Genomic DNA, 72089 nt, shown 5'->3' on the forward strand with positions numbered 1-72089 from the left:
GACTTTTTTGAACTCAAATAAAAATGGGGTACTGGAAGGCAGGACCTCACTTTGCAGCATGCCAGTTTAAAGAAAAAAAGTTTAATTAAATAAAATAAAATAAACTCAGAAGGGACAGGAAGCCTGGGGAGCACCAAGAGAAGTATCTGTGGACACCCCAGGATTGGGTAGATGACTACATCATCAGCATAGAGGTTTATCTTACAGCTGTTGTCATTTATAGTTACGCCATGAATTCTGGCATCATATTTAATAGATAATGCAAATGGTTCTGTTGACATTGCAAATAATATTCCTGACAAGGAACATCATTGTCTTGTACCTCTTTTGTATCAACAAATTTTGAGGTATAACCATTTTGTAAAGGACAAGGTGGCGGAGAGCAATAGATTTTTATTATTCAATCAGCTGGTGAGCAAGGGCTGAGTCAGTGTACAGTAATCACCTAACACTTTCAAGAATCATGTCTACATCCACAGGTTGAACAAGCTGAAAATAATCTATAATAGAACAAGCTGCTTTTGAAGGAATATCCACTGGTTTTGTTAATGTGGAATCAAAGTCAGAATGGCTATGAGGAACTTTATCCACAAATTGGTCTCACAAATTGGTCACAATAGACCACCAAGAAATCTCCCATCCCCCTCTCAGGGCAATGATGTAAAAGACACCTACTACTTAGAAATGCTTCATCAACTGACTCTGTGCAGATGTGATGATAGCGGAGAAGTAGGATGTCTTCTCCACATCAATGCCATCACCATCACAGCTCTAGATATGTCCACTTGGCTGCATCACAATTTTTTTTTTCTCCACCAGCCATTTCATCACCATCAACTCCCCAGCAAACCAGGAAACCACATTGGCTTTAACAGGCAACAGAGGACATTTATCCTGGTAAGAATCCTGGTAAGTCTAAACCAGAGCAGGCAGTGATTAGAAATGAATAATCTCAAGCTTAGAATTAGAAATGAATAATCTCAAGTCTGTTTCCCGCCTCCCAGCTGAGCAGAGCAGAGCAGAGCAAGCTTCTCCAGCTGGTCCAGGGACTACAGAAGCAGGCAAGCTCCCAGAGAGCGAGCGAACAGAGCGAGCGAACAGAGCGAGCGAACAGGAGTTGGCCAGGGGAGTTGCAGTGGTTGAAGAGACAAAGGAGACAAAGGAGACAGAGGCTAAGAGGTAAGTGGGTTGCAGGAAGCCCAGGGCGCTGCCCTTTATCCTTCTGACTGGCTGTGAGCTCACCAGGAGCTTCTGAGAGCTCCAACTGAATTGGAGGGGTGTGGCCTGAGTACTCCCAGCAGCTGACTGGGCGGGAAGCTTCAGTCTGTTTCCCGCCTCCCAGCTGAGCAGAGCAGAGCAGAGCAAGCTGCTCCAGCTGGTCCAGGGACTACAGAAGCAGGCAAGCTCCCAGAGAGCGAGCGAACAGAGCGAGCGAACAGGAGTTGGCCAGGGGAGTTCGGCAGGGGAGGTCAAGGGGGAGGCCCCTAACATTTTTTTTTTTTTTTACTAACTTTTTTTCATTTATTTGTCTTGTAACACACACTTCCACACCAGTGGGACTCTGCTTTTAACCTCTACTGAGTAGAGGAGCAGGCACAGGCTAGTCTAGAACAATCACAAAGCTAGACACAAAAAGGGAAAAGAGGCTATGGAAGGACAAGACTCTCCAGTGGTGGTGACCTGCAAGGTGTGTGCAATGTTTGTTTTCTTGCCTGAGAACAACATGGCCTACACCTGCAACAAGTGCAAGTTGATCACGCTGCTGGAGGAAAAAGTAAGTGGACTGGAGCGGCGACTGTCAACCCTCCGGGGAATAAGAGAACACGAAGAGTTCTTGGACAGAATGGGGGAACTACAGCAGCAAAGGGCAGACCAGAAGCTTGAAGAGCAACAGCAAGATGAGGCAGTGGGAAATGCTGAGGTGAAGAAAAATGGAGTAGAGGATACTCCTTGGAAAACGGTGACAGTTAGGAGAAGAAGAACTAGACGCCACTCTGCACCAGTGGAAGCGGTGGAGCTGTGGAACCGATTCCAGGTACTTGCAGATGAGACTGGAGGACAGCCTGCAGAGGAAGAATCACAGGGGAACCTGCATGAGAGTGAGCAAGAGGCTAAAGGTCAGTCAAACAGAGGCGATGAAACCCAGGCCTACAAGAAGAAGAAGAGAAGTGTGGTAGTAGTGGGAGACTCCTTGCTGCGTGGGATCGAGACCCAAGTATGTCGCGAAGACCCGTGGACTCGCCAGGTATGTTGTCTCCCGGGAGGACAGATTAGAGACGTAACTGAAAGGTTGCCTGCACTCATAAAGCCCACTGACAGGTATCCCTTTCTTCTCATCCATGTGGGAACAAATGATACCGCCAAGCGGAGCTACGAAGAGATCACGTCAGACTTTGAAGCTTTGGGAAGGAAACTCAAGAACTTTGGGGCCCAGATAGTTTTCTCATCCATCCTTCCAGTAGTTAGAAGAGGGATAGAAAGGGAACGAAAAATACTCCGGGTGAATGACTGGCTACGAAGGTGGTGCCGACGAGAGAGATTTGGATTCTGGGACCACGGGCTATACTTCCTGGAAGATGGGCTGTTGGCTAGGGACGGGTTGCACCTCACAAAGGCTGGGAAGAATGTGTTTGGCCACAGCATGAAGAACTTCATCAGGAGGGCTTTAAACTGAATCCTACGGGGAAGGGAGATGTAATGTTGGGGGTAACAATGGACGTAGGCGCATGCACTGCAATGGAGAGAACAGCTCTGATAGCGCCCAATAATAGTCTTCAGACACATGTAGGAAGAAAGCCAGACTATGAAGCACATGGTCTTCGATGTCTATATACTAATGCCCAGAGTATGGGAAACAAACAGAACGAACTTGAACTCTTAATACAGGAGGGAAATTATGACTTGATAGGTATAACTGAGACTTGGTGGGATGACTCTCATGACTGGAATACAGCAGTTGAAGGATATAACTTGTTCAAAAAGAACAGGAGGAACAGAAAGGGAGGCGGGGTTGCACTGTATGTGAAAAATACATATCTCTGCACAGAAATACAGGAGGAGGAGCTTGGTAGCCCCATCGAGAGCATCTGGGTTGAAATAAATGGAGCAAAGAATAAAAGGAACCTGGTGGTCGGAGTCTACTACCGGCCACCCAATCAAGGAGAAGACAAGGATGAAACTTTTGAAAAGCAAATAGCCAATGTTTTAAGGAAGCATGATGTAGTAGTAATGGGGGACTTCAATTTCCCCGATATTTGTTGGGAGACAAATTCTGCAAAACATGGCCCCTCCAGGAAATTCCTGACTTGTGTGGCGGATCACTTCCTCCTACAGAAAGTAGAGGAAGGAACTAGAGGATCGGCTATCCTTGACTTGATCCTAACCAACAGAGATGACTTAGTGGATAAAGTAGCAGTTACAGGAACTCTGGGGGAAAGCGACCATGTTGTTCTTGAGTTCTTGGTTCTAAGGGAAGCAAAAGCCGAGTGTACTCAAACGCGTACCCTGGATTTTAGGAAAGCTGATTTTAATAAACTCAGAACAATGATCAGTAAGGTCCCATGGCAAGCAATGCTAGCGAGAAAAGGAGTCCAAGATGGGTGGGAACTTTTAAAAAAGGAAATTCTCAAGGCACAATCACAAACAATTCCAACAAGAAGAAAAGGTGGAAGACAACAGAAGAAGCCAATGTGGCTTCACAAAAAGCTTAGGGATGACCTGAAAACAAAAAAGGACACATATAGGAAGTAGAAAGAAGGCCAAGTAACAAAGGAAGAGTACAGGCAGGTAGCACAGAATTGCAGGGATGGCGTCAGGAAGGCTAAAGCGGAGAACGAGGTGAGGTTAGCGAGGGATGCTAAAAACAACAAAAAGGCTTTCTTCAGCTACGTGCATAGTAAAAGGCAGAGGAAAGAAATGGTTGTTCAGCTATTAAATAAGGAGGGCAAAATGATAACAGAGGACAAAGAAAAGGCAGAGGTGCTCAATTCCTACTTTGGCTCAGTCTTCTCCCAAAAGAGGGTCTATGACCCCCCTGGCAAAGGCGAAGTACAGGCTGAAGGGGCAGGATTGCAGCTTGAGATCGACAGGCATATGGTCAAGGAACACCTCATTACTTTGAATGAGTTCAAATCTCCAGGGCCAGATGAACTGCATCCTAGAGTCATAAAGGAACTGGCAGAAGAACTCTCAGAACCGCTGTCTATTCTCTTTGAGAAATCATGGAGGACCGGGGAAGTGCCAGATGACTGGAGGAGGGCTAACGTTGTCCCTATCTTCAAAAAGGGTAAAAAGGAGGAACCTGGGAACTACAGACCAGTCAGTCTGACATCAATCCCTGGGAAAATTCTGGAGCAGATCATAAAGCAATCCATCTGGAAGCACCTTGACAACAATGCCATGATTACTCGAAGCCAACATGGATTTGTCAAAAACAAGTCCTGCCAGACAAATCTGATTTCATTTTTTGATCAAGTCACCTCCCTTGTAGACCGTGGGAATGCTGTAGACATCATATACCTCGACTTCAGCAAAGCTTTCGACAAAGTGCCCCATGATATCCTGATGAGCAAACTAGCTTGAAGTGGGCTAGATGAAACAACGATCCGGTGGATCCACAGTTGGCTACAGAATCGGACTCAAAGAGTGCTTATCAATGGGACCTTCTCAAGCTGGGGAGAGGTAACGAGTGGGGTACCGCAGGGCTCAGTCCTGGGCCCAGTGCTCTTCAATATTTTTATTAATGACTTGGAGGAGGAGGTGCAGGGAATGCTGATCAAATTTGCAGATGACACAAAATTGGGAGGGATAGCTAATACTTTGGAAGACAGAAACAAAATTCAAAGTGATCTGGATAGACTGGAGTGCTGGGCAGAAAACAACAGAATGGCATTTAATAGGGACAAATGCCAAGTTCTGCACCTAGGAAAAAGAAACCAAATGCACAGTTACAAGATGGGGGATACGTGGCTCAACCACACTACGAGCGAGAAGGATCTTGGAATTGTCATCGATCACAAGCTGAATATGAGCCAACAATGTGATGTGGCTGCAAAAAAAGCAAATGCTATTTTGGGCTGCATTCATAGAAGCATCGCTTCCAAATCCCGGGAAGTACTAGTTCCCCTCTACTCAGCACTGGTTAGGCCTCATCTGGAGTACTGTGTCCAGTTCTGGGCACCACACTTTAAGAAGGATGCAGACAAGCTGGAGAGGGTTCAAAGGAGGGCAACAAAGATGATCAGGGGACTGGAAACAAAGCCCTATGAAGAGAGACTGAAAGAACTGGGCATGTTTAGCCTTGAGAAGAGAAGACTGAGGGGAGATATGATAGCGCTCTTCAAGTACTTGAAAGGTTGTCACAGAGAAGAAGGCCAGGATCTCTTCTTGATCATCCCAGAGTGCAGGACACGGAATAATGGGCTCAAGTTACAGGAAGCCAGATTCCGACTGAACATCAGGAAAAACTTCCTGAGTGTCAGAGCAATACGGCAATGGAACCAATTACCTGGGGAGGTGGTGGGCTCTCCCACACTGGAGGCCTTCAAGACGAGGCTGGACAGCCATTTGTCAGGGATGCTCTGACTTGGATTCCTGCATTGAGCAGGGGGTTGGACTCGATGGCCTTGTAGGCCCCTTCCAACCCTACTATTCTATGATTCTATGATTCTAAGCTTCTCCATACCCAAATCACCATCATCCCATCTAATGGGGGGGTGGGGCGGATCCAGTTTCTGTCCTGCTCAGTGAGTGGAGGTAGCATAATTTGAGAACAGGCCCATGATAGTCATTCTGACCATGGAATTCTGTGCTGTACCTAACAAGGGAGCCTAGTAGGGACGTCAGAGAATTTCTCCACGAATCTCGGGGAGGCCGAATGCCAGTGCATTCGGCCCCCCGAAATTGGTGGAGAAACAGTCGGCCCCCCCGCCGGGATGGGACTTACCTCGTGTGAATGTCCCTGGTGGTGGCGGTTCCGGCGGCAGTTCGGCGGCGGTTTAGTGGCAGCAGCTGTGGCGGCTGGTCTTCCGACTGGCTGCCTCTGCCACCATTTCCAAGTTAAAAAAAAAAAAAACATGATAGGCTACGTAAAGATTTACATTGCCTATTATGGCTAGATTTTTAAAAAACACCGTGATAGGCTACGTAAATGTTTACGTAGCCTATCACAGCTGAGTGAAAAGAAAAAAACCGCGCATACGCAAATCGCGGCACCCATGGGTGCCACCATTTGCGTTCCTTATTTTGGGACGTGTAGTCTACGTAAACATTTACACAGACTACGGCGAAAATAAGGGGAACGCCACCCATGGGCGCCGCCATTTGCATATGCACGGTTGTTGTTGTTTTTTTCACTCAGCCGTGATAGGCTACGTAAACATTTACGTAGCCTATCACGGCTGACTGCAGGGATGCAAACGGCGGCGGCTATGGCTGCCGCCGTTTGCGTCCCGGCAGGACAGAATTCGCGGCGGGAGGGACGGAGCGACTCCCCCCAGCCAGAATTTCAGGGGGGAGGGACGGGGCGCCTCCCCCCCAGCCAGAATTTGGGGGGGGAGGGATGGGGCACCTCTCCCCCACCGTGAATCAACTTTCGGGTTCAGGTAAGGGACTTTTGTACATCCCTAGCCTAGGCACAGAGATGAAATTCCCCAGCACCAAAGTCTGGCATTACACAGTTGCAGCAATCAAAGATGATATGATTATACATTCAAATCTAAAGAGCTGTACAGAAGGTTAAACACAGGTTTTGTTTTAAAATATATATTAATACAAATAATGCAAACATAATTTCCAGTGGCACTGAAAACTGAATTAGCTTGTGTGCTTGACACAATGTGAACGGGTTTGCCTTATTTATGTGCACAACATTAATATTTGCAGTAAATGTGGTTGGTTTCAGTTGTGAGTCAAGAGAGCTATGTTTGGTTTCGCCCTTCCTCTCCCTCACCTGTTTCCTTTATATATATATATTTTAAAAATCTTTATCTTGGTTCATTTCTTGTGAAAATGTGACATAGAGATGGACGAAAGTCCCTTACCTGATCCCGACGCTTGCTTTGCGGTGGGGGGGAGGCGCTCCGTCCCTCCCCCCGAAATTCTGGCCGGGGGGGAGGCGTCAGAAGACCGGCAGCTGCCGCCACTGAACTGCTGCCAAACCGCCACCGGAGCCGCTGCCGCCACGAACATTCGAGCAAGGTAAGTCCCGTTCTGGGGGGGCAGGGGGGCAGACCGTTTCTCCACCAATTTCTGGGGGCCGAATGCACTGGCATTCGGCCTCCCCGAGATTTGTGGAGAAATTCTCTGACATCCCTATGTGACATTTAAAAATTCATGATCAGCAAAGAGATGTATATCTGTGGGCTCACTGAAAATGATATTGCAGGGAAAAGATCAGCACAGCTTTCCCCAGCATATGCAATTACATTTGATAATTAACCATAGGCATTTGCATTCCACATGAAACTTGTTAGCTCTTTTGTTAAAAGGTTAACACACTAAATGATGTGTCCCGAACACACTTAACAATGCATTTAATGTAGATTAAACAGATTAATATGCACTAAATAAATGTTAGCTGATTTTAAAGAACATATTCATTAAGTCTTAAGTGCGATGGCATGCTGTAAAAGGAAATAGTGTCATCTGTGGGAATGAAGGACAGCGATTCTTGCTCCTGGTGTCTATGGATGGGAGGAGAAGGGGAAGAAATAACTCAAGGATAGGGTTGCCAGGCCTTTAACAACAACAAAAACAACAACAACAGGCCCATTCCTGTATTTTTAGTCCTATATCATGAATTTTCAGAGGGCTCCTTTAAGCCAAGCATCAGTTTCCTACTCCCTGGACAATCAACAAGAGCTGCTAGTTGGTGGAAGAAACTTGAAGAACAGACTTGTCAAAACTCTTTCTGCCTCTCTCAAAATTCTTTGGCCATTTCTCCCAAGCAGGAGTCTCTGAACAAATCTATTCCTGGGTCTCATCAGCTTTGCCCACTGTGCAGAGCATGTGTTCACCAGCTGCAGACTCTGAAAGGGACATGCAATGTTGGCAAGAGGTAGGAGCCACACAGTACAGCTTGAACAACAACTTGCACTAATGCTTTCTGTGGGTGCCCATTAGGGAAGTATGATACTACCACTGAGGAATTTCATTAGGATAGGGTTCAGCAATAGGTTCAGCACCTTGGATAGCTCCTTTAGAGTTCTGAGTGGTTCTGGCTGAACCCCAGAGCGGATTCACAGCCCCACTCACATCAGAGCCACCAATCTCCACTGAGCTGCTTTGTACAGAATCAGATTAGTGCTTAACCTATCTTGGCATTCTTTACTCTGATCGGCAGTGGTGGCAGCTTTTCAGACAGAGGCCTTTCCCAGCCCTGCTATCTGATCTCCTTGTAATGGCAGATGCCAGGGATGAAACCTGGAACTTTGTGTATGCAAAGCATGTGCTCTTCCCTTGAGCTATGAACCATCAACTTATTGATACTTGGCTGGATACAGACTTGGTCATACTTAAAGCAGACCATTGAAATAAATGGGACTTAGGTCAGTCATGACATACTTAAGTCCCATTAATTTCAGTGGGTCTGCTGTAAGTATGAATAGGGATGTATGGATTCCCCACTGTCCATTCAGGTGGGGAATCTGAGGGGGGGGAGGTGATCCATTCCTCCCCCCCAGAATCCTTGCAGAGCGGCTCTACTCTGCAAGGATTCCACAGAGCCATGGGCCGTCCCATTCCATCATCCGCATGCCCTGGATTCCCCCAGTTTTTTTCGGCTCCCCGAACAAACGTAAATAATTCCGTTAAGTACCACCGAAAAATCCTTTTCACGCACCCGCCATCAGTCTCCGTAAGCCTCGGGTCATAGGGAAAATGCCTATTCATAAAATCCGCTGTTCGGCAGACAAAAAAAAAAAGGGTCTGTGTGAGCTCCGGTCCGAGTTGACCGGGCCACCCTGTTCCGAGGAGGATTCCGTGGTAGGGATGTATGAAAGTCACTTACCTGTTCATGGATTGTGTTGATGGGGAGGGGAGGCATTCCGTCCCTCCCCCCGGAATCCTGGCTGGGGGGGGAGGCGCTCCGTTCCTCCCCCCCGGAATCCTCCGCAGCCGGCTGTGCTCCGCGGCAGCTCCGCGGAGCAGCCAGCCAGGCCTGGCCAGGCCAGAGCCGTCCGCAGCCGGATTTCCCGCCGCAGAGGGCTCTGGGTAAAAACAAAACAACAACCACGTAAATATAAATATTTACACAGGCTAAAACGGGGAATCAAAAAGGGATGCAAATAGCACCCGCTACACTATTTGCGTTCCCCTTGATTTTTGCCGTCATAGTCTACGTAAATATTTACGTAGATTAAGAGGGCAAAAACAAGGAATGCAAATGGCGGCGGCCGTAGCTGCCACCATTTGCGTACACGTTTTTTTTTTTTTAACCCACCCAGCCATGATAGGCTACGTAAAGATTTACGTAGCCTATCACGTTGGTTTTTTTAAAAAAAAAACCTAGTCATGATAGGCTACGTAAATTTTTACATAGCCTATCACGTCTTTCTTTTTCTTTCTTTTCTTTTTTTTTAACAAGAGTGGAAATGGCAGCGGCAGCACCCGGTTGGAAGACTGGCTGCCGCAGCCACCGCAACCAAAGCTGCCACCGGAGCTGCCGCCGCCTGGAAAATCTGCCCCAGGTGAGTCTCATCCCGGGAATTCTCATCCGCCCCAGGTGAGTCTCATCCCGGGAATTAATTCCGACCTGTGCTTCATCCAACCCGGCATTTCTCATGATGTACTCTGCATATAAGTTAAATAAGCAGGATGACAATATGTAGCCTTGTCGTACTCCTTTCCCAATTTTGAACCACTTGGTTGTTCCATGTCCGGTTCTTACTGTTGCTTCTTGACACTCGTACAGGTTTCTCAGGAGACAGGTAAGGTGGTCTGGTACTCCTATCACTTTAAGAGTTTGCCACAGTTTGTTGTGATCCACACAATCAAAGGCTTTAGCGTAGTCAATGAAGCAGAAATAGACGTTTTTCTGGAATTCTCTTGCTTTCTCCATGATGCAGCGAATGTTGGCGATTTGATCTCTAGTTCCTCTGCCTCTTCGAAACCCAACTTGTACTTCCGGCAGTTCTCGGTTCGCATACTGCTGAAGCCGAGCTTGTAGGATTTTGAGCATCACCTTGCTGGCATGTGAAATGAGCGCAATTGTGCGGTAGTTTGAACACTCTTTGGCATTGCCCTTCTTTGGAATTGGAATGTAAACTGACCTTTTCCAGTCTTGCGGCCATTGTTGAGTGTTCCAAATTTGTTGGCATATTGAATGCAGCACTTTAACAGCATCATCTTTTAGGATTTTAAATAGCTCAGCTGGAATACTGTCACCTCCGCTAGCTTTGTTGTTAGTAATGCTTCCTAAGGCCCACTTGACTTCACTCTCAAGGATGTCCGGCTGAAGTTCAGTGACCGCACTATCATGGCTAGGGGTGCACGAAAGTCACTTACCTGGTCTCGCAGCTTTTCGTGGTGGGGGGGAGGCGCTTCGCTCAGTTCAGGCCGGGGGGGAGGCTTCCCACCTCGCCCGGCCAAAATTCAGGCCGGGGGGGGAAGGCTTCCTGCCTCGCCCGGCCGAAATTCAGGCCAGGGAGGAGGCGCCTCGCCTTGCCCAGCCGCAAACTAAAAAGTAAACAAAAAACAAAAACACCCCCGTGTTAGGCTATGTGACAATTAACGTAGCCTATCATGGCTAGATCTGCAAAGTCAGCCGTGATAGGCTACGTAAATCATCACGTGGCCTATCACGGGTGACTTAAAAAAAAAAAAGCGCGTACGCAAATGGCGGCCCACATAGGGAGCCGCCATTCGCGTTCCTTATTTGGTCACTGTAGTCTACGTAAAGATTTACGTAGACTACGGCGAAAATAAGGGCAACGCAAATAGCATTGCCCTTATTTTCACCATAGTCTACATAATCTTTACGTAGACTACAGCCACCAAATAAGGAACACGAATGGCGGCTCCCTATGGGGGCCGCCATTAGCCGTACGTGCTTTTTTTTTTTTAAAGTCACCCGTGATAGCCTACGTAGGGGTGGACGAAAGTCCCTTACCTGTCGTCGAAGGACGTTCGCGGTGGGGTGGAGGTGCTTTGCTGCTCCCTCCGTGAAGTTAAGGCCGGGGGGGAGGCTTCCCACCTCGCCCCGGCCGAAATTCAGGCCAGAGGGGAGGCTTCCCACCTCGCCCCAGCCGAAATTCAGGCCGGGGAGGAGGCTTCCGGCCTCACCCGGCCGCGAACGCTAAAGTTTGGAAAAAAAAAACACGCCCCCTGATAGGCTACGTGACGATTAATGTAGCCTATCATGGCTAGATCTGCAAAGTCAGCCGTGATAGGCTATGTCAATCGTCACGTAGCCTATCATGGGTGACTTAAAAAAAAAAAAAAAAGTGCGTATGCTAATGGCGGCCCTCATAGGGAGCCGCCATTCGCGTTCCTTATTTAGTCGCTGTAGTCTACGTAAATGTTTACGTAGACTACGGCGAAAATAAGGGCAACGCAAATAGCATTGCCCTTATTTTCGCCGTGGTCTACGTAAATCTTTATGTAGACTACAGCGACCAAATAAGGAATGGGAATGGCGGCTCCCTATGGGGGCCGCCATTATCCGTACGGGCTTTTTTTTTTTTTAAGTCACCCGTGATAGGCTACGTGACGATTGACGTAGCCTATCATGGCTGACTTTGCAAATCTAGCCGTGATAGGCTACTTTAATCTTTACGTAGCCTATCAGGGGGCTTTTTTTTTCTTTCTTTTATTGCAATGGCGGCAGCGGCAGCCGGTCGAAAGACCGGCTGCCGCTCCCGCCCCGCTCGAACACCCGCCGAACCGCTGGCCGGACCCGCCGCCGGGAGGGACATTCGGCGAAGGTAAGCCCCGTCCTGGGGGGGTGCGGGGGGCGGGGGGGTTCGGAGGATTTCTCCCTGAAACTTGTTTGGGGGGCCGAACACGTTGGCGCTCAGCCCCCCGAAGTTTCGGGGAGTAATTCTCCGCCATCCCTAAGGCTACGTGACGATTTACGTAGCCTATCACGGCTGACTTTGCAAATCTAGCCGTGATAGGCTACGTTAATCGTCAAGTAGCCTATCACGGGGGCATTTTTTTTTTTTTAGTTTTATTGGAATGGCAGCGGCGGCAGCCGGTCGAAGGATCGGCTGCCGCCCCTGCCCCTGACGAAGACCCGACGAACCGCCGCCGGGACCCGCCGCCGGGAGGGACATTCGGGAAAGGTAAGTCCCGTCCCGGGGGGGGGGGTGCGGATGGTGGGGGGGTGCAGAGAATTTCTCCCTGAAACTTGTTCGGGGGGCCGAACACGTTGGCGCTCGGCCCCCCGAAGTTTCGGGGAGAAATTCTCCGCCAACCTTCCAGCTCAAGTTCAGTGACCGTACTATCATGGCTATCAGGGACATTCAGATCTTTCCTGTCTAGTTCTTCTGTGTATTCTTTCCACCTTGTCTTAATCTCATCTGCTTCTGTTAGGTCCCTGCCTTTTTTGTCCTTTATCATGCCCGTCTTTGCAAAAAACGTTCCCTTGAGATCTCCAATTTTCTTGAAGAGATCTCTAGTCTTTCCCATTCTGTTGTTTTCGTCGATTTCTTTGCATTGTTCATTTAAGAAGGCCTTCTTGTCTCTCCTTGCTATTCTCTGGAACTCTGCATTCAGTTGGATATATCTTCCCCTTTCTCCCTTGCTTTTCACTTCCCTTCTTTCCTCAGCTACTTGTAAAGCCTCATCAGACAGCCACTTGGCTTTCTTGCATTTCTTTTTCTTTGGGATGGTTTTCGTTGCTGCCTCTTGAACAATGTTACGGATCTGGTTTTCGTTGCTGCCTCTTGAACAATGTTACGGATCTCCGTCCATAGTTCCTCAGGCACTCTGTCGATCAGGTCTAATCCCTGAAATCTATTCCTCACCTCCACTGTATATTCATCAGGGATATGATTTAGGTCATACCTGAATGGTTTAGTGGTTTTCCCTATGTTCTTCAATTTAAGCTGAAATTTTGCAACAAGAAGCTCATGATCTGATCCACAGTCAGCTCCAGGTCTTGTTTTTACTGACTGTATAGAGCTTCTCCATCTTTGGCTGCAAACGTCATAATCAATCTGATTTCGATATTGACCATCTGGTGATGTCCATGTGTAGAGTCGTCTCTTGTGCTGTTGGAAAAGAGTGTTTGCTATGATCAGCGTGTTCTCTTGGCAAAACTCTATTAGCTTTTGTCCTGCTTCATTTTGTACACCAAGGCCATGCCTGCCTGTTATCCCGGTGATTTCTTGACTTCCTCCTTTAGCATTCCAATCCCCTATGATGAAGAGGACATCTTTTTTTGGTGTTAGTTCTAGAAGGTGTTGTAGGTCTTCATAGAACCGATCAACCGCAGCTTCTTCGGCCTCAGTGGTTGGGGCATAGACTTGAATTACTGTGATGTTGAATGGTTTGCCTTGGATTCGTACTGAGATCATTCTATCATTTTTAAGATTGTACCCCAGTACTGCTTTTCCCACCCTTTTGTTGACTATGAGTGCTACTCCATTTCTTCTCAGGGATTCTTGCCCACAGTTGTAGATATGATGGTCACCTGAATTAAATTCACCCATGCCTGTCCATTTTAGTTTGCTGATTCCCAAGATGTTGATGTTCAATCTTGCCATCTCATGTTTGACCACCTCCAGCTTACCTTGATTCATTGATCTGACATTCCAGGTTCCTAAACAATATTGTCCTTTACAGCATCGGATTTTCTTTTCACCACCAGACACATCCACACCTGAGTGTCCTTTCGGCTTTGGCCCAGCCTCTTCACTCTTTCTGGCGTTACTTGGAAATACCCTCTGCTCTTCCCCAGTAGTATATTGGACACCATCTGACCTGAGGGGCTCATCTTCCAGCGTCATATCTTTTAGCCTTGTGATAAGTTCCATGGGGTTTTCTTGGCAAGAATACTGGAGTGGGTTGCCATTTCCTTCTCCAGTGGACCACATTTTGTCAGAACTCTCTGCCATGACCTGTCCGTCCTGGGTGGCCCTGCACAGCATAGCTTATGGCTTCACTGAGTTACGCAAGCTCCTTCACCACAACAAGGCAGTGATCCATGAAGGCGACATTTGGGATTACACTGTTAATATCATACTAGGGTAGAAAACCCACAGTGGTCAAAATCAGCTCAAACAAACAAGACTTTCAACCATTTTTCTTTTTTTTAAGTGACAACTGTAAATTCCATAAAACTGCAAATGCATTCCAGCAATGAACACCAGCTCATTACATTCTTTTTGTTATGCAATATTAGTTTATATGCTATTTGAACTGCATGGCCAAATTAAACGCTACTGAAATTTTATGTAAGAAGAGGAATCTTTTATGAATAATGACAGAAAGGATATTATCACTCAATCTGGGATTTTAGATACACATTTCCCATTTTAAAGCTTAAAAAAGTACACCTGCAATAAAAAAGTTTTCACTGCACAAAAGAGCTCAAAGTTCCTGTAGCCCAGCAGCAAATGGATACAATGGCCTAGGAACATTCCATTTCATGGTTCTCATATGTGGGTACAAATAAGAAGCATCCTCCTCTGTCAACTGCTGAAGTATTCAATTACTGGCCTGAATGGCTTGTTGAAAAGATTTTAGAAGCCCCAAGGACACTATACCAAACAGAACACTTTTAGTTTTGGCTTCATAATTGAAGAGAGTTTTATTGTAAAATAAAGCAAGCTTGTAGCAAGGTCAGATCAGTAGGGATAATGAATATATGTTTCCTCTATATTAGGGTCTATTTTGTGAATACCAAGCCTAGTGAAAGCCAGACAGGAACACTGTCTGATAAGATAGTCTTTTCATGAGGGGATATTTAAGAATAGAAGAGATGTCTAATTTTGCAGGGTCGAGCTGGAGCCCTGGGCAGCCATGCCTGAATTTAGACCTGGAGGATGAATTTTTTACCTTGGCATTCTTGAGGGTTCTGGAAATGGATTGTTAAGAGACTGAGGAGAGACAAAAGGAAGTACTTCTTCACACAGAGCGTAATAAGTTATAGCACTCACTACCACAAGATGTGGTGATGGCCACTACCCTAGATGGCTTGATATACACCTGAGCTGAGGGCAATGGAGCAAATACAAAGATGGCTGGAATGCAGGTGGAGGAACAGTCATCCTCTTCAAAGGCCCTACTCTGATTGACCCTTACTAAATGAAGTGAGATGGGTGGCTACTTGGGAAAGAGCTTTCTTAAGTGATGGCATTGCAGCTATGAGATAGCTTGCCCAAAGAGGCTCACCTCGCACCATCTTTATAGCTTTTTCAGTGCCAAGTGAAGACTTTTTCTTCCACCCAGGACCTTTAAACAACTCATGTTTTGTTTTTTACAATCTGGGCTTCTCATTTTACAATTTGTGTTTTAATGTATATCTGCATTATCAATTGTTTCATTTCTTTCTCTACGAGTAAGAAGATTGTTTTATATTGCTTTTTGCTCTTTTGATAATGAATTTTAATATTGTGTTTTATTCTTTTAGTTTTCTGTGAGCTGCCCTGAGAACATATATTATCGGTAGGGGTGGACGAAAGGCACTTACCTTTCGTCGAAGCTTGTTTGCGGTGGGGGGGGAGGCGCTTCGTGGCTCCCCCCGCGAAGTTCAGGCCGGGGGGGGAGGCTTCCCACCTCGCCCCAGCCAAAATTCAGGCTGGGGGGGAGGCTTCCCGCCTCGCCCGGCTGAAATTCAGGCCAGGGAGGAGGCTTCCCGCCTCGCCCAGCTGCGAACTCCATTGTTTTTTTTTAAAAAAAAAACCGCCCCCGTGATAGGCTACGTGACGATTAACGTAGCCTATCACGGCTAGATCTGCAAAGTCAGCCATGATAGGCTACGTCAATCGTCACATAGCCTATCACGGGTGACTTAAAAAAAAAAAGCGCGTACGGATAATGGCGGCCCCCATAGGGAGCCGCCATTCGCGTTCCTTATTTAGTCGCTGTAGTCTACGTAAATGTTTACGTAGACTATGGTGAAAATAAGGGCAACGCAAATAGTGTTGCCCTTATTTTCGCCGTAGTCTACGTAAATCTTTACGTAGACTACAGCGACCAAATAAGGAACGGGAATGGCGGCTCCCTATGGTGGCCGCCATTATCCGTACGCGCTTTTTTTTTTTTTAAGTCACCCGTGATAGGCTACGTGACGATTGACGTAGCCTATCATGGCTGACTTTGCAAATCTAGCCATGATAGGCTACGTTAATCGTCACGTAGCCTATCACGGGGGCGGGTTTTTTTTTTCTTTTATTGGAATGGTGGCGGCAGCAGCTGGTCGAAAGACCGGCTGCCGCTCCCGCCCCTCTTGAACACCCGCCGAACCGCCGGCCGGACCCGCCGCCGGGAGGGACATTCGGCGAAGGTAAGTCCCGTCCCGGGCGGGGGGGTGCGGGGGGCGGGGGGGCGGAGGATTTCTCCCCGAAACTTGTTCGGGGGGCCGAACATGTTGGCGCTCGGCCCTCCGAAGTTTCGGGGAGAAATTCTCCACCATCCCTAATTATCGGGTTAGCATATAAATACAGTAAAACAAACAAGATTGTTAGCTTGAACCCTCTCTGGATAAGAGAAAACTATTGGTGCAGTTCTATCTTCACAACAGAGTCTTTGCACATCTTGGCAGACAATGACAGAGGGAGGGAGGTTCATGGCCACAGTTGGAGGATATGTATATAATTTCACTAGGGACCTCCACAGTATCTAAGGCTGCAATCCTATGCATATTTAGACAGAAGAAAGTCCTAGAATGCCCATCATGGCTGGCTGGGGAATTCTGGGAGTTGTGGGCCTTTTTTCTGCCTAAATATGCATAGGATTGCGCCCTAAGAGCATTGACTCAGTGCATCCAATCACAGAAGATGTGTATGTTTTGTAGCAAGGACTTCCCTGACTGAATCCATCTTTTCTTCTCAGAGTCAAGGTCCAATGTACAGCAGTGGGTTTTCAAAAAAGTGTGTGCATGTGTATGTGTAGAGGGGGGAGACTTTAATGTGAATGTGTGAGAGTGAGAGTGGCTACCTCTGAGACTTTGATGAAGTGTACACAGAGAGGAACGGCCTAAGACTGCAGAGGATATATGCTTTCCATTGACCTGTATTTCCTTACGCATCTCTCTGGTAACATCTAGTAAAAGAAATGACTGATGTGACATTTCATTCAGAATTTCCCCTAGCCCTGCAAGCAGCAGCCGATGATGATGATAATGATGATGACAATAACGACGATGACCATTAACTATATTTCGAAACAGCCCCATAGCCGAAGCCATCTTGGCGGTTTACAAAGGTTAAAACATTAAAAAAAAACAATAAGCAAATAAAGAAAAGAAACACGCAAACTGACAGTATACAGAAAGACAACATATATCTAAAGACAACTTTTGAGCAATCAGCCAAATCACAAAACAAATCCAGGATCAATTAAAACTGCCAAATGCTTGGGAAAAGAGAAAGGTCTTGATCTGGTGCCGAAAAGATAACAATGTTGGTGCCAGGTGGGCCTCATCCAGGAGAACATTCCATAATTGGGAATTTCCACCAAGAAGGCCTTCTCCCTTGCTGCTATCTTCCAAGCCTCCCTTAGAGTAGGAACCTCCCTTCCTACTCTAAGGAGTGTGTGTGTGTGTGTGTGGGGGGGGGTAATTCTGACTATGCTAATATAACATCTTGCCTTTTTTTTACTAGATGTTACCAGAGAGAAACAGAGGTCAGGAGCAGCCATGAATTCCCCCATATGTCTAGTTAGGTCCTAAGAGAGACAGAATTTGGTCTAGCAAAGTACACTGAGAATTAGGGGCATGCAGATGGATGCAGTCTCTTTGAAAGATCTGGAAGCTTAAAAGGGAAACTCAGCTATCTAGACTTGAATAGAAATGGAGACAGCCTGTTTATAGAAAAGGCAAGTATTGACATCAAACTATAACATATTACATCAATCCCAGATGATTTGCGATGCTGTCCAAAGAAGATGACCAGGGGCAACTGAGGTGAACTGAAATGCATTTGCAGCACTAAATGACAGTACTCGCCTCATCGTTTTGCAGACACTTTACATCCACTTAACCCCAGCTCTGTGGTTTTGATCTTACAATCCATCTCCTTTTCAAAGAAACCTTTCTTTCTAAGAGCTGTTGAAAGAGTCACGTCTTTGTATTCAAAATCCAGATTCTTAAACAGAACAGACAGCAACCCTTCACGAGAAGCAAATGTACGCAAAGAAAAGAGCAAAATCATTTGGGATCTCACTGAGGAACATAGGTTTAGATGTAAATTTGACAAGTAAATCACTTTGCATCTATATAAGGGAAATTGAAGTGTCGAATACATAGGCATTGTGCTTGGTCTGAAATGATGAGAAAATCAGATTGCTCCCAATCAGTTTAGAAACATACTCTAGCAGACAGTAACTTAGATTCTATTCAAATGAGAACAAGTCTAGATAATATTTGCCTTTTGATAGATGGCAACAATAGAAAGGCATGAAAGTCTGGTTAATTTCTGTCAATTTGGAAGCTCCAAAGATTTTCAGACAATATCGAGCAATTGTATTCTATTTGGAAATGAAAAACATGCAGGGACTTTTATGGACATGTATTTATCCCCCCCCCCCAAAAAAAAACAACTCCTGTTGGTCTGCAGTTTAAACTGTCGTGGATTGAAGAGCAAAATGTGTAATTTCAGGCATCACATACTTTTACTTTGGAGCAAATTAAAAAGAATGCAGATGCAGAAGAACATGTTTTATGAAAATCCAGTACATGGCTCAATAAAGTTCATTACCACAAAGTAATATTAAAGATTTTCTGTAGGCCTCAGGAAAGAAGTATAAATGTGTCTATTGCCAGGGTAACCCTTTGGGCTGCTTTAGGCAGTGGATGGAGAACTAGAAAATAGCATTTAATGCAAACTTTTACAACTAAAATGCCACAAAATGCCAATTCTGGTGGCAGATTGAAAGGGGTGCTAAATCAAATTCAGGATGGAATACCAACACAAGCCTTTGGCATTCAGCCCTCCCCTCTGCCCATTCATGCTGCAAAATCTACCAGTCTTAGGTACCATCCTAAAAAAGGAACAGCAAAGTTTCTGTTTGGAAGGACCCTTGCCATATCTGAAGGGCCATAGCTTCCCTGCCACTAGTGTAGACAAGACTGAGCTAGATGGAACAAATGTAGGGATGGGCAATGAGCAATGTTTGTGATTGCCCGGGTTCTCCAAACATCATCTCACTGCTCATCTCGTCCCCGGTTCCAGTCACCTTTGCAATTGCTGCTCACTCTGCGTGAACAGGAAACTTGCACAAATCGAGCAACAATCACATGGGAGATTAGTACAAATTTCCCCAAATGTGCACAACATTCCTCCATAGACTAAAGTGGGGCTGATCCAATCTACCCAGGCAATTTTCACAAGTTAGGACATTTGCACAAACTGAACTGGGAGTAGGGAATGAGATGAACACAAACATGTGTTTGACAATTTATGAATATTTTTGGCTCATGCTCACATTCACAGCTTCGAATGGGGCACATGCACATGTTTTGTGAGAAAAAATGAAATTGTCATACATCCCTAACTGTCTGACTTGGTTTGAGGCAGCTTCCTATATTCCCAACAGTATGATTGGCTTCTTCTCTCTAATACTAATGAAAGGCCCCAGGGATGTTCAACATATATTTTAAGTAGCTCACAGGAGTACTTCCAGATAGGAAAACTATAATTTACATGGAAATAAAAGTTGTTTTCATGAAGCCTGCTTAAGTCTTCTTAGGATCTCAATCCTAAACAGATTTGCTCAGAAGTGGGTCCCATACGATTCAATAGGACTTCGTTACTATGTAGTAACTGACTGTAGGATTGCAGCCTAAATCTGATTTTGGGCTGGAACAATTCATGTATGAGGAAAGGTTACAATGTTTGGCTTTTTAGTTTAAAAAAAGGCAAGAAAGGGAGGGGGGAAATGACATGACTGAGGTATATAATGGTTTGCATTCTGTGTAGAAAGTGTAAAGAGAAAATTCCTTATTATTTCCCGCTCTCTTGACTCGAGAACCCAGGGTTATTCAATGAAGCCAGTTGTTGGGAGATCTGGGACAGACAAAAGGAAGGCCTTCACACAGAACATAGCTAACCTACAGATTTCACTGCCACAAGGTGTGGTAATTAGTGTTATGCCAAATATATTGATTCTTCCATTTTTGGAAATTTGTGGGGGTGAAACACAAACTCCAGCAAAAGAGGCTGGGGAGGTGATAATTTCAATAATTTCCTTGGGGGGGGGATTCTGTTTACCTTTGTAAGTGTAGAAGATGACCAAGGGGGTATTCTTTCTATTTATTTTACTTAAAAAAAACCACCCTGTGCACTTACTAGGGGTGTACGGAATACTCACCCCGTTCCGGTCCAGGCATCCGCATGGGGGCGAGGAGGCAATCCGTTCCCTCCCCCCGGAATCCTGCCTGGCAGAGAGTCCGTGGAGCTGCCGCCTGAGGCCGCCTGCAGCCGGACTTCTGTCTGCTGCCAGGCTGTGGCCGCAAATGGCGTCCGGTGTAGGGGACACCATTTGTGTCCCTGCCTTTGGCCATGACTGGCTATGTAAATATTTAGGTAGCCAATCACGGCTACCTAAATATGTCCGCTACACCATTTGCTTCCCTGCATTTTGCCATGATAGGCTACATAAATATTTATATAGCTAGTCACGGCCAAGGGCAGGGACTCAAATGGCGTCCGCTATGCCAGACGCCATGTTGTTCCTCAGCCCAGCAGCGGATGGCTGTGGAATGACGGTGACGACCTGGACCAGCCGACGCCAGGTAGGGTCCATCCTGGGGGGATTTCAGGAGGTGGCGGGGGGGTAGTCCATTCTGCCACAAACTCCGGGGGGGGGGAGGATTCTAAAGAATCCAGCCTCATTGGAGTCCGTGGTGGATTTCTGTGCCACCCCTAGCACTTACAGCAGCATGGGACTCTTTACAGAGAGGCTTCTCCAGTCTCACATCTCTTCTTGGATGTCTATGATAGAGTGCAATGTCACATAGTCTCAAGGGAGTTCAGGAAGAGAAAGCATTTGTGCCATGAGGCCCATGACATCGTGAGAGTGCATGGGACAATTTTAAAGTTAAGAAATAAAACATAAGGCCACCTCCTACATTTAGAATGGTAAGTTGAAACCCTGCCCCCTACCCAATGAGAGAAGTATTCAAACTTCTCCCCCTCCCTGAAAAAGAGACAGAAAACAACAACAATGTCTCTTTCACAGGGAGAGAAAAGTGTTGCAAAAATAAGAGGTAGAGTCTGTCACAGTGCTCGAGGTAATAGTAGCTTAGATGGCTTTAAAAGGGGTTAGACAAATTCATGGAGGACACGGCTCTCAAAGGCTTGTGTGATGGCTACTTTAGGGATTTGAGAACAAGCAATGCTCACATTCAGCCAGATTCTCTGAACATTGACTTGCTGCTCGTCTCTCTTCGATTTGTGCCTGCGGTTGTGATCTCTGTTCATTTTGCGCAGACAGGAAAACTGTACAAAATGAACGCACTCAAACGTGAACATTGTGCAGAAAAATTTCAAATTTGTGTGAATTTCCAAATGTGTGCAAATTTCTCCCATAGACTAAAGCACAAAATGACACATTTTTAAAGTTGTGCAACTGCAAACTTTTTTCTCATCAAAATGTGCATATGTTTTGAATGTGAACGCCCGTTCAGGAATTCGTGCACATTTTCAGAGAATGTGCCTGCTTGCACTTGCACATGGGGTTATGAACATAGTGTGCTCCCATGTTTGCAAGCAGAAACAAAATTCTCGTACATCCATAAGCTACCTATCTCCAGCTTCAGAGGCAGCATGCCTCTGAATTCCAGTCACTGGGGGACAACAGAGAGAGAGGGTTATTGTCTTCATGTTCTGCTTGTGGGCTTCCCAGAGGCAGCTGGTTGACCACTGTGGGGAACATGATATTGGACTATCTAGGCTTTTCGTCTGATGTAGTAGGGTCTCCGTTTTCTATAATCCTTCTTTTCTTTTTGTAATAGCTTTTCTTGAGAAGCACAGCCTCCCGTGGACAAGATTCAATGTCTTTTCACTTTTACACCTGAGGAAAGTACAGGAGGGGGCTAAGAGGGAGATGTACAGGAAGTAAACCATAACAGGAAATGAGGTGAAAAGGAAACCTAAATGTAGGGATGTATGAAAGTGACTTACCTTTCGCAAATTATGTTGATGTTGGGGGGGTGGCGTTCCATCCCTCCCCCTGGAATCCTGGCCATGGGGGGAGGCGTTCCATTCCTCCCCCCGGAATTCTCGAATGGCTGGCTGTGCACTGCGGCAGCTCTGCAGAGCAGCTGGCCAGGCCAGAGCCGTCTGCAGCTGGATTTCCAGCTGCGGAGGGCTCTGGGTAAAAAAAAAAAAACCGCATACGCAAATGGCGGCGGCTATGGCCACCGCCATTTTCATTCCTTCTTTTTGGCCATCTTAATCTACGTAAATATTTATGTAGACTATGACGGTGAAAATCAAGGGGAATGCAAATAGCCGTCTTAATCTATGAAAATCTTTATGTAGGCTAAAACCGTGAATCAAAAGGGGACGCAAATAGCGCCCGCTATGCTATTTGCATTCCCCTTTATTTTCACTGTCATAGTCTACGTAAATATTTACGTAGATTAAGATGGAAAAAAGAAGGAACGCAAATAGCGGCGGCCGTAGCCGCCGCCATTTGCGTACGTGGGTGTTTTTTGTTTTGTTTTACCCACCCAGCCGTGATAGGCTACATAAAGATTTATGTAGCCTATCACGTCTTTTTTTTAAAAAAAATTAGCCATGATAGGCTACATAAATCTTTACGTAGCCTATCACGTCTTTTTTTTTACACAAGGCAAGTCTGGAAATGGCGGCAGTGGCAGCCGGTCGGAAGACCAGCCACCGCCACCGCCGAAGCTGCTGCCGGAGCTGCCGCCACCTGGACGATCCGCCCCAGGTGAGTCTCGTCCTGGGGGGGATCCGCGGGGTGGCAGGGGGCTGGCAGGCCATTCCGCCATGGAGTTCAGGGGGCCGAATGCACTGGCATTCGGCCTCACCGAGATCTGTGGCAGAATCCTTTGACATCCCTGCCTAAATGGTTTCACAGCTGAGCAATTCAAAGAACCAGAACAGACATAAAAAATGTAGGTATTATGCTTGAGTCCAGTGCTGATCCCTTATGTGTGTGACCGAAGGGAAAAGTCACCAATTTGTCAGGTCACCTGTTTTCTTTAAAATGGGAGTAATACACCTGACCTTAGAGCTCTTATTTGAAAGCAGTAATTCTAGAGCACTTTGAGTTCTTCACTGGGGAAGTGGCAGTGATGAAAATGGATTACATGTTTTTCCAGGGTTTCTAAAGCCAAAGATCACAAGAAGCAATGTGTTTTGCCAGGTTTCTATATATTTTTTTTGTTTGTACCATTCTTCCTGACCACTTTTGCCACTTGGAAGCAGAAATAAGAATCCTGATATGATTTTTCTCTCTCTCCCTCTGCTTCCATACTTTGTATCATGGCAAAGCTAAAAATTCTTTACTCTGTATCACGGCAAGCTAAAAAAACAAAAAAAACAAACAGCATACGCCATTTGTGTTCCCTTTTTTTCACTGTTTTAGCCTATGCAAATATTTACGTAAGCTATTACGGCTAAAAAAAGGGGAACACAAATAGCGTAGTAAGCACTATTTGCGTTCTCCTTTTTTTCTCCGTAATAGCTTACGTAAATATTTACGTAGGCTAAAACAGCAAAAAAAAAGGGAATGCAATTGGCGGCCGCTGTAGCCTCTGACATTTGCGTCCGCTGTTTTTTTTTTCTGGAAGGCTGCCCAGTGGCCGGATGTCCGGCTGTGGGTGGCCCCGGACGGCAGCTCCGTGGAATCTCTGCAGAGCGGTGCCAGCCAGATTAGGATTTCGGGGGGAGGTGTGGAGCGCCTCCCCCCCACTGCGAATCACCCCGTTGAAAAGGTAAGTGACTTTCGTACATCCCTAGTGGCATTTAGAAACTTCCAGCTAGATGTCAGAGAAATCCACAATGGAACCAAATGAGTTCGGATTTTTACAATTCCAACCCACAGATTCAGCAGTGGACTGGCTTCTCCCCTCTCAGGTGGATTCCACAGACTCACGGACTGTTTTTCTAACCTTTGGGAATTTTGTGCATATTTCCTCGTTGAAAAATACACTAGGGGTGCACGAAAGTCACTTACCTGGTCTCGCAGCTTTTCGCGGTGGGGGGGAGGCGCTTCGCTGCTCCCCCCGCAAAGTTCAGGCCGGAGGGGAGGCTTCCCACCTCGCCCGACCGAAATTCAGGCCGGGGGGGAGGCTTCCTGCCTCGCCCGGCCGAAATTCAGGCCGGGGAGGAGGCACCTCGCCTCGCCCGGCCGCGAAATTAAAAGTTAAAAAAAAAAACGCCCCCATGATAGGCTACGTGACGATTAATGTAGCCTATAACAGCTAGATCTGCAAAGTCAGCCGTGATAGGCTACGTAAATCGTCACGTAGCCTATCACGGGTGACTTAAAAAAAAAAAGTGCGTACGCAAATGGCGGCCCCCATAGGGAGCCGCCATTCACGTTCCTTATTTGGTCTCTGTAGTCTACGTAAATCTTTATGTAGACTACGGCGAAAATTACCATAGTCTACGTAAAGATTTACGTAGACTACAGCGACCAAATAAGGAACGCGAATGGCGGCTCCCTATGGGGGCTGCCATTTGCGTACGCACTTTTTTTTTTTTTAAAGTCACCCGTGATAGGCTACGTGACGATTTACGTAGCCTATCACGGCTGACTTTGCAAATCTAGCCATGATAGGCTACATTAATCATCACGTAGCCTATCACGGGGGCGTTTTTTTTTCTTTTATTGGAATGGCGGCAGCGGCAGCCGGTCGAAAGACCGGCTGCCACTTCCGCCCCGGACGAAGACCCAACGAACCGCTGACCGGACCCGCCACCGGGAGGGACATTCGGCAAAGGTAAGTCCTGTCCCGGGGGGGCGCGGGGGGCTGGGGGGGTGCAGAGAATTTCTCCCCGAAACTTGTTCAGGGGGCGGAACACGTTGGCGCTCGGCCCCATGAAGTTTTGGGGAGAAATTCTCCGCCAACCCTAAAATACACACAAAAGAACACCCATGGCCAAAAATGTACATTTCTCCCATAGGCTAAAGTGTAAAAATGCACATTTGGGGGGATTTGCACATTTGTGGGAATCTGCACATTTTTTGCACATGCAAATTTGTGCAAATTGGCATTTGCACAAATGTGAATTTGCACAAATTCGGAAACTGGAAAAATCCAATTCTGTTAATCGATGCATAATGGAAGGAAAGGTGTCTGACAACCTGCAAGACACAGACGGAATGGAGTTTACACAATCTGCACATCCCTATTTCCAGCACAATCCTGTGTGTGTCAACTCAGAACTAAACCTTATTGTGTTAACTGGGGTTCATTGCCAGGTAAGTGTGTAGAGGACTGCAGCTTAAGCAGGCCAATGTCTCCATTGCTGCCCCATCTCACTGGAGCACATGAGGACCTTTGAGTGGTGCCAGATCTGTCTTCCTTCAAATAGATTTATTTTTGTTTGCATTTTTGCCTAATACACACTTTTTTGCAAGTGGTTTTCCTAATGTCATGCATCGTTACACTTTATTTTCTGTAATATATGCATTTTGTTGCATTTTTTGATTGGAGAACTCCACTGTAAAATTCAGAAGAGTGCAAATTTCACAGGATAACTGAGTTGCAGTTCACACAGTGATCCAAAACTGTGAAATTACGTAAGTTTGCATTGAACTGTGCACTGAATACATTTCTCTGCCATACATAATTGATGGTACTATATACCTCATACCATTATTCATTTGTCCAGTCCTTCACTATACCTCCATAGGGGGAAAAAATACCAGGTAAATTTCTGAAGGCCAGATGCTGTTAAAGGCATGGGATTAGCAACAGCAAAACAAAAATGTTGGCAACCCTAGAAAGACATTTGAGAACTAGATGACTGAAGAACAGAAAGGAGGGTTGAGCAAGCTGTAACATACATCTATAATGTTATTTTTTTGCTGGAATTACTTTTTCCCCCTTCTTCACCCCTCATCATTGCAGCTATTTAATGAAGCAGCTGCCCTGTTTGAAAAGGAAGACAGGAGCAATTAAACTGTATCCATCACCATCAGACCAACTCTGGGAGAAGATCTGTTTTTGCTAGAGAGGGGCTGGGGAGGGGGTGCCAAAACAACCAGTGATCTGATCTGGGATGGGGAATGATGATTTTCCCTACTGGCAGATCCCTTCTTTATAATGGTTCCCCAAAAAAGAATTAATGAGAGGTTGCCGCCATAGCTAGAGTTTCCACTGAACTTTACCTAAAGTAAAATGTTGATGTGAATTTGGAGACTTTTCCATGAGAGAATCACTGTTCAAGTACTCCCATCACAAAATTGCTGGAAATGGGGGAAGTGCATTTTGAGGGACCCTTCCCCCCCCCCCCGCCCTTTCAACTCAGGCCTACTAATCACTTGCTCTGCAATCGGGTACATAATATTTTTTTTCTTTTCTTTTAGTATTTTCCTCCAAAACCAACTCACCTGTTTATGAGTGTAACATGGATAATTTAGTTCAAAGGCAAGCAAAGGAAGTTCAAAACTAGAGGTGAATTAGTTCACTTGTTAATAACAAGTTCAGGCAGGACAGGGCCTGGCATGGCGATCCCCAATGATCTTGCCACGGCCTCTCCAGGAGAAGGCCAGAGCTAGAACACTGGGGTGCTGCTGAGTCCCCTCCTGCCAGCACCAGTTGTGAAGGGCTTCTTTGAGACTGACCAGGCAGGAGGAGGAGGAGGCGTGGTGCACACTACAGCTGCTGCCCATCTCCTGCTCGCAAGCAAGAGACAGCTAGCAGCTGGGTCACCAGCTGAGGCCCCATCCTGCCCGGATGTCTGTCAAGGAAGCTTCCTTGACCACCAACTGGGCAGGAGGAGGAGGAGCCACCATACATTCCCCAGCCACACTTGCCATTGGGCACATATGGTGACAAGTCTGGGCTGTTCCTGGCTGCTCACCTGTCAGGACCACCCTAGCTGCCTCTTAAAGTCCCCTCCAGTAGCCAAAACAAGACACAGACAAAAGGGATTCTTTCCAAGGCTTTATTCCTTTACAACCTAATGACTCTTTCAGGTGCTAATTGCCAGTGACTAAGCAAGGAACTGTATCATAGCAGAGTAACCTAAGCTCCATGTACGCAGTTGGTCCCCGTTTGGAGAAGGGCGGGAAAAGCTCTGAAACTTATGGGCTAGGATGGGAGGCTCCTGCCCTTACCCATGGGGCATCGGGATGCAACCATTCCCATAGTGCCAAGTGGGCTGAGTGCCTCCTCTTGGCGCCCTCCACCTCACACCTCTCTCTGCGCCAGAGCCTTGCATCTAGCAACAACTGCTCTCCCGGTCTTTTGCTGCCAGGGTCACTATCTCTCTCAGGAATGCGAACAGGGAGGGGGGGCTCTCCCCGCAGCTGCGCCTCTGGGTGACAAGCAGGCTCCTCTCCCATGGGTTGTAGCTCTAACCTCAGAATCAGAGCTGCTTTGGGGCTCTATGGGCTCAGTTCCAGTCCTGACACCACCAAGCTCCAGGGCTCCATTAGCCAGGTCCATCAGTACGCTGGAGCTCAGCAGGAGGGGGTTGGGGACAAAGCATGGGGGATGCTGCATGCCTCCCAGACTAAATCAGCACTCACAACATCCCTAGCCATGACCCCAATGTCCCTAGCAACAATGCCTGCTCCTTGCTTTTGGCCCATGTGTGAATGGGCTCTACAGCACCTGTACTGATTCGCATGCATTGGGCTCCGCCGTGTGTGTGTGTGTGTGTGTGTGTGTGTATGGGGGGGGTCACAGACAAGGGTCTCTCTTCATGTGAAGAGCTAGATTTGGCAGCCTAGGCAATAAGCAACTAGTTCACATAAGAAAACCTGACTGATTTTGCCAGATAGTATCCCAAAATGGAGCTTTGATCTTTAAAATAGAAGCCAGAAATTTCAAGATAGCCAAATCTTTAGCAAAGGTGGATGATATAACATTAGCATTAAGAAATCAGGTTGCTGAGCTCCACCCCAACTCCCTTCTGGGATGTTCACTGCGGGGAAATCCAGCCCTTTGGGGGCCTGATGGATCCCTGCAATGGCCCTGACTCAGCTCACATTTGTGAGCCATGGGTTAGTTCCCAAAACCCAGGAAGATGATTTGGGTTTTTTATTTGTGCAAATCACAATTTGCTCAAAATTGTGACCATAAATAGCATTATTTGTGCAAAATTGTGGGGGTGCAGATGTTGTGATTTGCGCAAAGTAGACCATTCACACCCACAATTTTGAGCAGATTGTGCCATTTATGGCTGTGTTCTGTGCAAATCTCCCCTCCTCCCGAAATCCACGAGCTGGCCCAACTCATTGCACACTGTTGGGCCAGCTCATGCACAAGTGAGCCAGAGTCCAGGGGGCTGAGCTGGTGAAAACTTGCCATTTTCCACCCCCGAAATGGATTTCTCTGACATCCATGCTCACTTCCTCTCCCCATGCAGAGTTTCATCACTCTACCCTAGATTGCAAGCACAGTTCAGAGACAAATTAAACATTACTTTTAATATGTAGCATGCAGCTACATCTATACTTTTTTTCCTTATTCAAACATAAATACAAGAGAACCTGGTCTGGATTGGGACTTTAGGGTTGGGAGGCTTTAACTGTTTGCCTCCACTCTAGTTCAAATCTGGATCAGGCCCAGATACCTCTATTTGCATATCAAAAAGCCTCCATTCACTTGAATGGCTTTTCCCCCCTTATGCAAATTGCAGATGCACTTTCCCATCCAGTTCATGCCAATAGCAGCAGGGAGTACAAACAGTTAAAGCCACCCTACCTCCACACTAAGGTCCTGTTCTGGTTTGGTTTCCCCACACTTTGATTGAAGAAAGAAATACCCAGACATTGCTACATGCCACATATTAAAAGTAATGTGTTGTTTGGCTACCAGTTCTTCAGTCCGACAGCACTGACTGCAGGAAGGAACAGAAAATGTTTGTTAACATTGCACACCCACTGGAGTCTACCTGGCTCCACCCCTGACAGGTTCGTGGTCCCACCCAAATCTTAAGGATTTTTGAAATGAAAACAGGTCATCCCACTTCTTTTCAGGGAACACATTGCCAAAAATCTGACTTCACCAATGCCGTGTTCTTGCAACTTCTCTCTGTTCTCATTTGCCAATTCCTCAGGCACTGTGTATTGTAGATACACCTACAAAGTAAAATTGTAGGTCTTGTACAAACATAATTCTAAAAGTAACAGAACTTCCCCTTAGCACATCATCCATACTTACCAGCAAGGCCTACATAAGAGAAACAAAGAAGATTAAAGAAGAACTGCTTCTGGCTTCCATCTGTGGCAGTTTCCCTTTTGATTACACCATCAATCCTGTTCAGTCAAACGGCTGGCAAAAAGTAATATGAAACCCATTCCAAAAGAAGCTATATAGAGAGGCACAGCGACATGATAGTAGTTATAAAAAATCATATTTGTTGCTTAGAGTCATCTCTCCTTCTGTAATCTCTCAAAATATTTTATGAAATTAGATCATGTAAAAACTAAATGCATTTATTGAGACTCTGGGGGTGGCAGAATTAATATCCATATTTATCTTAAGTAAGCCTTGTCCTTTTAAAAAAATATATATTATTACAAGTTCTCAAGCTGCCTTCAAATTGTTAGTTCCGCCCATGAACAACTAAACATGAAGACTGACACATTATATTAAGAGGATAAAATCAATTTTAGATTATTTTCCATAGAGTGATGAAACTGTCCCATGTCTTTGTTGCATAAATATTACATCCCATAAATATTTATGGAAAGAGCAGAGTGTTTTCATGGCTTCTCAGGGATATGTCCATACTCAATTTGCAGAAATGACTCAGTTTTGCTAGTGAAATCTTAATGGAATGATACCAGATGCCATACTTTGGATGAATTATTATTTTCATTATCAATGAAAGCACCATTTCTTCTGGGTGGTTTTTTATAATCCATTTGTTTAAAATCTGCAGTGAACAGGCATAATGGAGTACAAGATGGCATCATTTCCCTCAAGTTTAGCAAAATGTCCTAACCCAGAGCCTTGAATTTTGATCACCTTGAGGCTGCAGAATAGGGATGGGTGAAAAAAATGTTTCAGTTCATTCTTGACTAGGAATTATCCAATTTGCACCTCCCAGAACCAAATGTGGACCTGAATGCAATCTGCAACCTGAAGTGTGTTAATTTCTGAGCTTGCAGTGTGATTCATGCAACAACAACAACAACAAGTTTGAAAAATGTGTACATTTGAAAAAGGTGCATGAACACACTTCAGTCAATGGGAGAAAATTGTGTGCATTTCCAAATGTGCACCATTGATGCGTACATTTGGGGAAATGTTCTCAAAAAATATGCACAAATTTTCACACAAGAAAAAATAACAAAGCTCGCTACCTGATATGGAGACGTGGCAGAAAGAGTGCTGAGGTGGAATTTAGAGAACCTTGATGAAGCCGAGGTTTGCTCAGTCACAGATCCCTACTTCACAATGGAGGTGAAGGATAATACATCCTTAAACACTGGCCAATGGATCCTGGGAGGCTGCACCCCACTCCTAGCAAAGGGAACATCAGCCTAGCCCCGGCCATGATCCTGATGACCACCAGCAACTAGGAACTTCCTTTCCTCCTATAAAGAAAACTGCTCAACTATCTCTCACCCAGGGGCTGCTGAGGCAAAGCAGAAGACAACCTGGACCCAGGGGCAATCTACATTACAACTTTAAACTGGTTTCAAACCTGTTTTTAGTGATTAAGGCTACCAAATACAGGAATTCTGGAAATTGTAGCTCTAGGAAGAGGGGCTGCTTGGGCAGGGGACAGGGGTCTCTAGCAAAGAATTCTCAGTACCCTCATGAAACTGCAGGATCCCTTTAGATAAACTGGTTTGAAACCAGTTTAAAGTTGTAATGTAGATTGGCTCCCAGTCACTGAGAAGGAGGCCAAGAATCTAGATGTCTCCAGCCCTTCTGGGAGGCTTTACCTCTTTCCAGCAGGAGCACCATCAAGGGGTAAATCAAATTGGATTTAAATAGCTCTTAAAACTCACCAATTAATTCTGGCATTCTTGAACTGATTTCCTTCCTCTACCCTTCTCCTCCTCTGTCTTTCTCATGTGTGTCTAGCCTCTTGGGAAAATGAAGCAGACTTAATATATAAAGAGCACACATACAATGCATCCACACAGAGCAGGCTGAAGTGGCCCCTCCACACCCAACCTTCACGCATTCAGTGCAAAAGTCTCAAGGGCTGAAGGGCTTCTAAGGACATTCAGCTGAACATGCTTAGAGACCTCTCCTTTATCAGGAATGCAACAGAATGAATCAGAAAAGCTCCAGATTCCTTGTGTTACATGAAACAATCTAGATTTGAGTTGTAAAGAAAATCTACGCACAGATGGAGTCATAGGAAAGCTTGGAAAACTAATATCTATGGTGTTAAACATATAAATTTACCAACTGCTATTGTCAAATTTTCCATTTGCTGCTGCTTCACCAAGAGGAAAACTTTACCTTCCTTAAGCTCCATGAGAGCATGATTTTCAAGAGAATTTGGAGCCTGAGCCTGCAGAATTTATTTATTTATTTATTTGACAATATTTATATACTGCTCCACATCAAAAGATTTTGGAGAGGTGAACAGCAAGGATAAAAGACTAAAACACCATGTTAAAACAATTAAAACATTTTAAAAGAAACAAATTCTGAACTTGATAAACGGTGACTGGTAGGGGTGTACGAAATACTCACCCCGTTCCGGTTCAGGTGTCCGCAGGGTGGGAGGAGGTGATCCCCGCAGAATCCTCCCTGGATGGCTCAGCTCCGCAGTGAGTCTGCAGAGCCGCCAGCCAGGCCCATCCACAGCCGGACTTCTGCCCGCTGCCGGGCTGCCGATGCCATTTGCGTCAATGCTCTTTTCGGTGATAGATAATTTTTTTTTATGTAGCCTATCACGAAAAGAGTAGCGATGGAACTGGCGTCTGCTACTCCATTTGCATCCCTGCTCTTTGCCGAATATTTACATAGCCTATCACCGAAAAGAGCAGGGATGCAAATGGCATCGGCTACGCCAGACACCATTTGCGTCCGCAGTCCGGGGCAATGGATGGATGGCAGCGGATGGAATGGCTGGCAGCAGGTAGGGTCCGTCCAGGGAGAATTTCAGGGGGTGGCGGGAGGAGGAATAAGGATGGACGAAAGTCCCTTACCTGGTCCCGCAGCTTGCTTCGCGGTGGGGGGGAGGCACTTCGGTTCTCCCCCCGAAGTTCAGGCTGGAGGGGGAGGTGCCCCGCCGCGCCCGGCCAAAATTCAGGCCGGGGAGGAGCGCCCCGTCTCCCCGGCCGCGAAATAAAAAAGTAAATTTAAAACAACAACAACACACACACGTGATAGGCTACGTAACGATTTACGTAGCCTATCATGGCTAGATTTCCAAAGTCAGCCGTGATAGGCTACGTAAATCATTACGTAGCCTATCACGGCTGACTTTGAAAAAAAAAAGCGCGTACGCAAATGGCGGCGCCCATGGGCACCGCCATTTGCGTTCCTTGTTTGGGCAGGGGTAGTCTACGTAAAGATTTACGTAGACTACAGCGAAAATAAGGGCAACGCAAATAGCGTTGCCCTTATTTTCGCCGTAGTCTAAGTAAATCTTTACGTAGATTACCCGGGCCCAAATAAGGAACACAAATGGTATGCACTTGGTATGCACAAATTTGCGTACGCACTTTTTTTTTTCCCCAAAGTCACTCGTGATAGACTACGTAACGATTTACGTACCCTATCACGGCTGACTTTGGAAATCTAGCCATGATAGGCTACGTAAATGGTTACATAGCCTATCACTTTTTTAAAAAAAATTATTTTGTAATGGCGATGGCGGCAGCCGGTCGGAAGACCGGCCGCCGCCCCCACGCCCACCAAAACGCCACCAAAACGCCACCGGGACCCGCCGCCGAGAGGGACATTCGAAGGAGGTAAGTCCCATCCCAGGGAGGCGGGGGGGGCGGGGAATTTCACCACCAATTTCAGGGGGCTGAATGCGTTGGCATTCGGCCTCCTGAAGATTTGTGGAGAAATTCTCCACCATCCTTAAGGAGGAATCGTCCGTCACACCATGGACTCCGGGGAGGGGGGGGATTCTAAAGAATCCAGCCTCATTGGAGTTCGTGGTGGATTTCTCCATCATCCCTAGTGACTGGTCACTCAAGGATAGGGATGTCAGAGAATTCCGCCACGGATCTCGGGGAGGCCGAATGCCAGCGCATTCGGCCCCCCGAAACCGGTGGCGGAACGGTCTGCCCCCCCACCCCCCCGGGATGGGACTTACATTGGGCGGATCTTCCTGGCGGCGGCGGCTCTGGTGGCGGTGCGGCAGTGGTGCAGCTGCAGGGGCCAGTCTTCCAACCGGCTGCCGCCGCCGCCATTTCCAGTAAAAAAAAACGTGATAGGCTACGTAAAGATTTACGTAGCCTATCATGGCTAGATTTTTTAAAAACACCTTGATAGGCTACGTAAATGTTTATGTAGCCTATCACGGCTGATTTAAAAGAAAGAAAGAAAAAACTGCGCGTATGCATTTGCATTCCTTATTTTGGCACGTCTTAGTCTACATAAACATTTACATAGACTAAGACGGCGAAAATAAGGGGGACTACAGGGACCAAATAAGGAACACGAATGGCGGCTCTCTATGGGGGCCGCCATTTGTGTACGTGCTTTTTTTTTTTTTTTTTAAGTCACCCATGATAGGCTACATGACGATTAATGTAGCCTATCATGGCTGACTTTGCAGATCTAGCCGTGATAGGCTACGTAAATCGTTACGTAGCCTATCACGGGGCTTTTTTTTTTTTCTTTTGAAGTTCGTGGCCGGGGAGACGGGGCGCTTCTCCTCGTCCTGAATTTCGGCTGGCTGAGGCGGGAAGCCTCCCCCCCGGCCTGAATTTCAGCTGGGCGAGGCAGGAAGCCTCCCCCCCAGCCTGAACTTCGGGGGGAGAAGCAAAGAGCCTCCCCCCCACCACGAAGCAAGCTGCAAGACCAGGTAAGTGACTTTCGTACATCCCTAACTCTACCATTCAGCTATAGTCACTTCAACTACACAGATTATTGTGGTGGGGGTGAAAGGAAGGGGGACTCTTTATGAAATCCAGTTGCCTACTTTCTAAATCCCATGTGAAGCAAAATGACATTGAAATAATATCAGCTGATCTATGCCTTCACTGGAATTTGACATTCCTTTCATCCATCCTCATAACCGATCTGTACATCCCCCAGTCTTCTTCATGCTTGCCTTGACCATTTAAAGAAGAATGCAGGCTCTCCCTTCCATTTTCCAGAGAGCACCAGTCAGACCTAGGTAGGGATGTACAAACTCACCCATGTCGGGGTTCTCTGAACTCCCACCCAGCCCCTGCCCCTGCTCGCCAGTCCTTGGACCACACTCAAGCTCCCCCCACACTCAGCAAGCAGCCCACACTCACCCCAGTGGACATGTCAAGCTCTGCAGTCACCATTTTTTAAAAAAAAAATAAAATGGTGATTGCAGAAAATGTGCATGTCATTGTATGCGTGAAAATGCACATTTTGCGATTATGCATATTCTCATGTGTGAAATGCACATTTTTGTGAACATGCATATTTCTGTGTGTGCAAAAATGTGCATTTCTGTGAGTGCACAAATATGTGCATTTTTGCGATCGCCATTTTATTTCTCAAAAAATGGAGACCACAAAGCTCGACAAGGGTGAATGCAGGCCATTCACCAAGCACGGGCAAGGGGCGATCAGGGGTAGGAGCTTGGCAAGCAGGGCTCGGGGGTGTGGGCAGGGTAGGGATGGTGGAGAATTTCTCCCCGAATCTTCGGGAGGCCGAATGCCAACGCATTTGGCCCCCTGAAATTGGTGAGGAAATTCTTCGCCGGCCCCCCGCCCCCCCGGGATGGGACTTACCTCCTGCGAATGTCCCTCTCGGCGGCAGGTCCCGGCGGCGGTTCGGCGGGGGCGGCGGCCGGTCTCCCGACCAGCTGCCGCCTCCGCCATTGCAAAAAAAAAAAAGTGCAGTAAAAAAAAACAAAAAACCCACACACCCGTGATAGGCTACGTAATGATTTACGTAGCCTATCACGGCTAGATTTCCAAAGTCAGCCGTGATAGGCTACGTAAATCGTCACATACCCTATCACGGGTGACTTTGGAAAAAAAAAATTGCGTACGCAAATAGCGGAGGCCCATGGGTGCCGCCATTTGCGTTCCTTATTTTGGCACGTCTAATCTATGTAAATATTTACGTAGACTACGGCGAAAATAAGGGAACACTATTTGCATTGCCCTTATTTTCGCCGTAGTCTACGTAAATCTTTACATAGACTAGACGTGCCAAAATAAGGAACGCAAATGGCGGCACCCATGGGCTGCCGCCATTTGCGTACGTGCTATTTTTTTTTTCCAAAGTCACCCGTGATAGGCTATGTGACAATTTACATAGCCTATCACGGCTGACTTTGGAAATCTAGCCATGATAGGCTATGTAAATCATTACGTAGCCTATCACGGGTGTGTGTGTGTGTGTTTACTTTTTTTTCGCAGCCGGGTAGATGGGGCACTTCTACCTGGCCTGAATTTCACCGGCGAGGGATGGGGCACCTCCCCCCGGCCTGAATTTCGGCCGGGTGAGGCGGGGCGCCTCCCCGCCTCGCCTGAACTTCGGGGGGAGAACCGAAGCACCTCCCCCCCACCGCGAAGCAAGCTTCGAGGACAGGTAAGGGACTTTCACCCATCCATAGGGAAGGGGCACTTCCGCCATATTCCTGGACTGAATCGGGCATCAGAGGCATCCTTATACCTAGGGACATGGTGGGCATTTGGCTAAGGCTTGAGGCCTGGCAAGACATTGCTGGCTTGGCCCCCCCGGACGCCTGTCCATAGCTCCCTGTGGTTGCCCGATGTGATGCACGCTGAGTTGGGCAAGCACGGGGATCCTGAATCCCCTTCAGAGCTGCAAAATGTTGGGTTGGCTTTTTTGCAAAAAAGGCTGATTTTATGCAAATGCTGGCCATAAAGTGACCATTTATGCAAGATCACAGGCGTAAATGGCCATTTACGCCTGTAATCTTGCATAAATGGTAGCTTTACGGCCTCCATTCGCATAATAACTGCCTTAACGAAAAAGGACAAGCCGCCATGTTTACACAAAATGGTGGCTCAGTGAGGGATCAGGCCACCCCCCTCTGCTTGCCAGTTGTTCACAGACTGCCTGGCGATTCGCCGCAAGCAGAGGCAGCCAGCCAGTGGGGGTCCGGTGAGTGGCATGTGACACTGACCACAGTGAGTCCGCCCATCCCTATTCATACCATTGGTGTTATAGTAGTTGAGTGAAAACTATCTCAGCAACATTTAGAAAGTGGGTATTAGCAATTGTATGGAAATAATTCCACTACAAGAGGAAAAGGTGATGTTAAGAGAGGTGTAAATAGAGACCTAAGTGTTCTGCATTATAATTCATTTTAGCTGGCATAACACTATCAACCTTGGTCTTTAAACTACCTAAACAATGTATTTAACCTAGGAATGGAATGGGGTTTGGTTACTATAGAAATGGAGAATTGGAGAATTGCCTGTGATGAAATCAAAGTGTATGAAAAACATTATTAAGGCTGCAATCCTTTATACAATGGTGAGAAAAAGTTTGTGAACCCTAAAGATAATTACAGATATTCCATAGTTTTACAATGATAGCCTTCATGAATCAAAACTAGCGATGGCGGAGAATTTCTCCCCGAAACTTCAGGGGGCCGAGCGCCAACATGTTCGGCCCCCCAAACAAGTTTCGGGGAGAAATTCTCCGCCCCCCCGCCCCCCGCACCACCCCCGGGACGGGACTTGCCTTTGCCGAATGTCCCTCCCGGCGGCGGGTCCAGCCGGCGGTTCGGCGGGTGTTCGTCCAGGGCGGGAGCGGCAGCCGGTCTTTTGACCGGCTGCCGCCGCCGCCATTCCAATCAAAGAAAAACAAAACAAAAACGCCCCCGTGATAGGCTACGTGACGATTGACGTAGCCTATCATGGCTAGATCTGCAAAGTCAGCCGTGATAGGCTACATAAATCGTCATGTAGCCTATCACGGGTGACTTAAAAAAAAAAAAAGCGCGTATGGATAATGGCGGCCCCCATAGGGAGCCGCCATTCCCGTTCCTTATTTGGTCGCTGTAGTCTACGTAAAGATTTACGTAGACAACAGCGACCAAATAAGGAACGCGAATGGTGGCTCCCTATGGGGGCCGCCATTTGTGTACGCGCTTTTTTTTTTTTTTTTTAAGTCACCCGTGATAGGCTACGTGACGATTAATGTAGCCTATCAAGGCTGACTTTGCAGATCTAGCCGTGATAGGCTACATTAATCGTCACATAGCCTATCACGGGGGCGTTTTTTTTTTTAAAAAAAAAACTTTTGAGTTCACGGCCGGGCAAGGCGAGGCGCCTCCTCCCCGGCGTGAATTTCAGCCGGGTGAAGCGGGAAGCCTCCCCCCGGCCTGAATTTTGGCCGGGCGAGGCGGGAAGCCTCCCCCCCCGGCCTGAACTTCGTGGGGGGAGCAGCGAAGCGCCTCCCCCCCACTGCGAACAAGCTTCGAGGACAGGTAAGTGACTTTCGTCCACCCCTAATCAAAACCAGTCCTTTTCCAGATATCCAATGGGGTTTATATATTAACCAATTCCATGTCTCAGGAAATAAAACAATGCATAATTAGGCAAACAATTGATACTTAAGAGTCAGGGTATGTGCAAAAGTAAGTGAACCCCTGGTTGCATCAGCTCAGTTAAAGGAAATAATTAGAATCAGGTGTTTAAGTAATTAGGTTGATTTTCAAGGGTGAGTTTGGGAGGCCCCACCCTAGGAAAGGATCAGAAATTTTGTGAGTTTAGTCTTCACCATACGGTTGTCTGGAAACATGTCATGCCATGATCAAAAGACATCTCTGAGGACTTCAGAAAAGCAATTTTTGCTGCTCATCAGTTTAGAAAGGGTTACAAAACCATTTCTAAGGATTTGGGGCTCTACCAATCCACCACCAGACAGAAGGTTCAAGACCACAGTCAGTCTACCTAGAAGCGGTCATCCTACCAAAATGAAAATCTTTCCAAGAACAAGTGGGTACATCATCTAGGAAGTCAAAAAGAACACCAGAGTAACATCCAAGGATCGGCATAGGGATGTTGGAGAATTCTGCCATGGACTCCAGTGCTCTAAAGAATCTGCCCCCCCCCGGAGTGCATGGCAGAACGGAGCAATCACCCCCTGCCACCCCGTGGAATCCCCCCAGGATGGAGCCTACCTGGCAGTGGCTGCAGTGGTGACGGCAGCTACGGGTTGTCTTCTGGCTGCTGCCAGGCTGCTGGCCGCCATTTGTATCCGTATCAATCTGTGATAGGCTACATAAGTATCTATGTAGCCTATCATGGCAAAAGACAGGGACGCAAATGGTGGCCGCTACGCCATTTGCGTCCCTGCCTTTTGCCATGATAGGCTATGTAAATATATACATAGTGGCTCTGCGGAGTCAGTTGGGGAGGATTCCAGGGGGAGGGACAGAGCGCCTCCCCACCACCACAGACGCCCCGGATAGGAAAGGGAAGTACATTTTGTACATCCTTAGATCATCTGCATGCCACTCTCACTTTGGCTAATGTGAGTGTACATGACTCAACGATCAGAAAAAGCCTGAACAAGAATGATGTTAATGGGAGGTTAAAAAGGTAAAGGTAAAGGTGTCCCCAACCAGTCGTGTCCGACTCTAGGGTGCGGTGCTCATCCCCGTTTCTAAGCCGAAGAGCCAGCGCTGTCCGAAGACGCTTCCGTGGTCATGTGGCCGGCATGACTGAACACCGAGGTGCACGGAATGCTGTTACCTTTCCCACCGAGGCGGAATCTATTTATCTACTTGCAATTTCTTGCTTTCGAACTGCTAGGTTGGCAGAAGCTGGGACTGAACCATGGCTCTCTAAAAAGAACATTGCTGCCTGTCTAAAGATCACTAAAGATCACATAGATGATCCCAAGACTTCTGAACAATCTTCTCTGGACAGGCAAGTCAAAGGTAGAACTTTTTGGCCTCAGTGAGAAACATTACATTTGGCAAAAAACAAACACTGAGTTCAAATAGAAGAACCTCATCCCAGTTTTCGAGCATGGTGGTGGGAATGTTATGGTTTGGGCCTGCTTTGCTGCCTCAAGACCTGGATGGCTTGCCATCATTGACACAACCATGAATTCTTTGGTGTATCAGAAGATTCTAGAGGAAAATGTCAAGCCACCCATTCATGAGGTAAAACTGAACCAGAAGTGGGTTATGCAACAATGATCCTAAACATACAAACAGATCTACAAAAGAAGATCTGCAGAAGAAGAAATTCCGTGTTTTAAAATGGCCTAGTCAAAGTCCGCGGTGGCTTAGTGGTTAAGACGCTGAACTGCAGACTGGAAGGTCGACAGGTCAGCAGTTTGAGACCCGAGTGCTGTGTGACGGAGTGAGCTCCCGTCTTCAGTCCCAGCTTCTGCCAACCTAGCAGTTCGAAAGCAAGAAATTTATTTATTTATTTATTTATTTATTTATTGCATTTATACCCCGCCTTTCTCCCTCTTGCAAGGAACTCAAGGCGGCTTACATTATCCTCCTCCTCACCGTTGTATCCTCACAACAACAACCCTGTGAGGTAGGTTGGGCTGAGTGTCTGTGACTGGCCCAAAGTCACCCAGTGAGCTTCCATGGCCAAGTGGGGACTAGAACCTGGATCTCCCGGCTCCCAGTCCGTCACTGTCACCACTACACTACACTGGCTCCTGTGTAGATAAATTGCAAGTAGATAAATAGGTACCACCTCGGCGGGAAAGGTAACAGCGTTCTGTGCACCTCGGTGTTCAGTCATGCTGGCCACATGACCACGGAAGCGTCTTCGGATGGCGCTGGCTCTTTGGCTTAGAAACAGGGATGAGCACCGTACCCTAGAATCGGACATGACTGGTTGGGGACACCTTTACCTTTTTATCTTAGTCAAAGTCCAGACCTAAGCCCCATCGAAATGTTGTGGCAGGACCTGAAGTGAGCTGTTCATGCAAGGAAGCCCTCAAATGTCACTGAGTTGAAGCAGTTCTGTAAGGAGGAATGGTCCCAAATTCCTCAAAACTGATGTTAGAGACTGACCAACTGTTACAGGAAATGCTTACTTGAAGTCATTTCTGCTCAAGGGGGTTCCACCAAGTACTGAATCTAAAGGATCACATGCTTTTTCACACATGGATATTGAATGCTGAATCAGTTGTGGATAAATAAATGTCAAAAAAGCATCATGTTTGTGTGTCATTTGTTTAATCAGGTTATCTGTTGTTCTTTGTCTAGGATTATGGGGTTAGATTAAGATCTAATAACATTTTAGATTGGAAATATGTGACAATCCTAAGGGGTTCACAAACTTTTTCTCACCACTGTATACTTATCTGGGAGTAAGTCCCATTGAACCTAATAAAACTTACTTCTCAGTAAACATGCATAGGATTGCACTGCAAGCTTATTAGACCCAGCTACCGATGTAAACATTTTAGCTGATTAATCAATCACTGACTTGTTAACAGATTAATCAATTAAGGGATCAATCCTATGGCCACTAGACAGTGGCTAGATATGCCAACAATGAAGGAGTGAAGCAGCTGACTGTGAGAGTTGTTGTAGTCCTGGAAATGCCTGGATCAAATCTCAAATCACATGCAAACTCACTAGGTAACCTTAACCATGTCACCCTTTTCTCATCTTTAGCCTGCTAGGATTGCATACTCCTGTCCTGATCCAGCCAGAGGCTGCATTTGTGCATTAGTTGGGTTCTATGCACAATTCCCCATTCCATGCAGAATCATATACATAAATGGGCATTGTGTACACCATTCCATCAACCTACCCAAAAGAGCTACAGCTGCATTGGGGGGGGGGGGAGCTGAAATCATCCCAGGATTTCAGCTTTTAAAAATGGGTTTAGTAGATTAGAGCTGGATTAGAGCTGACCTTTAATTCAGGGATGGGTGACTAGTGCATCCTAGTGTGGACCCAGACCTCCAGTCATAACTGATCAGTTACCTGATTGTGCTCAGGACATGAGACGGACCAAAGCATGGGAACAGACACCCGTGGGCTTCTCCGTTGATGGCCAACACTATGATGCCATACCTCATTTCTGGGCTGCACCATTTGTGGTGCCTATAAATAGTGCTGTACCAAAAAGAATGTTTGTTGTGGGGGGGAGGTTTCTCCATTTTGCAGGTGGGTGGTGGGTGGGGACGAAATGAAAACTCTGGTGAAAGAGGCTGGGGAGGTGAGAATTGTGAATAACTTTCTCCCTGGGGAAGAGGACAGGATTTCCACTTACCTTTTTAAGTGTAGGTGGTGGCTGAGGATATTCTTTCTACATATTTTTTTTAACTTTAATCCACACACACACACACACACACACACACTTGCAGGGCTCTTTAGCGAGAAGCTTCTCCAGCCCGGCAGCTCCTTCTGAACTCCCATGAGACCATGTGACCTCTCCTATAGGCATTCTGGAATGGCTCTGGGGCTGTGGAAGCTCTGCAAAGCAAGAACCAACAGGGCTTTTAGAGCTTTAGAAAAAGTATCTTCTTCCTTGCAGCAACACCGAGTAAGTAAGATATGTGTTTTTTTCTAAAGCTCCAAAAGTCCCATTTGTTCTTGTTCACGACAGCCTGGGACTCTTTGCAAAGCTGCTGAGGCCTAGGAATTCTTCCTGAATGCCTATTGGAGAGGTCTCATGGGAGTTCAAGAAGTGCTGCTAGGCTGAAGAAGCCTCTTTGTAAAGAGTCTTCTGCTGGGGGAGTTTTTCAAGTTTTGAGAGGGGGTTGTTTTTTTTTTTTTAAGTCAGAATAACCTTCAGCCACCTCCCAAACTTAAAAAAAGTATGTGGACACCTCGTCCTCTTCCCCAAAGAGAAAACTCTTTAAAATCTTCTCCCTCCCTGCGAAAGAGGCAGAAAAGGGTCCTGAAAATTAGGGATGTACGAAAGTCACTTACCTTTTCGACGGGGTGAGCCGCGGTGGGGGGGAGGCACTCCGCACCTCCCCCCGAAATCCTAATCTGGCCGGCTTCACTCCACGGAGATTCCATGGAGCCACCGGCTGGGGCCGCCCGCAGCTGGCCTTCCGGAAAAAAACAACAGCGTATGCAAATGGTGGCGGCTATGGCGGCAGCCATTTGCGTTCCCTTTTTTTCACTGTGTTAGCCTACGTAAATATTTACGTAGGCTAAAACAGCGAAAAAAAGGAAATGCAAATGGCGGCCGCCGTAGCTGCCACCATTTGCGTACGCTGTTTTTCTTTTTTTAGCTTGCCGTGATAGGCTATGTAAGTATTTATGTAGCCTATCACGGCAAAGGCAGCTATGCAAATGGCATGGTGGCCACTTACATAAATACTTACATAGCCTATCATGGCAGCCTGGCCAGACGCAAATGGCAGCTGCTACAGCAGCCGCCATTTGAGTCTGCAGCAGCTGGCCGAGAGACCAGCCACCGCTGCCGGAACATCTGCCCCAGGTTAGCTTCATCCCAGGGGGGATTCCGCGGGGGGGACAGGGGGTGGGAGGCCGTTCCATCACGGGTTTCGGGGGGCCGAATGCCAGTGCATTCGGCTTCACTGAAATCTGTGGTGGAATTCTCCACCATCCCTACTGAAAATAGGGGACAGGATTCAGCATAGCACTACCTACAAACCAGTAATTCCACCTTTAATCTCTTAAGAAATGGGTGGCATCTTCTGGTACACACAGAGGCATGCCCTGGGGTCAGGATGGATGAATCTGTCAGTTTCACTTCCTCCCACATTCATTTTTTGTTAATCTGAAGTTCTTTCCAACCTGACTATGACAAAATTTGCAATTTTATAAACATTCTTATTTAAAAACATACAAACAACAACAACAACAACTGAAATGCAATTCTCACCCATCTGCACCAAATTCTGTAATTACAGCTGTTCTCAGCATGGAGAAAACCATGTTGTACCTTCCTGCCATATAACCATTAGAGATGAGGAGTCTTATCAGGAGAAAAAAAGAAGGAAGAAGAGGTGGCCACCCTAATTCAGCACTAACGTGGCTGTATAAATGGGTTCAAATCCAGGCTTTTAAAAGCAAAGCACTCAAAGGCCTGGGCCTGGATAGAAGGATCTATCAGTTGCAATTCCTCCAACATGCTTCTTCTTTTCCTTTTTAAGATCTCATCTTTGTTTCTGATGTTCTGTTCAGCTTTGGAATTGTCACTCCAGAATCCTACTTCTGGCACCATCCTTCAGGACTTCTCTGGCCTCTGCTCAGGTGTGGGACAGGCTTGGACCTCCATATTTCCCCAGCCACTTGACTTTCTGCCCTCCCTCTAACTCTTGATGGCTCTATTCACTGCTGCTGCTTTCCAGCCTTGTCCTTTGCCTCTCTTCTCATGTGAGATAAAATGAATGAGTTGTTATCCCCACCCCCACCCAAACCCACCCCACACTGTCCACCTTTGCATACCAGCTGGCTCTACTCAGTTCTGTTCAGCGGTCTTGTGAGGCTGAGTGGGCCAGCTACATCTGGAGTGGTGCCTCCAAGTGTTGGGTGGTGGTGGGGTTGCCATGTGTGTGAGGAAGAAGGGGTGGGTGAAAGCATGGGGCTTGGCCCAGTTACAATCACAAATCACCTCAGCTTGTAGCTTCCTCTGTTGGGAATATTGCAGCCTTGTCCGCAAGTTACTGGAAGGGGGCAGCAGTGCAGTTCATTAGTTCAGGAGAATTTTCATCACAGCTAGCCTAACCTTTAGCATCACTGATGCAATGAATATGGACTTGAGCATGCTCCGGGAGAGAGTGCAGGACAGGAAGGCCTGGCGTTCTATGGTCCATGGGGTCACGAAGAGTCGGACATGACTGAACAACAACAACAAAGCCTAGCCTTAGGATCTCTAGCCTACGGTATGGTTTCTGGTGTTGCCCCCCACCCCATCTCCTCCATTATTGAGAGCACTTGTCTTTGCTTTCTTGCTCCTGTCAGTTTTATAGAACACAAATGGACTGAACAAACTCCCCTTTTGAAATGGTACACTGTACCTGCATATCATATGCAAGATTATATTGTGAATAAAGCCTTTACCTTCTCTTCACTAAAGAAGAGTTTGAATTCCCTTTTTTTCACCCTCATGCATGAATGTGAATTCTAATTCTGTATTTCTGTTCTGCCTTTTGTTTTTTCTCTGCTCAATGCCTTTCTAACAGGAGGCACTGATGCTAAATAATCCCCATCATCCTCCAGCCAGTGCCGTCACAACATTTCGAATCCTTCCATGAAACATCTGCGCTTGCCACTGTTCTCTTGCTACAACATTGGCAGATCTCTGAAAAACAGCAATAAGTTATGTCCATAGGATTAAAGAAACTGTAAAGAGCCTCTGTGTGTGTGTTTTTAGAAACTTAAAAAAAAAAACCCATCAAGGCAGAGAATAGCTGTGTGTATTTACTTTCAGAAAGATAAGCGTGCTTAGTACAAGTAATTAGAATGAACCGATGGGCAAAAATCACACCAATGTAATAGTCTCCTTTTTTGTATATCGCTGTGCAGCCAGTAGTCCATTTCAGAGCACCTTAATGGCTGACAAGTTCACTGAACATTACATGGAGAAAATTGTCTTTTAGACAAATGTGTCGACATTTAGTGTCTTCCGTGACTGAATATTAATCATAGTTAATCTCTCCAAGTTACATACCTCCATTCTTTCCTGATTTACAGTCTCTCCTCAAACCCCAAGATTAAAAGCATTTACTCACATGGTTCTGTGACTGTAACAGAATGGCATCATTATAAAGAGAAGAGAAATATTTTTGTTGCTAATTTACCATTAACGTGTGCGGATGGGGGATAATACCCAGATTTCATAGGAATATGGAAGCATGTTTAACTGTTGTGGGAGATTGCATGGATTTCCTTGGTTTTGTCTCTGTAAAAAGTAGCACTTGAAAAAATCTATGTAGAAGACATAACTTGGTCAAATTACTGCATCATTAGATTCTTGTTTTAGTTGAAACAACAGAAACCAAGTTCAGACTTTACCTGGGGTTGAGTTTTTGTTCCTATGGTAGCTGACTGGGGATGGGAAAGCCTGGTTCAAGTGTGCCCACAATATATAATGGAGGCACACAATTCCTGACTCCCTCCCTGCCCTGTCCTTTTGGTCTTTCAAACCTGTCCCAGCCATTTATCTCTCTCCCCCCTGCCCCAAATTCCATCCTTCTAAGTGCAGCAGCCATGTTCTGTGAGGAGATGATTGGATATTTTAGCAATTGCAGCAGCCCTCAGGAGAACTATATCTGCCATGATCCCCTAAGCTTTTGCACCTGGATGCTTTGTTACCCATAGCATTAGGGTTTTAGAGAAAGAGAGAGGGCAGATAAAGACCTCTTTCCAATCCTCTCCTCTTATACCTTTGTTTCTGCTCTGACCTCCTCAGCTTCTTGAGAGAGAAGGAAGGATAGAAAAAGGAGGGAGTGTGATTGAGAGCTGGCAGAGGTGAGGTGGAGGCATTTTTCTCCGAGCCTCAGATTGGCTTGGAGAAATGATCCAAGAACTTCCCATTATCATTTTTAAAGAAGGTCTCAGATAATTTATTTTAATCCAAGTTGAGCTTGGGACAGCTCACCCATCTCTAAACTACAGGTATGCATGGAGAGACACACTGAGCAATCCCTACTCCCTTCTAAAGGAAAGGATTGTGCAGTTTGGGACTGTGTGCATATGGATGTTGATATGGAGCACACTTGTTGCACATTATGAGAGTACTGTAGCACAGCTGCATGGGGGATGCAAAATGGGGGCTAGGCTGCCAGTACTGCTGAGGGGGGCGGTGTTGTGTCCAGCTCCAGGGAGCAGGTGGAACTAGCGCTGTGCCAAAATCTGTCCTCCAATTTCCTGAACATTTTATTCTGTGATGAAAGAGGGCTCAGTTTTTCTCCTTAATCCTCAGGGCATTTTATACTTTACTTTGAATTCATTTTGGTGGTGTTTTTGAGCTTGCCTAATCACTGTGAGATGGCCAAGGCTGCAGTGTGTTTTATCTTTCTATTACATATCCCTCCATTGCTCTGCAGCCTCCCAGGCTGCCTGCTCTTTCTGATCTGAAAAAGCCTTATGGGAGAAATTTCCTGATGGTGTCCTTGCTTAGGCTTTAATTTAAGTGTGGCAAGCCAAGGAGGCTACAGGATGCTAGAGAAATGACTGTGCAAGACAGGACACTCACATTCACTCCTCACCTACCTCAAACAGAATCCTGAACCAAACTCAACCCATGAATATTTCTCTGAAATTTTCTTCTCCTTTGAATGTCTTTTTGAAAGCAATGTCTTTTCTATCAAATCAAATGAAAATGGTAAAAAAAAAAAGTGGGAGAAATTCTCAGCACAGCACTGATTTGAATAGGCCATAGTGTTTCAAACATGCTTTCAGTTATTCAACATGACCCACTGCCGCTTAGAGATGTCTGCTTTGGGGAAATCCAGCCCTCTTGGGGCTTGAGGGATTTCTCCAGAGCCCCCGGCTTGGCTTGCATTGTGAGCAGAGCTGCAGGCTTTTCCCCAGAAGTCATGGATTTCCACTGTTTTTCTCCCTCTCTCTAAAACTGGTCATCGTCGTGTCAAGTACAGACCAAACTCCACTCCACCAAAATGTAGCCACTGTCACACTGCCAAGATGCACTTCGATCAGGTGGTAGAAGGATTAGCCAGTACAATGCACCATTACCAGGGTACACCTGATTGTACAACAATCTTCAAGGAGGCTCCTTCCGTGTACCCCTCTAAAACCGGTGATTGGGTAAATGCAATTTGCAATTTGTTACAGTGTGCTTAATTATGCACAAAATGCAACTGCAATTTGTGGAAGTTGTGGCGGCAATCTGCACATAGCTAAGCATTTTACGGCTGCAATTTGTGCAAATCACACTAATCATGGCCATAATTTGCCCAAGTTACACAAATTGCTGTGCCTACAATTTGTGTAACTTGCCATTTTTAGAGGAAAAAAATAAAGCACAAATCTGCAAGGCAGCCCAGTTCACACAGATCGAGTTGGGCCTGCTCACAGGATGGCAAGTTGGAGTCTGGGGTGGCGCGAGCTGCGAAACACTCAGCGGACTTCACACCCCAGCCAGAATCCTCCAACATCCCTGCTGCCACATAGAACATTTGTGTCACACCCTGTGTGGAGGCTGAAGGTAGCAGTTTTGCAGAGCAAATATGGCCAGAGAAAGAAGTTTGGTCTTTGCAGCTGACTGGGACAAAAAGCAGTTTTGGGAGGTGTGCTGTTGCTTTGGAGGACTGATGCTGTTTTGAAAATAGTACTGCCTATTAGTTATCCTGCTTCTCACTGTTGAAGAAATATATATATGTAAATAAACAGTTTATTACCAAAGGCAGCATAAGACTTCAGTGTTTCAAGTCTCTTAAAAAGCATACTGACTCTATAAAGGCTGCCCTGAAACTTCCATTACTCATAAAACTGGGAAGCATGAAAGAAAAGAATAACTAGAACTTCATCACATTATTCAAGTTAATCATGGAAATATTCTGGTGTTTCCGTTCTGCATAAGTAAAAGGTAAACTCAACTGTGATGAAAGCTGGCTTTCAGCCTCCCATTAGGATGCAAATGAACATTTACACACTCCTCTAACCAACACTGATTAAATGAAAAAGCCTGACCTTTATTAACAAATTTAGAATATTAATTTACTGTCAATGTATATGACCTTCTTTCCCCAGGGATTAGACTTGACAGCCTAATTTGATAAGAGGGAAAACAAGCGCATTTGATCACAGGGAAAAGAATTTCATTGTGGATTGATCGAACAGTGGCTATTAACTTCTTCAAAAATGTTGAACCTTTGGATTTCTCACTGGTTTTGCCACTTGAAGTGCACTGTTTTGAGAGTTTGCAGTCTTATTATTTCCCAAACATAGTGAGGGATGAACCTATTCCAAATGGTTCCCATATTACTCAACCGGAATAATTTCCTAGATACCCTTCGGAAGTCAGAAAAAAATGATCCAAGCTCTACATCAGGTCCAGAATCGATTATATTCTAGGCTCTGGTGTGCAGTGATGACAACTGTCCAGCATCCCAAGACCTATGTTCTTGGTCATGGCTGTGGTATTCCTGTGGCTGTGAATTATGAAGACCCCACCTGCCCTTCACTTGGTGAGGAGGGTTCCACTCCATGCTAGGCCTGGGTGTCTTTTGTCTTCTTTTGGGGTTTACCTTCTTGTGTGGGGGGGGTGTTGCCAAGAGGCAATGATTCTTTTTAAGATTCAGAAACAATAAACATACTAATAAGTGAAGGATAAAGATTTTATGAAGCAGAAGGAAATTAACAGAGGAATTAAAGCAGAACACTACAAAGCAAGATTATAAGGTCTACATCCCTCCAGTTGCTGGGAATCCCCTCCAAATGGCAATGGGCTTGACTCCAGTAATGGCCTGGTGCACAGCACCTTTCCGGATTGGTCTGTGTTGAGATCTCACCTTGGGAGTGTCTCAAGGATTCATATATATATATATGAATGATTATTCTCATATTAACCCCACCCCTATTCTGGTCATGCTCCAATGACTTCGAGAATGTTTTACACACTCTTGCAACATGGAAGGATTCACTCAAACTAGCAGCAGTAAGCCAACATAGATATGACAATCCTGACTACTCTCACACCAAGTGGCTAACTTTGAGATCTCTAAAGGTAAATGATAGCCTCTCAAATTGTACAGTCTCAAGCAGATAGGGATGACCAATTGGGTCCAGGAGTTCAGCTAACTCCTCACCACCTGTGTCCCTGAGTGGTGTCCACCGAGCCCCTGCCCCCTGTAATCTTGTGTATATGGTCCATTCATGGTGCTGTTTCGTGTACAACTAGATGTGTGCATATTCGTGATCACCAATTTTTTTGCAAAATGGCACCTGCAGTGCTCGCAAAGGGGTCCTGGGTGAGTGCAGTTGGCTTGGCAAGCAGCAGGGAGCTTGAATGTGGGTCCAGGGGCTGGGCAGGTGTCCGGAGAAGCTGGACAAGGGGGGCACCCGTCCATCCCTACAAAGAGATGACTGACTCTGGGAAACGATGAGAAGAAGAAGCATTGTTTAATTTAAAGTGACAGGCCCAGCTGGAAGCAACAGGCCCAACTGGAAGCAATTCTTCAACTGGAACTGCAGAAAGGAGCAATTAGTGTGCAGCACGTCCACTACTCAAAATAACAATTGTCCTCTGCCTTGCCACTACAGGGGGCAAACCCTGAAACAGGCTTAGAGTGGCCCCTTTCACATTGCTGAAAGAGAGGAAACACATTACCAAAGAAGAGGACACCACTATGCATAATATTTGCATACGCAAATAGATATGTTTAGGTACATTAAAAAAAATAACTATGAGTTAAATCAGAATACATGACATCTCACCACAGTGGAGAACCTGACTAGGTGCCCTGTAAGCCTGTTCAGTTTGCTGCCCAGGTACTAACTGCTGATGGGCAACTTCACCCCCCCCCCCGCTGCTTTCCATCCTTGTGGTTCTTTGACTTTAAATCAAACTTCGACTGTCCTCTGCCAGTAGGATCTGAAGTAGAATCTGGAAAGCCTCAACAAGCTTGAGTTTTGCTGATTCGCACAACCCTCCTCACAAAAGGCATCCCCCCCAAATGCAGTTCCCAATGTTACCAGTTTCTCTGGATGCTGCTAGACACGCTCAGAGCAGGAAGAACAAGGTGGACATAAGTAAGCAGGCACACAACCAGCCTGCTGAGCAGCTTCAGATTTCCCCAAAGCAAACTGCATGCCCTTGGAGCCCCACAAGGCTCCATTTTGCCAGCTAGCTCTAAAACTGAAACATTTACCTCTCTCACTGGCTACGCTGCAATTGCCAAGTGCTTTCTCATCAGCCCCTGCTATAGCGATTATCTTCAGCAATCAGACTTAATAACAAAAAGTTAGATAGAAGATCATCACCTCCTTACACAGGGCCATAACCATATGATGCTAAAACATCTGGGAAGAGCCATTCGGAAGTAAGCAACATTCAAATAGAAATAATAATTTGATGTTACATGGGAATTTTGTTTCAGTTTACAATGCAAAGTGATCTCACAACTTCTATCATTCCCCTTAAATGTGACATGCATCTCCTATTCTTTCCTAATATTTATGAGGATTCATAAACTTGCCAGAGCTTGGAATTAAATCCCAGTTTTATGAGAGAATGATTTTTTTTTAAAAAAAAAAAAATCACTTATGGTACAAACATGCATTTCTGTAGGGAAAGTAAAAATGGATTTTCACTCCTCCAATTTATCCAGAAGATAATTTAGATACATCGCTATTGAAGCAGAATGAAAGCACCGATTTGCCAAAAAGAATTCCATTTGCAAATTGCGCCTGGATTGCAGTGAGCTTTTGTTCCTATTGGAGTTTTTAACTGAAATAATTTTATAGAAGCAACTGTGATATCCCCCTGCATAAACTCTATAACCATCATTCCTTAGGTAAAATAAGGAGAGAAATGTACAGATGGAGAAAACTCGCATCAGATAGTTTTGCAAATAAAGAAAAGGAAATAAAGGAAATAAATGTCCAGTATCTCTCTCCCTTTACACTAGATGGCATGCCTTCTCAATTAGTAAAGGAGATCTACAGGAAATGAGCTCTTCTGTTGTTTGCTGGAAAATGATTGACTTCTTTCTCTTTCCTCCTTTACTTGCTTACCCAACCAACAGAATTACAGGGAGATTTGGTATGGATGACTGGGAAAGTCAAAGCTATTTATTATGCCTGTATATCAGGATCAAATTGTGGTAAAGCAAATATGTATTGAGACAGAATGGGGTGTTCAAACAATCCCCTCATGATTTCACCAAATACACAAAGAGGGACACCCACCACAACCACCACCACCCAGCTTCAACATGCCTCTGGTCACACCCACCACAGCGGCCATGCATTTGGCATTACTGAGAAAGACCCTTTCATACATAAATAGGGACAAGAAAAACTTCTTTTTAAAATGAAGTTAGAGGCTGCCTGGAGCACACCTATACCTTGTGGGGATGACCACCAGAGTTTAGCGGTAGGCAAGGTGAAGTAAATGCCATGAGATAGCGCAGAACTGTGACAGCCAGCCGTGAAATGACAGAAACAGCGGAGAAACACAGATGGGGAAAACACTGGGGAAACCCCCCTTGACTGGGGTCAGTGAGGTGAAAGACCAACCCCTGGGCAGGGCTATCATGCCAGAGTAAATGTGGAGGGTGGTGCACACCGCAACAGAAGTGGAGGCAAGCGGAATAGAGGAAAACAATTGGAGTCTCTACTCTAAAAGTAGTCTCAGAAGAACCGTTTTTTCAGTGCGAAACTCCGGAGTGGCTGAGAGATGCCAGGACGTCATATATCCCTAACGACGTCCAAATGCAGCCAGCTAGGAGTAAGTCACTCATGGACAACCCCCGCCCCCCGCAGATTCCTTAAGTCACCCCTTTCATACATAACTCTCTAATATTCAGCCTGTTCATGCATTACTATGTGGAAAAAATATTACTGGAAAGGCCTTTGCTTCCATTTAGAATCATTCTCCTTAACTGAAATGTAGTTTTAAATTTATCCCATTTTTAAAATATATATAGTATAATTTCTCCACTGCACCACCCTTTCCTACAAAATGTCTCCTTTGAAAGTTTCTGGGGAGCAGTGGGGGGTGGGGAGCTAACCTCTGCCTCTCCAAGAGCTGCCTGGAAGGACTCTTGAGGGAAAGAATGTCTACAGCTAAGCGCCTCACAAAAGACATATCAATATGTGTTTGCACGGCTAATCCAAATAACCACTAGCCTTCAGAGAAAGATAGGACAATGCGACACACAGGCTGTATCTTGTTAAAAAAATGTTCTCAAGTCATTATGGCAAGAATAAGAGGTTTAGCCTTAATGCATGGTTGTCATTTCTGTGGGATTAGCAGGTTTGCTTCAAAATTTTAGCTTAATGTATAGGATTTATGTAAATATCTTTAAGGCCTAAGCTGCTGCTCAAGTTCATCACCCCACCCCCCTTGAAGTGCTAAAGCTGGCATGAGACAGTTTTCATTTTGCTGACAATAAAAAAAAAAAAACTTTGCGTACATGGTACATGGCCACAAGCAAGTTTGAAATGAGTATAACATAACTCCTTAATGTGCACTCATTCTATCTGCACTGGCTCCCTATTGCCTTAGGGAAAACACAGACAACTCAAGATAATGGTGATGATGAACAAAGCTCAGCATACTTACGAGACTGACTCCATCCTGTGTTTCACTACATGCCAATTGTGTACTGGAAGGGTGGGTGGAGAGGTATTTCTGTGGGGCTGCCCCTCAACTTTGGAATTCTTTTCCCCCAGAGATTTACCAAAGCATAAACTATAGGCTCAAACTACAGGATATGTTAAATATGTGCCATGAAGCTGATCTTCTCTGTGCTTCTTACTTACAAGGAAGTACATGGGCCCTAATCCAGTGCATCTTCTGGAAGCCATGCAATTTATTATTTAAATTCAACATGGATATACAGCCAAATATAGGAAGGCCTAGGAAGAGAAAAGATTAGCATATTTTGTTATCCATGCTAAGCCCATGGGATGGGATGGAGTGGATAACTAACTTGCTAACTAACAGAGAAATCCTATGCAGGTCTACTCAGAGGCACATTGCATGGAGTTCAGTGAGGCTAACACCTTGATAACTGGGGCACTTACATGGAAGTAAATCCCACTGACCTCAGCAAGACTTACTTCTGAGTAGATATCCATAGGATTTTTGTTGTTGTTCAGTCGTTCAGTCATGTCCGACTCTTCGTGACCCCATGGACCATAGCACGCCAGGCCTTCCTGTCCTGCGCTCTCTCCCGGAGCGTGCTCACGTTCATATTCATTGCATCGGTGATGCTATCTAGTCATCTCATCCTCTGTCGTCCCCTTCTCCTTTTGCCTTCAGTCTTTCCCAGCATCAGGGTCTTTTCCAGAGAGTTTTCTCTGTAGTAAAGACAGAGGTGAACTCCCCCCCCCCCCGCAAGACTGCCTGACCTACACAAAACTGACGTCTGATGAACACTAGTAGATTGTTTATTTAATTCTCTTTCCAGGAGTAGAGCAATCCCAGAACTTTGCTTTGAACGGAGGAGAATATTCAGCACATTTCACCTCCTGGGAACAGGGTGGAGATTTTTACATTCAGTTATGAATATTTAGGTTCAGTTGTGGATCCAGATTTCATGTTGTTCAATATTATTAGCATAGCGTATCACTGAAGGAAGCTTACTCCTTCCAGTCCTCCTCTCTTAGCTCATGGCTTCCTTCATCTATTACTATGAACTAACAACAGAGTGTCATTCTATCCAAACTGAACTAAAATTCCCCAGCATTTTCTGAGAATATTTCTGAGAATAGTCTATTTGCTCCCCCCCCCCAAAAAAAAACAACCTCTTGGAGAATTCTGCTGTTCCCCCAATGAATAGTCGACCAAACTGCCACCATAACTTTGCTGCCTGCAAATAAGGTGGAGAATTCCAATGCACCATTTTTACTCAGACCTATAAAAAGCCCTGCACCATCTCTGTATGCAGTCTGAGAGAATTTGAAGAGGAAACAAGACCCTCTCACCAATTAGAACTTCAAAGCAAATTTGTCTGCTCTAGTGTCAACAGAAAGTTGAACTATGGCTTTTGAAATGAGACTTAATAATGCTTACCAGCATCTGCCTTTGCTTTTTAATTTAAAAAAGCTTAATTGGGAGTGCTAAGAACAGCCAATTAAGTTTATTTAAAAACACACACAAAACCAACTGTAGAAAGGTCATGGTTACTATGGAATTTTTAGGACTGTTCATATATGAACATTAGACATTTAAATTGCAAATCTCCTCTCTGTCGGTATTTGGTTCCCCCTTTCCTAACCCCCACCCACCTGGACACACACTACCTTTTCAACGAGGGAGAAGGATATCTAAAGAAGCAACCTTTTGCAGACTTTCCTCGGACAAGCCCCATTGAAGACAATGAAATTTATTTCAGAATATACATACATAGGATTGTGCTGCACAATTTACAACTTTACTGCTTTGCCCAGTTTTAGATGTTTTTAATCGTGCTGTGCTGAAAATTTCTCCCACATTTTTTCCCACCATTCTCATTCAATTTGATAGTAGGGATGTACGAAAGGTACCTACCTTTCTGCGGATTATGCTGATGCTGGGGGACAGGCGTTCCGTCCCTCCCCCTGGAATCCTGGCCAGGGAGGGAGGCGCTCCGTTCCTCCCCCCCGGAATCCTGGCTGGCCGGCCCCAGAATCCTGGCCGCCGTTTGCGTCCCTGCAGTCAGCTGTGATAGGCTACGTAAATGTTTATGTAGCCTATCACGGCTGATTAAGAACAAAAACAAATAAACGCGCGTACGCAAATGGCGGCGCCCATGGGCGCCACCATTTGCGTTCCTTATTTTGGCACGTCTTAGTCTACGTAAATGTTTACGTAGACTAAGACGTGCCAAAATAAGGAATGCAAATGGCGGCGCCCATGGGCGCCGCCATTTGTGTACGCACATTTTTTTTGTGTGTGTTTTTTTAATCAGCCGTGATAGGCTACGAAAACATTTACGTAGCCTAGCATGGTGTTTTTTTAAGATCTAGCCTTGATAGGCTACGTTAATCTTTATGTAGCCTATCACGTTTTTTTTGTTTTGTTTTTTACCTGGAAATGGCGGCTGCAGCCGGTCGGAAGACCGGCTGCCGCAGCCGCTGTCGCCGAACCACCGCCGGAGCCGCTGCCGGAGCCGCCGCCACCAGGAAGATCCGCCTAAGGTAAGTCCCATCCCGGGGGGGGCGGGGGCCGTTCCGCCACCAATTTCAGGGGGCCGAATGCGCTGGCATTCAGCCTCCCCGAGATCCGTGGCGGAACTTTCGTACATCCCTATTTGATAGAAGAGAAATTGCTTTCAAAAAGAAATTCAATGGTGAAGAAATTTCGGATAAATTCTCATGGGTTGGGTTTCGTTTTCTTGGGCTTACTTTACTTAGAATGTGACTGAGGAATGAGCACAAGTGTTCTGTTTTTCATTGTACATTCATCTTTCTGGCTGCCTTTAGCCTCCTCAGCTTCCTACACTTCAATTAATGTCCAGTTTAAGGCACCATGTGGTAATTCCTCCCATGGGACTTTTTTCAGATCAGGAATTGCGGGCAGCCTGGGAGGCTAGCTGTGATTAGGTAAGCTCAAAAACTCCACCAAAATAAATTCAACATAAATTATAGATTGTCCTGAGAATGAGGCAGTACAATGGAAGCCCCTTTCATGGGGGTTGGGGGATTTTCTGGAAATTGGAGGACAGATTTTTGCAGAGGACAAACCCCACCTCATCCCTGGAGCTAGGCACAACACTGCCTCCACCTGCATGCCAGTGGATGCAATCTGGGGGGCAGTCTGCCAAGACATTTGATGCTGTTGCAGCATGAAGCCCCCCAAAACCCTTACCAAAAAAGAAAGAAGTTATGCTACAAGCCAGTGGGGAGCCCTACCTGGGACAAACTGTTGAGAATTTCTCTTCCCCGTGGAGAATTTTGGTGAACTTGGCTCCCAAACTCTGCCCCCAAGTAAGGTGGAGAATTTCAAGAGGCCATTTGTGTACAGATTTAGTTTTTAATTTCCTATATGAATACATCTGTCCAACAAGTCCACAGTGGCTGTGCTCACATGCTGAAACTAGGAAAGAGCTCAGAATTCAGCATTTGGAGAATCCTGGCTTTCATTAGGGCAAAGGTGCAGAACTGCTTTCAGCATAAGGGCCAGGTGCTATTTCAGAGAACTTCTCAGGGGCCACATTCCATTGGTGAGTGGGACTAAAGGCAAAAGGGGCAAGCCAAGGCCAAAGATACCAGCATATTTCATCTTAAAGCTCTTTCTGCCAGCAACTAAGCCATAGGAGAGACATTTCAACCTTCTACGATTGGGAAAAACCCATACAAAAGCCAGGAAACCACCAAATGATTGGTGGTTGGAAAAAACGCTGGGGCCATCTGGGGAACCCAGAGGCTCAGACTGAGGCCACAAGAGGCCTGGATTTGGCTACCAAGGCTGAGGGTCTACTCTGCACCCATGCATTAGGGGAACAAACCACAGGTTTCTAGTCCTTAAGCCTTTAAAGATAAGTTTGGATGTGGGAGGATTATGTTGGGGCATGAGCTGGAGGAGGATTTTCAGAATGGGGGCAAGGCTTCCTGATTAACAGAAGCAGAATAAATTATGCAAAATAGGAACATATTTGCACATTTAATTTGCATAATTTATGCTTCCCTTAATGCATTTTCCCCCCTTGGAGGAAAGCAAGGAGGGGGAAGTGCAGAATGCACAAAAGCCCTGCTCATAAATATCCAATTTTTTATTGTTCCATGAGAAAAGAAGAAAGGAAGGGTGAGAGGCAGGATAAAATGGTACTGATTTCTTAGGTGATATATACATATGGGACTTTAAACATGACAGCATATATACAAAGAGACTGTTCTCTTTGATGGTTTCAAATGCCAACACAAATGTTGCTGTTTTTCCCTTGGATGGAGAATGTATACTAAAAGCTTCCCGGTAGCATTTTCAACTCAACACAGATGAATGTGTTCTGCTCTCAGTAAAGTGTAAGGAGATTTCTGGCCCTTTTGTCACCCTGGGAGACATCAATGCAGCATGACATATATATGGAGTCACAGAGTTTAAACGCAACTTAGACAACCATTACCCCCTCCCCTCACTCCCAGCAACACATACGGACACGCACAGTTTCCAGAACATAGCTCTGTCAGTTTCTGTCCTCTTTGTTCCCTTTAGCATACCTAGATTACACCATTTTTAGCTAGGAGTGGTAAAGGCATGCCTCCTTTGGGGTATTTCCTAGCTATTTTGAAGACTTGAGGAAGATTGAGCTATTGAGAGTAGGGAAGTACAGACTGTGTAAAATCCTCTCTGTCTGTGTTTCATGGATTGTCAGGTGCCTTTTGTTCCATCATCAGCTCACAGACGCATGCATTGTTATTTTTATTTTTGTCATGGGGAAAAATACACAAATAATTATGTAAGGGGTTTCATAACAATTTACATAATTTACCTTAGTTCGTAACATTTAGGGTATTGTCCTTCATTTCATTCCACTTTTTCTCAGCAGAAAGAAACATATGTATTTTCCTACAAATAAATATGTGTACATTTTGAGAAAGTAAGAAAAACATCTGAAAGTCCACGGACTCCGCATGGCCTGAGGGGGTCGCTGTGCAGCATATTGTGCAGGTCAGATTCTTAGAAATCCGAGTTCATTTTAATCTGTCTCAAATTTCTCCAGCATCCCAGATTGAGAGCAATCAGCTAATCTCCCTAAGAAAAGATGCAACTGGCAAGTTTGTCAGAACTATTAAGGGAGTCTCCAGCAGAGGTACATCTGGCTTGAATCCCCCAATTTAACAAAAAAAAATATTAGATGGGAGGAGAAGGAGAACAGCAGTATATATGAAATGCATATAGTTGAGCTTGGGAAAAGCAAATTGCTACAAAGAATATAGAAAAGAGGTATTCATCTTCCCATCATTCCTTTATTATTTTTTCATCCCTCTTTTTTTGTTTGTTTATTAGCAAAGGAGCCCCAACTAGTCTAACAATTGTGTGTGTACCCACACACACACACACTTCACGGAGACCTTGGAAGGAGCAATCCTATGTCCCCTAGACAGCATCTGAGGGACATAAGATTTTTCAGATTCCTGGCTCTGGACTCAAAGACAGGGATCCAAGCTGGGAGCCAGGAAACTGCACTCCCTGTCCCCTCCCCCTCATAGCCCGCAAGGAGAGAACCATGCTGGCTGCCTCTCCATGCTCTGTAAATGGAGCATGGAGATGGGGGAAAGGAGGTGCTCCTGGGGTCAGGGAGGGGAAGAGGCCAAGGCAGCTGGCTTACACCTTTTCTTATGGCTGCCCTAGCCTCCTCCCCTCCCCCTCCCTCAAGCTTCTGCTAGACAGGCAAAATCATCTGTCTAGTTAAAATGCAGCATGGGAGGTGTCTCTTTTCATAGGATATTCATAAGACTCTGAGTTCAGGGCGTTACGAGTACCTGGGGCACAACTCATAGGATTGTAGCATTAAAAAAGGAGAGTATTATGTTCAGAAGAAGTGTACCTCTGTATAACATCTGTTGGGGACAAACTGTTGGAATAGTGATACTCAGTGAATAGTGATAGTTTCTACTCAGCACTGGTTAGGCCTCATCTGGAGTACTGTGTCCAGTTCTGGGCACCACACTTTAAGAAGGATGCAGACAAACTGGAGAGGGTTCAGAGGAGGGCAACAAAGATGATTAGGGGACTGGAAACAAAGCCCTACGAAGAGAGACTGAAAGAACTGGGCATGTTTAGCCTTGAGAAGAGAAGACTGAGGGGAGATATGATAGCGCTCTTCAAGGACTTGAAAGGTTGTCACAGAGAAGAAGGCCAGGATCTCTTCTTGATCATCCCAGAGTGCAGGACACAGAATAATGGGCTCAAGTTACAGGAAGCCAGATTCCGGCTGAACGTCAGGAAAAAACTTCCTGACTGTAAGAGCAATACAACAATGGAACCAATTACCTGGGGAGGTGGTGGGCTCTCCCACACTGGAGGCCTTCAAGATGAGGCTGGACAGCCATTTGTCAGGGATGCTCTGACTTGGATTCCTGCATTGAGCAGGGGGTTGGACTCGATGGCCTTGTAGGCCCCTTCCAACCCTACTGTTCTATGATTCTATGATTCTATGATGGAAGCAGATCACACCTAAAGAGGCACAGGATAAGGGAGGGTTAATTCGTTCTTGGCATTTTAAAGCAGTTATTAGGTGCTGTAACAAGGACACACAGGATGTGGAGCTAATGAACAGCTCTGGATGCATCAGAGAGTCTTGGGAGCAAACAAGGGGGCACAAGAATGGAAGGGCAGATGAAATGTTGCCTATTTATTTGGTGGCCAAAGAAGTATCCTTTTTAGCTCTGGTTTCTTGTATATAAAACACATGTTCCCTGTGTTCACTAGTAGTCGTAATAGTGGCTCCAGCCTGTTAGAAGCTTGGCCTGCTCAGCCATGCAGCCTTATGGTTCTGGGTACTTATGACTCAGTAAAGTTTGCCAGACCTTCATTTTCTAGAGCCAGTATGCTTTATTCAGCCACTTCTGCTAAAACAAACCATTGAGGGGTGTCATTAAATAAAGCAATAATAAAAGAAATATGGCTTGCCACCATTAAAACATAATGCTAGACCAGATGGACTCCGGTTTGAACCAACAAGATGATTCTCCTTCTCCTTCTCCTTCTCCTTCTCCTTCTCCTTCTCCTTCTCCTTCTCCTTCTCCTCCTCCTCCTCCTCCTCCTCCTCCTCCTCCTCCTCCTCCTCCTCTTCCTCCAACACCATCCATATATGAGAGGTCCCTATCCCAAATGGGCCTACAATCTAGAAAATAACTTAAATGAGCCAACAGAAGAAGGAGAAGGGACATGGCTTGAGCAAAACTGAGCCCATTGTATCTGGTCCCAAGCTTTGGAGGCCTTTGATTATTCCAAAGTGAGTTCATGGCCAGGGGGACCTTAAACATATTGGGCTGGATCCAGACATATTCATACTTAGAGTAGACCCATTGAAATCAATAGGGTTTAACCTAGTCATGTATTTTTAGCATGACTAAGTCTGGATACAACACATGAACAACAATGCTCTCACTGCTGCTGCTGAGAGGAGCCATGGCTCAGTAGCAGAGCATGCATGCCCATGCAAGAGATTCAGTCCCTATATTTTTCAATTAAAGGACTTCAGATGGCAGGGGTGGGAAAAAGAGCTGCTTTGCAGAACCACTGCCAATCAGAAGTATCAGAATGGACAGTTCCATGGTGCTGCTAAATGCAGTAGAACTGGAACTCAGTAAAAGGCAGCTTCATTCTGCAAAATAACAAAATAATAACAACAGCATAAACAAAGATGTTCATCCTTCAGACTCTAAAAGTATGGCATCATAAAAATGGTCTTTACCTGCCCTGTCACAGTAAGAATAGTTCTACTCAGCCAGGACTCATGGGAGAAAACATCCTACACACACACACACACACACACACACACGGATGGTCCAGCAGAAAAGGCCCTGCAAGTGACCCACCAAGCCAAACACAGCCAACTAGCCATGGGTTGTGCCACGCCAAGTACTTGACAGTCCTTCTGTTTTTTGCAGTCCCAGGCCTCATCCATCCATGCATTATGACTTTGTGCATCCAACTTCTGACATTTAATTTTGGATCATCATTTTACGATCATCACAAACTCTATTAAAGAGCTTCATTTTCTGTAGGGACATTGTAAGCCCCAACTAATCCATGCGATGTGTGCTCCTTTAAGATGGAGCATCTAGCAAGGAATGAAAAGGACGTTTTACAGAGCCTTTATTAGATCAGTCTTTCTACAACTGGGTCATCCAAGTAATTCGGTTCTGGAGAGACTGTGATTTTAGAAGGATAGCAGCTAATACATTTGCAGCTTGCAATTGTCCCTTTGCTTTCCCACAGGAGAGCTCATTATGCACTCCCCCCCCCCAGCCTCCTGTTGAATGTGCAATGGGACAAAGGAATGTTTCACAGGGTGAGATCAGAATGATCCTACATTGATACCTTCTTTGTAGTGAAGGGATAGCATAGCATTAAAAAAGAAAAATATATCAGATGTGTGGTCTGGGTCTGTATTGCCCAAGTGAGGGCTTTCTTCCTGAGGGCAGAATGCAGCATATGAGAACATGAACATTCATATATATTTTTCTTTTTAAAAAACTCAAATTTCTAGCCCATATGGCTAATGATCCTGGCCCAATGGGAATGGAATCATGTCATCTTAATGGGAGGTTAACATTTAATTATTTTAGTCATCATCTTCCATATTGGACCCTATCACATTCCAAATGATGTCATTGGTGATCAACAGGGCAGGGGTACCTAAAGGGCTGCCTTCTCCCATATGAACTTGCCCATTTGCCAAAGTCATGCTCCAGGTGCCCCCAGTTTTGGAAGTCAGAAGGGTGGTTACCAGGGACAAGGCCTCCTCCATATTGGTGCCCAAACTGTCCCCACAGACATTCTATTTGCCCATTCTGGGGTAGGCATGGATGAATCTGTCAGTTTCACTTTCTCCCAGTTCCTCATTTTTCCACAGCTGCCGCTGCCGCACTCACCGCCGCCCCGCCCCTCCGCCCCTGTCGCCGCTGCCAGCCCGCTGCTGCCACCGCCACACCTGCTGCCGCCGCATCCCCCGTCGCCACACCTGCCGCACCCACCCCGCTGGGCTGCCTCACCCACCGCCCCACTGCTACTGCCGCCCCACTGCCCCTGCTGCCCCCCCTGCCCCCCCTGCCCCCACCACCCCGCCGCCGCACCCGCCGCACCCACGCTGCCACCCCGCCGCCACACCGCTGCCCCCGCTGCCACCCCCACCGCCCTGCCGCCACACCTGCCCCCACCACCCCCACTGCCGCGCCTGCCACCCCCGCCCCCGCCGCCAAATCCACCGCCCCCACCGCCATGCCCACCACCACCAAATCCGCCACCACACCGCCACAGCCGCCATCACCACCGCCACATCCGCCCCAGGTGAGTTCCGTCCCGGGGGATTTCCGTGGGGGGGCGGGGGGCAGGAGGTTGTTCCACCACAGATTTTGGGAGGCCGAATGCCAGTGCATTCAGCCACACTGGAATCCATGGTGGAATTCTCCACTATCCCTAAATTATTTGCGTATTTTTCCACATGATGAAAAAAAAATCACATCCATCTGTGGGCGGACAACGGAACAGAAGGTGACTGACAATCTGAGGAACACAGATAGAGTAGATTTTGCACAGTCCGTACATCCCTAAACTTGAGGGTTCTTCTGCTACTTTTTATATTTGGTAACTGTTTGCTGATGTTTATTGGGATTAATTATTTTAACATGCAATCCTATGCATGTTTAGACAGAACAAAGTCCTACACCTCCCAGCCATCATTCCCCATGCTGGCTGGGGAATGCTGGAAGCTGTAGGCCTTTTTTCTGCCTAAACATGCATATGATTACACCCTGAGGGCATAATCCCATGCATGTTTAGACAGAGAAAAGGCCTACAACTCCCAGCATTCCCCAGCCAGGCAGGACTTGTAGGCCTTTTCTCTGTCTAAATATGCATATGATTCTACCCTTAATGTGTTTTATGTATCCTTATTTTTTAATTTAAATGTGTAGTGTTATCATAGTGTTGTATACTCTCACCCTACCTATTCAACCTGTATGCAGAACTAGGGATGTACAAACCCCTTACCTGGCTCCGCGCAAGGGCATCCGCAGTGGGGGGGAGGGGCTCCATCCCTCCCCCCAGAATCCTCGATGGGGGGGAGGCGCTCTGTCCCTCCCCCTGGAATCCTGCCCGGCTGGCTCCGCTCTGCAGCCAAGCCACGGAGCCGCCGGTCGGCTCTAGCCGCCCGCAGCCAGACATCCGGCCTCTGGGCAGCCCTGCAGGGATGCAAATGGCGGCTGTCGTAGCTGCTGCCATTTGCATCCCTCTATTGAGCCATGATAGGCTATGTAAATGTTTACATAGCCTATCACGGCAGGGGGAAAAACCCCAGTGTACACAAATGGCGGTAGCCGCTGCCATTTGCGGATGCTGGGTTTTTATTCCCCCTGCTGTGATAGGCTACGTAAATACTTACGTAGCCTATCACGGCCTCCGCAGGGATGCAAATGGTGTCCCTGTGTTAGCTGTGATAGGCTACGTAAGTATTTACCTAGCCTATCACAGCTATGCTATGATGTGGAAGCGAATGGCGGCCAGGATGGCCACCATTTGCAAAGCAGCACAGACGTGAGCAGGTAAGTGCTCTGTTTTGCGCGCCTTTCTTGGGGTGGGGGTGCCGGGGACTTCGTCCCACATGCCTTCATGGGGTGGGGGGCGGGGGCTTCGCTCCATGACGGATTTTGGGGGGCCGAATGCACCGGCATTCGGCCTCACCAAGATTCGTCGCAGAATTCTCTGACATCCCTATGCAGAACACATCATGCGACGTGCTGGGCTTGATGAAGCCAAGGCTGGAGTTAAAATCGCTGGAAGAAACATTAACAATCTCAGGTACACAGATGATACCACTTTGATGGCTGAAAGTGAGGAGGAGCTGAGGAACCTCATGACGAAGGTGAAAGAAGAAAGTGCAAAAGATGGGTTGCAGTTCAACCTCAAAAAAACCAAGATTATGGCAACCAGCTTGATTGATCACTGGCAAATAGAGGGAGAAAACGTGGAGGCAGTGACAGACTTTGTCTTTCTAGGCACAAAGAACGCTGACTGCAGCCAGGAAATAAGAAGACGTTTACTTCTTGGGAGGACAGCAACAACAAATCTAGATAAAATAGTGAAGAGCAGAGATATCACACTGACAACAAAGGTCCGCATAGTGAAAGCAATGGTATTCCCCATAGTAACCTATGGCTGTGAGAGCTGGACCAGAAGGAAGGCTGAGCGAAGGAGGATAGATGCTTTTGAACTGTGGTGCTGGAGGAACATTCTGAGAGTGCCTTGGACTGCAAGAAGATCAAACCAGTCCATACTCCAGGAAATAAAGCCAGACTGCTCACTTGAGGGAATGATATGAAAGGCAAAACTGAAGTACTCTGGCCACATCATGAGAAGACAGGATACCCTGGAGAAGATGCTGATGCTAGGCAAAGTGGAAGGCAAAAGGAAGAGGGGCTGACCAAGGGCAAGATGGATGGATGCTATTCTGGAGGTGACGGACTCGACCTTGGGGGAGCTGGGGGTGGCGACGGCCGACAGGAAGCTCTGGCATAGGCTGGTCCATGAAGTCACGAAGAGTCGGAAGCAACTGACCGAATAAACAACAACAATCATTCCCTCTAATTATGAACTTAGCGGTTTGGGTGTCTATCACCCAAAGTTTGGGTGATAAAGTTTCTCTCACTTTGGAAGTGAGACAGAGCCATCCAGAATTAAGGCAGCAGTTTCTATATACTTAGGGGGACTCCCTAGGTACACAGAAAATGAGAAAACAGGACTCCAGTTTTACAGCATTTGGGGAGGATTGTTTTGGGGATTACACAGCTAGATAGATGGTAACACGCCCAAATAAAGTTCCCCTTCAAATATGCTCTGCATGTGGTACCTTTACCCCACTCCTACCTCCATCAACACTAAGGGCTGCTAAAAGTCCCATTAAAAAACTAGGTAACCCTGAAACAATGGCTCTTCAACAGCTTAGCATGATCCTGAGGTGTCGTTATTCAGACAAGGCCTATCTTATGGCAAAGTTGATGTAATTCTATTAAAGGTCTACTGCATGTGAAAGTATAGCATTTGCCATTTGTAGCTCATTCTACAATCTGTCTTAAAGAGCTGTCTCTGACTCCTGCAGAGCACCAAGTACAATCTGTATTCAGAAAGTACATTGAGGGTTCCTGGCCAGCGATCCGAAGGCATCAAAGACATCTTTGCACATTTCAGCAGTCTGCAAAATTTAGAACTGCTGTGCATGCTGGCACGAGATGAAATGATCAGACATTACATAAAGACAAAGTTGTTGAGGAGAAGGACTATAGTGAATGTGAAATAGTTTTAATATACCTTTCAGAGCTGGTGTGCAGACAAAATACCTTGCATACAATGCACTGCATTATTATATTTAACAATAGTTATGAATGGTTTCTGTTATTTGCAGTGTCAATGGTACCTTTTGTTTCTTATTTTTGAAGGTGCCCCTACTATGCTTTTTTTTTTGAGGGGGGGTAGTAAATGTCCCTTGCACAAATCAAATCAGAGCACTTTGTGTCCTTTAATTGTTTCCCCTAAATCGATTCTTCTACAGAAATCTATAAAAATATCTAGTGAGGTTCCTTCCATTCTTTCTGCTATCGGCACCAACATACAAATAAACAAACTTACCAATGTTTGTCTCAACATGCATCTGCAGAGTTTGCAAAAACTGCTCAGTAAATGATTTTCTTTTCATTTGCTCTTAGCTAAAGACGCGTTCCTGTGGTTACAAGATCCCAATTAGCTGCTATGAAATGACTGTGGCCTAGTTTGCACAAAGAGTGGAAGAAGTGGTAAAGTTTGGTTCCCGGACTGTACAGACTGCAGGTATATATGTGTGTGGGAAAGGGGAGGCGAGCATTAGATTAAAAAAAAAACCCAAAACACTAACATAGCAGGAAGAAAACGTAGGGTTAATTGGATTTCTGCACTGAGAAGAGGACTGGACTTGATTGCCTAAATGCCCCCTTCCAACTTTATGATTCTATGAGATTTGTTTTGTTTCCTTTTTTATACTGCTGGGTCAAAATGTTTGGCCCAGTCAAATTTTGTAGTTTCCAGAGGTGGGGGTGGGTTGAAAACATGGTGGGGACAGCCATCTCCCCCAACCCCAGTCATGGCCCTGGGAATTACACTATGTCATCATACAGCAGCGTTCCCAGGGCCATTCTGTGCCAGGACTTCAACCAGTGGCCAGGCTTTTTCTTTTTAGTGATAAAGAAAGACAAAAGAAAAGGGCAGAAAACCCTTGGCCACCTCACATTTAAAGTAAGACAAAAATGGTTGCAGTTCTCCTATTCCAATATATCTCCTCTCCCACATTTATGGGGATGGAAAGACTCCATGAAGGTGGTGGCGGTGGTGGTAGTGGTGTGGGTGATATTTAGTCCTGTGTGACTTATTTTTTTAGGTCACACAGGTTTAACATTCAGTCCTGAGGTCTCCCACATGCAGTCCACATAATGGAGGGTTGCAAAAGCAGCACCCCCAAGCCCTTTTTGGTGGCCCCCTAAGACCCCAGACACCTCCACAAAAACCACCTCCACCCAAAAATGTAGCCATGTGGTGTGACCATGATTATGAGACAGCGATTGGCTCAGATCGCTGCTTAACCATTGCTAATACTGGCAGTGAGGAAGCAGTCAAGTCAGAATCAGAATCACTGGAGCAGCAACCCTGAAGTAAGAATGTACAAAAATTTCATTCCTGTTCAAAACTCATGTGAACATGTCTGGCTTGCAACCCTGAATATGAACATGAGTGAGAGAGTAATTCTCGGGAATTTGTTACAATTTCCTAAGCTTGCATTCACCTTCAAAAGAGTGCATTTGTGCAAGTGTGCGCAAAAAATGTGAATCCTCCCCCAAACGGCATTTCCATGCTTTAGCCTGTGGGAGGGAAATGCACACTTGGGGTGCGTACTTGGAAAAGTGTGAATTTTTCATGTTTGAATATGTACACCTTCCTGTTGGAAAAACATCAACACGCCCATGTTTGGGAGCGAGAATGAAGCTAGATGAGAATCGGGATGGAAAACCGAGAAACTGAATGAGCTCAAATAATCACTCATTCTCACATCCCTACCCTGAAACGATAGTATAGCAGGGTTCAGGGTCACTGGGACAGAGATGTGGCTTAACTGCCTCACCCTCAACACCAAAACAGCTGAGATTTCTGCTTCTGTACTTCTAATGGTGGCATCATGGAAGCAGTGATGCCTAAGGGATTGTAAGGAGGAGGAGGAAGAGCTAAAGCCAGTGACTCAAAACAGCTGGCATCTCTGCTTCTGCACTGCCACTGGCAGCACAAAAGTAACACTGCTCGTTGGTCTCCCAGGGGGAGGAGGTTAAAACCTACAGACCCTATAGGCATCACTGATTCACTCTGCCAGTTGCAGTATGGAACCAATGATTTGGGAAGCTTCATGTGTCTGTGTGCAGGCACGTGCATGCACATGAATGCATGTGTGGGGCCATGTGTGCAGACTATGGACCCCCACTGGCAACATCAAATGGACCAAAAAAATTGTGCACCCCTTCCGTTATGGTACACTCCAGGTACAGTTTTACCTTTTATTTGTATTAACCAGAGCTGTGCAAAGATGGCCTCTCGAAACTCTTCACATTATTTGTGGGAAGAGAAATTTAGGAGATAATTTCACTGCATTTCCCCAGGGGAAGGAGAAATTCTCAACCATTTCCCCCAGGCAGGTCTCTCCATTGGCAGGGCAGCACAGCTTCTTTCTTTTATGTAAGGGTTTGGGGGTCTTCATGCTGCAACAGCATCAACTGTCTTGGCAGGCTGGCCCCACAGTTTGCATCCACCGCAATGCAGGTGGGGCAGTGTTATGTCTAGCTCCACGGATGAGGTAGAGTTAGTGTTCTGCCAAAATCTGTCTTCCAATTTCCTGAAAGTTTTCTTCCCCCATGAAAGGGGCTTCCATTGTACTGCCTCATTCTCAGGACAGTCTATAATTTATGTTGAATTCCTTTTGAGGTGTTTTTGAGCTTATCTAATCACAGCTAGCCTCCCAGGCTGCCTGCATTTCTTGATCTGAAAAATCAAGGAGGGAGGGATTAACTCATAATGCCTTCCACTAGGCTTAAATTGAAGTGTAGGGAGCTGGGGAGGCTACAGGCTGCCAAAGAGATGATTGTACAATGAAAGACTTGTGCTCATTCCTCAGCCACCTCCTAAACAAGGTAAGCCCAAGAAACCCAAACCCAACCCTTGAACATTTCTCAGAAATGTCTTCAGTATTGAATTTCTTTTTGAAAGCAATTTCTCTTCTATCAAATTGAATGAGAATAGTCAAAAAAATGGCAGAGAAATTTTTGGCACAGCACTAGTATTAACCATAGAGTTCTGAGTATAGTACTAAATAATGTGGGGAAACATGGTAAATGGCAACTGCAGCTCTCATAGATGTATTATACATATCAGAAAGTAAGTAGCTGAAAGCAACCACACTAGATAAACACCTCCCTTATGGGCCAGTTCCTGGCACTGTATGGATAGAAATCCATCCAAACCAGTAGGTTTACTGAGTCCCTGATGGACTGTCACACATGACTGAAGAGACATTTGACGTGGTAGATCACCTGTCATGCAGAAAAGACCGTCGCTTCATAGAAAATCAAAAGTCTGAAAACTAATTTTTTGAGCAAGGGATTTCTTTTAATGGGCCAGAACAGAACCCCTTTTCAGAAAGAAGAAGAGTGTGTTTTAGATGGTCAACAGAATTCATCCAGAAGTACTTATTTTATTTATTTATTTATTTATTGCATTTATATCCCGCCTTTTTTCCTCTTGCAAGGAACCCAAGGCAGCTTACATTATCCTCCTCCTCTCCATTTTATCCTCACAACAACAACAACCCAGTGAGGTAGGTTGGGCTGAGAGTGTGTGACTGGCCCAAAGTCACCCAGTGAGCTTCCATGGCCGAGTGGGGACTAGAACCCGGATCTCCCAGCTCCCAGTCCAACACTCTTGCCACTACACCACACTGGCTCTCTTCTCTGAGCAGGAAAATTATTCATAACAGTAGCTGCATAGGAAATTTCTCAGGCAGACGTAGGTTAATGAGGCTAGATCTGGAAAGTGATGGGCAGAATATCTGCGCTAAAATTTTATACCACTCTAGTGACTGAGACACACAACTATGGGATGGCATTAATGGCCTCAGCCACCTAATTTATGTGATGAAGTTTCAAAAGATCCCCATGCTTCAAAGGAAGACCTCAAGGCACATCTCATATACATCGATGCCATGAAATAAAGCCAGTTTCAGAGTGATCTTGTTCCCTTCTAATTTTTCACATTTGGCTCATATTCAGAATAGGAACTCGAACACATTTAGGATGATATGGTTCATAGAAAACTGTAGTTAACAAAATGGTGCACTTTTATTTAATAAAGAGAAAGCTTATAATCAAGTGAATGCCTAGCAGTCCAGTCCTACACATGTTCACTGAGAGCCAGTGTAGTGTAGTGGTGAGAGTGACGGACTGGGAGCCGGGAGATCCAGGTTCTAGTCCCCACTTGGCCATGGAGGCTCACTGGGTGACTTTGGGCCAGTCACAGACTCTCAGCCCAACCTACCTCACAGGGTTGTTGTTGTGAGGATAAAACGGAGAGGAGGATAATGTAAGCCGCCTTGGGTTCCTTGCAAGAGGAAAAAAGGTGGGATAGAAATGCAATAAATAAATAAATAAGTGCCACTGTGTTCAGTGGTGCTACTGCTTACTGCCTTGTAAGTGTTTAGGACAAAAGGGCCTTCCTTTAGTCCACAGCATGTGCCCACCAGAAGTCACATTCCCCCCTATCAGCATAAGGAATGTAGGCAGCCTGATCACATCTGTGTAACAGAGGGGGTGATGAACTTCTGGGGCCTGCATGGCCAGGCAGAACCCATGAGAGGCCACACTGCATCCCTGCTGCCATTAAAATTGCTGCCTCCACTGAAATTACCTCCAAATTTACCCAGTCAACAGCAAGAAAGTGGTGATTTGGAAAGGTAACAAGGCACACAGGCATCATATGCTTTGTTTACAAGCAGAACTGTGTTCTTGGGATGCTTCCAGGTGCACAATTCTGCTTCCAAACAAGGTGCATGTTCCCCAAGCACCTTGTTTTCTTGCAAAATCACTGCTTTTTCCCCTCTCCCATGGCAGCAGATTTGGCAACAGGGCAGCCCTCCCTGCCCCCCCCCCTACAAAAATAGTCATGGGGGCTGTGTGCTGCCCATCCCCGGTCTTATAGTCTGATCCTTTCCCTATATACTCAGAAGTGTGTCCTGCTCTTCTCAGTGAGAGTTACTGCTAAGTAAGTATGTATAGACACAGAGTCTAAGTGAGTAGAAACAGGGTGTGGTGAGGAAGGACCATGAGACTGCTGAGGTTAGTTGAAGTTGAAGTTGATATCTTATCCATGATGGTAGGACTGGGAGTTCACCTTACAAGAACCTGCACTCCAGTAATATGAGTTTTAGCTCAAAATTAGAGGACTAACGGCAGTGCATGGCCCCATCAGACAAGCACCACACATTCCTTCACAGGCACAAGTAGCAGGAATGCAAAGATCGCCAAAAGCACACAACATACACCCATCAAAGACATCTTAACATATTTCAGCAAACAGCTTCTGGGAAGAGAACTTCCAACCATAATATTCAGTCTGACCCCCAGCCTCCCCCTCTGAACCTCATTAACTCTTCCTATGTCTTAACATGAAGAAAAGCCTACTAAATGCGAGAGGATCACAGACATCACCAGAGAAGCGTAGAGAAGCATAGAAACAAAACAGAATGCTAAACTAGCATCAGTGTAGAGGGTCCACGCTAGGGTGACCTTATGTGAAACAGCATAGTAGGTCTCCTGCACCTTTAACAGTTGTGCAGAAGATGGAATTTCAGCAGGTGTAGGTTACATGACAAGCTACACCTGATAAATTTCCCTCTCCTACACAACTATTAAAGGGACAGGTGTAGAAGCTCTACTCTTTGGCCTCTGTCCGCTGTCAGTAACACACAGGGTGAAGAACAGGATGACAAGATGAGAGGATAGGTTACCAAATGACTTGCACATCTCAGGTAGCAGATGATGGAAGATGGCAGCAAGCTGTTGGAGGAGAGAGCTGTGAGCCACCCAGCCTGCCCTGCACCCTCAATAGCCACCCTGCTGCCTTCAGGTAGTGGAGGATGTTGTCCCATCACAAGTATTGAAGGAAGATTCAACTGCAAGTCCAGGCACCTTTTGTAGATGAAATAGTAGAGGGCACCATTTTGTCCTTCTCCTCAGTTAGCAAATGTCTTGGAAGCCACCTGTAGTATGTTTCTGGTGAACAATACGGTGGACTTCACTTCACGGCATTCCTATATGGTGTTGGTAGCCTCCTAGAGACCTGTGTAGTTTGGCCCAACTGGAAGCTTTATAGTACAGCTGCGCACAAATGACCCCTCAAAATTCTTCGCCTATTTGTGAGCAGAGAAATTGGGGGACAATTTCACCAAATTTCTCCTAGGGGAGGAAAAATTCTCCCACATTGTCTCACACATAGGCTCACTATTGGCAGGGGTTGTAGCTCAGGTCCTTTTCTTTTTTCCTAAGGGTTTTTGGTTTATTGAACTACTTCTGTAGGTGGCAACTGTGTTGAGGCTTCCACTTTTTTGAGGCAGAATTTTGAATTTCTTTTAGTGATATTTTTGAGCTTACCTAATATTTTAGTGGTATTTTTGAGCTTACCTTTCTTGCTCTATTACACATCTTTCCATTGCTCTGCCTCCCAGGCCACCTGCACTTTCTGAACAGAGAAAACAGTATGGGAAGAATTACCTCATGATGTCTTCCTCATGATGCCTTTAACTGAAGTATGGGAAGCCAAGGAGGCTACAGACTGCCACATAGATTATTTACAATTAGGGATGGCGGAGAATTTCTCCCCGAAACTTCGGGGGGCCGAGCGCCAACGTGTTCGGCCCCCCGAACAAGTTTTGGGGAGAAATTCTCCGCCCCCCCACCCCCCGCCCCCCCCTGGGATGGGACTTACCTTTGGCAAATGTCCCTCCCGGCGGCGGGTCCGGCCGGCGGTTCGGTGGGTGTTCGTCCGGGGCGGGAGCGGCAGCCGGTCTTTCGACCGGCTGCCGCCACCGCCATTCCAATCAAAGAAAAAGAAATGCCCCCGTGATAGGCTACGTGATGATTAACGTAGCCTATCACGGCTAGATTTGCAAAGTCAGCCGTGATAGGCTACGTAAATCGTCACGTAGCCTATCACGGGTGACTTTAAAAAAAAAAAAAAGTGCGTATGGATAATGGCGGCTCCCATAGGGAGCCGCCATTCCCGTTCCTTATTTGGTTGCTGTAGTCTACGTAAATCTTTACGTAGACTACAGCGACCAAATA

This window comes from Heloderma suspectum, chromosome 4 (genome assembly GCF_057233095.1).
Source record: "Heloderma suspectum isolate Gila_16-S chromosome 4, 16-S_ref, whole genome shotgun sequence".
Taxonomy (NCBI): domain Eukaryota; kingdom Metazoa; phylum Chordata; class Lepidosauria; order Squamata; family Helodermatidae; genus Heloderma; species Heloderma suspectum.